This window comes from Meles meles, chromosome 18 (genome assembly GCF_922984935.1).
Source record: "Meles meles chromosome 18, mMelMel3.1 paternal haplotype, whole genome shotgun sequence".
Taxonomy (NCBI): domain Eukaryota; kingdom Metazoa; phylum Chordata; class Mammalia; order Carnivora; family Mustelidae; genus Meles; species Meles meles.
The window spans coordinates 40922691-40992170 of record NC_060083.1 but is presented as its reverse complement, the minus strand read 5'-3'; the positions used below and the strand labels follow the sequence as shown (position 1 = coordinate 40992170).

General features: G+C 50.4%; 2 protein-coding genes across 4 annotated transcripts; both read left to right on the top strand.

Annotated features, from left to right (window-relative positions):
* Nucleotides 1–10812: 10812 nt before the first annotated feature.
* Nucleotides 10813–39416, top strand: KPNB1 (karyopherin subunit beta 1). Its single transcript, XM_045984986.1, has 22 exons — nt 10813–11227; nt 11330–11388; nt 13556–13738; nt 16913–17113; nt 17997–18149; nt 20206–20265; nt 20857–20946; nt 21523–21633; nt 22420–22521; nt 24486–24710; nt 25669–25860; nt 26622–26752; nt 28431–28578; nt 28915–28986; nt 30164–30308; nt 31411–31493; nt 32125–32232; nt 33025–33168; nt 33280–33385; nt 34060–34174; nt 34759–34920; nt 35631–39416. Coding segments are annotated over exons 1-22 (2631 nt in total). The 5' UTR covers nt 10813–11187; the 3' UTR covers nt 35632–39416.
* Nucleotides 39417–44758: 5342 nt separating this feature from the next.
* On the top strand, nt 44759–62357 carry TBKBP1 (TBK1 binding protein 1). Of its 3 annotated transcripts, none has more exons than XM_045985362.1 (10): nt 44759–44932; nt 46351–47112; nt 47491–47613; nt 47886–47990; nt 48995–49175; nt 49770–49945; nt 50142–50203; nt 58756–58874; nt 59106–59833; nt 60774–62357. In XM_045985362.1, the coding sequence occupies exons 2-10, from the start codon at nt 46888–46890 to the stop codon at nt 60900–60902; spliced, it is 1848 nt and encodes a 615-aa protein (XP_045841318.1). In that variant the 5' UTR covers nt 44759–44932; nt 46351–46887; the 3' UTR covers nt 60903–62357. The 3 variants fall into 3 exon arrangements, with proteins under 3 accessions (XP_045841318.1, XP_045841315.1, XP_045841316.1); XM_045985359.1 differs by having other exon boundaries at nt 44760–44932; nt 46853–47112; XM_045985360.1 differs by lacking the exon at nt 44759–44932 and having other exon boundaries at nt 45501–46483; nt 46853–47112.
* Nucleotides 62358–69480: the final 7123 nt, after the last annotated feature.

Below are 69480 nucleotides of genomic sequence, written 5' to 3'. Positions count from 1 at the left end.
TTCCATACTGGTCTCTGTGCTGGGCGTGGAGGCTGCTTAGGATTCTCTCTCTCTCTCCCTCTGCCCTAACCCCCTTCCCCACCCTGCTCACGTGCATGCATGCTCTCTCTTAATCAAAACAAAACAAAACCACTTTCTCCCTATCCCTTTTCCTTGATTTTAAAAAACGAACTTTATTTTATTTTATTTATTTTAAAGATTTTATTTACTTGAGAGAGAGAGCGTGTGCGCGCGCACGCATGAGAGGGGAAAGGGTTAGAGGGAAAAGCAGACTCCCCACTGAGCAGGGAGCCCCATGCAGGACTCAATCCCAGGACTCCAGGATCATGACCTGAGCTGAAAGCAGTTGCTCAACCAACTAAGCCACCCAGATGCCCTAAAAACAAATTTTAAAGATTTTTTTCTCATTAAAAAATGTAACATCTGTTCACTGAAGAAAAACTGGAATACACTGAGAAGAATCTGAAAAGAATATAAAAGTCATCTCTAGTACTACCATCCAGAGACGTCTGTTATTAACATTGGGTCTATATATTCGCAGTCTTTCCTACTCAGGCAATACACAGATAGAACATAGCCTTCTCTTCTTCGAACAAAACAGGACATCTATACTCAACGTGCAAAACTTTTTTACTGACGTATATCATACCTATAGTCAAGTGCCTAAAATGCATGAATCTTTAGGGTACAGCTTGATGAATTTTTAATATAAATACCGGTGGTATTATAACTTGCTGTCTATCCTTGGCAATCTACTGGGAACATTTTTTTTTTTTTAAGATTTTATTTATTTATTTGACAGAGAGAGATCACAAGTAGGCAGAGAGGCAGGCAGAGAAAGAGGAAGCTGGCTCCCTGCGGAGCAGAGAGCCTGATGTGGGGCTCGATCCCAGGACCCTGGGACCCTGACCCGAGCCAAAGGCAGAGGCTTTAACCCACTGAGCCACCCAGGCGCCCTATTGGGAACATTTTCTACATGATTAGATGATCTTCTGGTTTGTTAATGGCTAACTACTACCATTGTAACAGTCGCCACACCAACAGATCATGACTTGTGGAACCTATCTATTATTGGTGATGATATAGCTTGTTTATTTGTTATTCTTGCATTTGTTTCCTGTTGCTGCTCTAACAAATTACTGTAAGCAGGGCCTTAAAGCAACACAAATTATCCTCTTATGGTTCGAGAAGAAGCATATGTTTCTTCTAGATGCTGTAGGAGAGAAGCTGCTCCTTGCCTCTTGGAGCTTCTTGGGGCTGCCCACATTCTTTGGCTCCTGGCCCATCACTCTGGCCTCTACTGTCTTTGCTTCACTTTCCCTGACTCATTCTCCTGCCTCCCTCTTATAAAGACTGTTGTGATGACATTGGGTCCACCCAGATAATCCAGGAAGATCTCCCCCCTCTCAAAATTTTTAAACTTAATCACCTCTGCAGGGTCCCTTTTGGCACATAAAGTAACACATTCTCAGGTTCCAGGGATTAGTATGTGGACATCCTTGGGGGAACGTTATTCACAGTTACAGCTATAAATAGTCCATTAACCCATTTCTTTTTCTACCTCTGGTCTTCCTTCAATTCTCCCTCTTATTTTATTGCCTGCTAGTTTGGAAACCCACTTCTATTCCCCAAATCTTTTGCTTTTGTCTTTATAAAACGTCCTCCAAGACATAACTTACTCTTAGTATCTCAATGATTGTTTAGGATCTCAATGATCTGTTGACCTCTACTTCTTTCTTCTTCTTGTTGTTGATTTCCAACTTCTTACTCTGGAAGCACCAACCTTTCCCCAAAGTCCCAATCAAGAGTATCTAGTCTGGGGCACCTGGGTGGCTCAGTGGGTTAAGCCTCTGCCTTTGGCTCAGGTCATGATCCCAGGATTCTGGGATCGAGTCCCGCATCGGGCTCTCCGCTCAGCGGGGAGCCTGCTTCCCCTTTCTCTCTGCTCTGCCTCTCTGTCTGCTTGTGATCTCTGTCAAATAAATAAATAAAAATCTTTAAAAAAAAAAAAAAAGAGTATCTAGTCTCCCAAATGGTGTTGGGAAAACTGGACAGCCACATGCAGAAGAATGATACTGGACCATTTCCTTACACCACACACAAAAATAGACTTAAAATGGATGAAAGACCTCAATGTGAGACAGGAATCCATCAAAATCCTTGAGGAGAACATAGGCAGCAACCTCCTCGACCTCAGCCGCAGCAACTTCTTCCTAGAAACATCGCCAAAGGCAAGGGAAGCAAGGGCAAAAATGAACTATTGGGACTTCATCAAGATCAAAAGCTTTTGCACAGCAAAGGAAACAGTCAACAAAACCAAAAGACAACCAACAGAATGGGAGAAGATATTTGAAAATGGCATATCAGATAAGGGGCTAGTATCCAAAATCTATAAAGAACTTATCAAACTCAACACCAAAAGAATACTCCAATCAAGAAATGGGCAGAAGACATGAACAAACATTTCTGCAAAGAAGACATCCAAATGGCCAACAGACACATGAAAAAGTACTCAACATCACTTGGCATCAGGGAAATACAATCAAAACCACAGTGAGATACCACCTCACACCAGTCAGAATGGCTAAAATTAACAAGTCAGGAAATGACAGGTGTTGGTGAGGATGCAGAGAAAGGGGAACCCCCCCTACACTGTTGGTGGGAATGCAAGCTGGTGCAGCCACTCCAGAAAACAGTACAGCGGTTCCTCAAAAAGTTGAAAATAGAGCTACCCTACAACCCAGCAACCACACTACTGGGTATTTACCCTAAAGATACAAATGTAGTGATCCAAAGGGGCATGTGGACCCCAACGTTTATAGCAGCAATGTCCACAATCAGCCAAACTATGGAAAGAGCCTAGATGTCCATCAACAGATGAATGGATAAAGAAGATGTAGTGTATGTACATATGTGTGTATATGTATGTATGTATGTATATATACATATATATGTACTATATATAGTATATATATGCTATATATAGTATATATATACACAAAGGACTATATACATATATATATACATACATATATATATGTATATATATACACACACACATATATATACATATATATGTATGTATATGTATATACATACATATACATATGTATATACATACATATATATGTATGTAGTCCTTTGTGTATATATACTATATATAGTATATATATAATGTGTATATATATGTATATATTCCTTTGTGTGCACACACACACACAAAGGAATACTACGCAGCCATCAAAAGAAATGAAATCTTGCCATTTGCAACGATGTGGATGGAACTAGAGGGTATGATGCTGAGCGAAGTAAGTCAATAAGAGAAAGACAATTATCATATGATCTTCCTGATATGAGGAATTTGACTAACAAGACAGAAGACCACAGGGGAAGGGAAGGAAAAATGAAAAAAGACAAAACCAGACAGAGAGAGATTCTTTTTTTTTTTTTAAGATTTTTTATTTTATTTATTTGACAGAGAGAGATCACAAGCAGACAGAGAGAAAGAGAGAGAGGGAAGCAGGCCCCCTGCTGAGCAGAGAACCCGATGCGGGACTCGATCCCAGGACCCTGAGATCATGACCCGAGCCGAAGGCAGCGGCTCAACCCACTGAGCCACCCAGGCGCCCCCAGAGAGAGATTCTTAATCTCAGGAAACACACTGAAGGTTGCTGAAGGAGGGCGGGGAGGGATAGGGTGGCTGGGTGGACATTGGGGAGGGTATTGCTATGGTGAGTGCTGTGAATTGTGTAAGACTAAGGAATTACAGACCTGTACCCCTGAAACAAATAATACATTATATGTTAGTAAGAGTGTCTAGTCCCTTGGATGTCTCATGACCTTAAAAAATTACTGTTTTTAAAACTGGATTGGTGGGGCATCTGGGTGGCTCAGTGACTCTGCCTTCGGCTCAGGTCATGATCCCAGGGTCCTGGGATCAAGCCCTGAGTCGGGCTCTCTGCTGGGCAGGGAGCCTGCTTCCCTTTTTCTCTGCCTGCCTCTCTGCCTACTTGTGATCTCTGTCTGTCAAATAAATAAATAAAATCTTTAAAAAAATAAATAAAACTGGATTGGTGACCCCTCCCCCCAACCTCTACCCAACCTTGCTGCACCAACTCAGCTTCCATACCTGACCTAGTTATTAAAATGACCCACTCTCACTCAAGCTGGAGGCCGAGGCCTCACCTTCCAGCCTTCCTCTCCTCTGTATCTAATCAGCCACTAACTCCCATCAATTACTTTGCGATTCAGCATTCTTCTAATAGGGCCACCTAATATCTTGACTGTTGCTAGACTGTGTCATCAGAAGCCTTCCTCCCATCCAAACATACTACTTGTAGGGGTGAATTATCTTCTCCAGGAAGCCCTGTGTGACTGCCCCTTCCTAGGATACCATCTTCTGCTCCACAGGAAGTAATCCATAATTAAGTATCCACTATGTGCTCAGCTTTTTCAGGCACTGAAAAATTTAATCCATACACACACATACACTTATTTTTTTTTTTTAAGAGAGAGCACACACACATGTGTATGCGCTTGGGGGAGTGTGGTGGTGGGTGTGGAGTGGAAGAGGGAGAGGGAAAGAGAGAATCCCAAGCAAGCTCCATGTGCACGGAGCCCAACACAGAGCCCGATCTCATGACATTGAGAGCATGACCTGAGCCAAAATCAAGAGTCAGATACTTGACGAACTGAGCCACCCAGGCACCCCTCAAATTTAATTTTTAAAGTATGATTTTAGAGGCATCTGGGTAGCTCAGTGGCTTAAGCCTCTGCCTTCAGCTCAGGTCATGATCCCAGAGTCCTGGAATCGAGCCCCACATCAGGCTCTCTGCTCAGTGGGGAGTCTGCTTCTCTCTCTCCTTCTGTGATCCCTCTCACAAATAAATAAAAATCTTTATTTTTGATACTATGTTTTTAAAAAGATTTTATTTATTTATTTGACAGAGAGAGATCACAAGTAGGCAGAGAGGCAGGCAGAGAGAGAGAGGGGAAAGCATGCTCCCTGCTGAGAGAGAGCCTGATTCCAGGCTCGATCCCAAGACCCTGAGATCATGACCTGAGCTGAGGCAGAGGCTTAACCCACTGAGCCACCCAGATGCCCAAAAAATCTTTTTTTTTTTTTTTTTAAGATTTTATTTATTTGAGAGAGTGAGCAAGAGAGCACGACCCATGGGGGAGAGGCAGAGGGAGAAGCAGAATCCCCGCTGAGCAGGAAGCCAGATGTGGGGCTCCATCCCAGGATCCTGAGGTCATGACCTGAGCTGAAGGCAGACGCTTAAGGGACTGAGCCACCCAGGCGCCCCATCAAGTAAAAAAAAATGTTTTTTAAAAATGTTGTGGGTTGGGGCGCCTGGGTGGCTCAGTGGGTTAAAGCCTCTGCCTTCAGCTCAGGTCATGATCCCAGGGTCCTGGGATCGAGCCCCGCATGGGGCTCTCTGCTCAGCAGGGAGCCTGCTTCCCTTCCTCTCTCTCTGTCTGCCTCTCTGCCTGTGATCTCTGTCTGTCAAATAAATAAAAATAAAAAAAAATCTAAAAAAAAAAAAATGTTGTGGGTTGTTCAAAGGCTAGCCCTAGGGGCACTGTGAGCTGTGCCATGACAAGAGTTCGAAGAACACCAATACCAGTAATGACAGCTGGCACCTACCAAACCCCTATCGAATGCCAGGCCCTCACTGTGCTAAAAGACGTTCATGTATTAACTTCCTAGGACTTCTCAGTAACTGCTTGAAGCACAGTCAGAACACAATTTCCAGGGCCCCTTGTTCAAAAATTATTAAGAATTTCATACGGTGACCACAGAGCATTGAACCAAGGAAGGGGCCAGCCCTCCTAAGCACAGGGTCACTGTGCAGGTCTTGTACCCATAAGCCAACCTGGGTTAAGACTCTTCTCCCCACCTTGCAGATGAGGAGACTGAGACATAGAGGCTTCAAATAAACCTTCCCAAGATAACATAATTAGTAAACAGAGTCAACCTTGGCTGGAGAAGGCTTCCTGGCAATTTTTAATCTTCTCCACTCCTCCAAGGTTCAGCTCAAAGCCTCCCTTGCCTACTAAGTGTCCTCATAGCTAAGCCAGGAACCACCTGTCTCTTCCTCCTCTGAGAATTTAGCTCCATGACAGCATTTGGTTCAAACCCTTCTGACGGCCATTATCATAGTCCCGTGTTATACTTGAGATGCCTGAGAAGAGGCGAGCCCCAAAATGAAGGTAGTCAAGTGAACAAATTAACAAGAGAACCATCTTGAAGACAGAGAGGGACAAAGAGGTAATTCCAGGTTGGGGGACAGGCCTAGGACAGTGATGAACTACTTCTGGGAGATACAGCCACATGGCTGGCTTGACTGGACCAAAGGCACCCGCGGGCACCAGTATGGACAACACTGGGAGAGAGAGAGAGGTAAATTACGAAGCACCTTTAACACAACTAGACAGTCGCTCCTCACAGGCCACAGGCCACGTTCCGTGCTTAGTTACTGCTTCATCCATTTTACAAATATTTGAGCCCTTGCTATGGTGTGAGGCACAATTTTAAGGAACAAATAAGATGGACAATGTCTTGCTCTTGTGGACCACCGTTCTGGTGGGGGTGGGGACAGACAGCACCGCCAGATCACTGCCGGTACTGAGTTCTGATCATCATCAAATAGGGCACAACCAGCACCTGTGGAACCTGCCTTAGGGAACCAGCCTTAGGGCTGATCAGGGAACGCCTCTCGGAAGAAGTGACATCTGAACTGAGAGAGGAACGGGAAGGAACGTATGGCGGAAGAGTGACCCGGGCGGAAGGGACAGCCAATACCAAGGTCCTGAGACTCGAATCGACGTGTGTTCAGGGAACAGGAAGGCTAGAGCCTAGTGAGGACAGGGAAGGACCGCAGGGGAGCAAGGAGGATTGTTTTATGATGACGGCATTTCTGCCCCCAGGACTGAGGAGGAAAGAGCAAGAAGTCTCAGCTGCTTTTCTGCAAATGATCTCTTCCATTTTCCCTCCCAAGATTTTGTTTTTATTTTAGTGAGAGTGTGTGCACATGTGTACAAGCGGGAGGGAGGGGTGGTGCAAAGGGAGAGGGAGAATCCTCAAGCCAACTCCCTGCTGAGCGCGAGCCCAACATGGGGCCCGATCTCAGCACCCCGAGATCACGACCTGAGCTGAAATCAAGTTGGACACCTAACTGAGCCATGCAGGAGCCCCTCAAATGATCCCTTTTCTGAATTACTTGGAAGGAGTTTGGTGTGGAGAGACAGGAAAAATGCAATGAAGTTTGTCCCATTACTAAGCAGGGGGGCACTCAGATCTCCAGGCTTGATAATTCACCTCCCTTCTTCCTCAGCCCCAAGGAGGCCAAGGTCTTACCCATCTTGGTTCTGTTAGCTTTGCTCAGGAGGAAAGGGCATCAGGTCATAGGGTGACTACCTCTCCCCTGGCAGCGGATCTTCTCACTCATGTACCCTGTGGGATGCGTGACTGGGTGGGGAGACGCCAGCAGGTGCCGTCCTTCATGAACACACTTGCTTCAAAGACGCAGGTGAGCGTCTCCGAGCACAGGACGCTTGCAGTGAGTGCCCCACGGACAGGCTCCCATTTGGGCTCAGATCACCTAGTGCTGGGACAGAGATTCTCCCATTTCACAGGTCCAAAAGGTTAAGTAACTTGTTCCAGATCATATACAGCAGGAAGGGGCAGAGGAAGAACAAAACCCACTTTTTCTCTTTAATTTCAGAATTTGTCCACTGGACTTGAGTATTCTTGACATTCAAAAAATTCAGTATGTTCAATAACATATTGAAATCCATGGACACCATCCACAGCTCAAGAAATACAACTTGAAGCCCGTGTGCCTGTGCATTCTACCAAACCATGTGGCCTCCAATTCCTCCCACCTGGGAAACACTGCAAGGGCATCACATCACCCTCCACTGCATAGTGCAGGCCAGAAATCTAGTAGGCATGCGTGCCGCCTCCTTCTTGTTCCCATCAATTACCAGGTTCAATGAATTTTGATACCTATTCCTGTTTCCACTATTACTTCTACCTCTCTCCTCTCTCCATATCTTCTCTTACGTAGAATATTGCAATGGCTTCCTAACTGGTTTCCCTGCATCTCCTCTGCCCTGCTTCCAGTCTAATCTCCACATTACCACCACCAATCTTAAGACCTTTGAGTCGCTGCCTTTGCTCTTAGAATATAGACAAAATCACATGCATGGTACACAAGGTCTCATACGCTCTTTCTCCTACTCAACATTCCAACTTTACCTCAATCCCTTCTCTGGGCTTTGGGGCTACTGGCCCTCTTGCTGTTCCTTATAATCCCCATGCTCCCTCCCATCACAGGACCTTTACACATGATGTTCCTCCCTTCTCCACCTGAAGAACTCTTCCCTTTCTCAGGTAAATTTTCCCTGAGCCCCCTGACTGGGTCAGGCTTTGGCATCTGTCACTTTTACATTTGCTTGTGAGATTAATCAATTAAAATCTTTCTTTCCTGATATGCCAAAGACCAAGAAGCATTCACTTAGTACAAAATACATGCTTAATAGATAACAGGCAACGTATATATGGCATATATAACATGCCAGGCAGTGTTCCTAACACTTCGCATGTATTAACTCCTTTTAAGATTTCCCAAAAGCTGGGACGCCTGGGTGGCTCAATGGGTTAAAGCCTCTGCCTTCGGCTCAGGTCATGACTCCAGGGTCCTGGGATCGAGTCCCGCATCGGGCTCTCTGTTCAGCAGGGAGCCTGCCTCCCCTCCTCTCTCTCTGCCTGCTTCTCTGCCTACTTGTGATCTCTCTCTGTCAAATAAATAAAGTCTTTAAAAAGGAAAAAAAAAAAAGATTTCCCAAAAGCCTTAGATGAAGTAGGTACAATTTCTAGCCCCATTTTCCATGTAAGCAAAGAAAGTCATACAACCTAAGAAGTGGCATGGCTGGGATATGAAAGCCGGCAGTCTGTTTCGGAGTCTGTGTGTCTTCACTGAATGCAGGCTAGTGTTGAGTGCTTCTGAAAGGGACTAGCTAGCATCATCATTAACCTTAGCTCAACTGAAAAAAAAAAATCATTTCACTTGGGTTTTGGCAAGGATCTTATGTTTGACTGGAACGTTGCTGTACAACATATTCTCTACCCAGCATTTTATTCCAGGTCCTTAAAAAATCTATTTGCCCTCCCTGGTACTATCATGTGGAGCAAACCGCTGGGGGGGGGGGGGGCGGGAGGAAACTGGGTTGGAGTGAGTTAGAATTGTGGATCATTTGTAGTATGGGGAGTCCACATAAGGGCAACTCAAAAGATTTCCATGGATGTCATCTTACTTAATCTTCACTGATTCCAGATAACTTACACACATAGGGCAGCTCTTCCTGAACTCATACGTGAGGCAAAAGGCTGGGGTCAGGCGGGCTGCTAAGCCATAGGAAACCAAGCAGTCACAGGATGGGTGAGAATGGACCCCACACTTTAAGATGCAGAACTGCAAAGACGTCCCTAGCCAAGAAAGGATTGAGGGTAGCTAGCCAACCTTTTCTAATTCTTGGGTGGAACCTCTAAGCAAGGACAGAGTCTTCCTAGGTCTTCCCAGTAGGACTAGAGTAGAGTAATTACTCTGCAAGCTCAAGAGATACGGTTTAGCTCTCTCAACTAGTTACATCCCATTAACTCTAACTCAATATCGTGCAAACGTAGTATTTCAGGAAATTCTTCGCCAGAAACCCATGTATCAATCTCAGAGGTCAATGTATGCACACTTTCTTTATCTGCATTTTGCTACAGAAAGGCTTTCATTAATTTCTTGCAGGATTTGAACTTAAAAAGGCTAAGAGCTAACAATCCTTTATGCCTGCAAACACATTCTCTCCAGTTCACGAGTGTGCCTTTATAGGGGCACCTTCGCAGGCTGAAAACATTTCTATTCCTTCAAACAGCTGGTAGCTAAGGATGGGGGCATCCAGGATGCCCACCCCACCTTAGGCCTCAAAACTGCATTAGCATTCACCTCCTCGAGGGGGAGGGAAGCTGCGTGTAAGACCAAGGGCAGTCAGGGGAGCTTAAGGCCAGTCCCGAGCAGGCCACTAACCGACTGTGTAATCTTGGACAAGTCGCATACCCTCTTTGGGCTTCAGTTTCCACACCTGCAAACTGGAAGTTGAACCGCATGGTCTTCAAGGTCCTTCCCAGCTGAGAGCCTGGTACCAAGTAGGCCTGGCCATGAAAGCGGCTTCCTGTGGGCGCGGTGCAAGGCTTTAACGGTCCCCCCTCCCCCGCTAGGGCCCGCGAAACCCTCCTCAACACGCCCCTTGGAGTGACGGCGCTTCCCCAACCGCAGCCCGAACACGGCTCCGCCCCTTCCCGGGGGCGTCCCATCGTGCCCCGCGCTAGGCTCCTGAAGCGGCGGGGCGCCTCCCGCCTTTCCGCGGCCCCGACCCCGAACTCCTCTCCCCAGTTCTCCCGGGCGCCCTATCCTATCAACGTCTCGTGTCCCAGCCAATCACGCGGGCCCGGAGTCTCGCCTTTGGTCCACCCTCCTCCCAGCGCTCAGCCGGTCTGCACTCAAGGCCTTTACCAGGCCAGCCCAATCAGCGGCCGGCTCTCGCCTGCCCCACCCCAATCTCCCTTCCCCCGACCAATCCGCGCGCCTCATTCTGCTGCCCGCCCAGCCAACCCGGGCCTTGAAACCCGCGGGCGAATGGGCGCAGGGCGGCCCTTCAATGCTGACCGCCTGGCCAATTGGGGATTCCGCGTGGCCACGACGGCAGCCAATCGACATGGAGCGCGGTGCCGCCGCGGAGAGGTCCGGCCCGAATATCCCTCCGCCTTCCTCCCTCCCTCTCTCTCCCTCCCTGCGAGCCGCCGTTCACTTACCGCCTCCTTTCCTTCTTTCTCCCTCCGCCACCCGAGCACCAGCCGCGCTCTGAGCTACCCCCGGGGTCCCTCCCCCGCCGCCAGAGGAGCAGCTGCCGCCGCAGCCAGCAACAAATTAGGAGGGAGGAAGGAAGGAAAAGAGGAAGGAAAGGGAGCCGGGGCGACTACCAAGAGGGAGCCGGTGAATGGGCTTGTGGTGACCCCCGCCCCCCACCCCACCCTCCCTTCCCACCCGACCCCCAACCCCCATCCCCAGTTAGAGCCGCCGCCCGAGAGGCCGGACCGTCGTCTTAGGAGGAGTCCCCGCCACCACCTCCGCCATGGAGCTGATCACCATCCTCGAGAAGACCGTGTCTCCCGGTAGGACGCGGGGGCCGGGGGTCGGGCTGAGGTGACCGGGTGGGGGGAGGGGAAGCCCTGGCCCCTCTGACCCTGTCCCCTTCCCACTTTCCTTCCCCCTAGATCGGCTGGAACTGGAAGCGGCGCAGAAGTTCTTGGAGCGTGCGGCCGTGGAAAACCTGGTGCGTGCCATCCCGCCGTGCCCCATCCCGCCGTCCACCCATCCCCTGCGTGCGGGCCTTCCCGCCCTCCTGGAGGCCCAGGCCTCGGGAACCCACCCCGCCCCATCCCGTCCCCCTCCCCCCCACCCCGGTCCAACCTAACCCCGCCATCGGGAAGCCGGTGGGTGTGTCCCGCCCCGGGCCCCGGCAGCTGGCCAATGGCGCGGCGCGCCGGGGTGACTGCCGCCCAATCGCCGTGCGGCCTGAGGGCGGCGGTGCAGCGGGAGGGAGAATGAGGGAGGGAAAGGAAGTTAGGTTGCGCGGCGCTGCGTGTTCAGCAAGGGTGGGGGTGGGGGAGCCGGGCCTAGGGGCCATGTGGAAGCTCGGAGCCCAGCTGCCCGCCCTGTTCTGACCCGGGCCGGCTTCTCCTTCCTGTCCCGTGGTCCCTGTGATTCTCTCCACCTACTTTCCAGAGTCTACCCTTTTCTATGCCCCTTGGTACTGTGCTCATGGCCAGTCCTGGCACCCAAATACCTCCTACTCCACTCCGGCAATATTCCTCCCGTTCCTTCCTGGGTATTCCTCTTTGGGTTATTTTTTGGTGGGGGTTGGTTGGGGGTTTTTTGGTTTTTGTTTTTGCTTCGATGGGTAGAGACTGAATTTGTACCCATATAACAGGCTGAGGCTCATTCTTGATCGGGCCTGTTCCCATATGAATTCACAGAGGAAAGTTCCTCGTTTTCATATTTAAGGGGTACAGAAAAAATGAAGAGAAGTCCACTAGGCTGCACCTCTGTATAAAAGTATGGGCTGGATTGGTTGACACAGCCTGTGTGCCAGTAATGTTTCTCTTTGATGTCCCCCTTATTGCGGGGGATGGGGAGCAGATGGAAGGGTGGAGGATACTTGACATCTTTTAAAGGTAATAGGTAATAAGCCTAAATAACAATGTAACCCAACATGTCCCTTTGTAATCTAGATGAAATATAAGCAAAAAATTGTCACTGCTCATTTTATACAAGGTGTCTTAAATGACTTTCTTTTTTATTGTGCTCTTAGGTGCTAGCTTTTACTACTTTTTATTTTTAACTTTCCATAGAAAGGATTTTTTCCTGCTAACATAGACCAATAATACTTCCATTTGGGGTTTATTTCTGTTTCTGCCTCTGCTCATTTACAAGAAGCCTTTTATCCTCTTCCTAACATTTAACTTCTTTGTGGCATTGCTAACATTCTTTAGTGGTACATAATTAATAAAACTTTTAAGATTTATCTTATGTGATTGCAGGACTTGTTAGTGGTAAGAAACTATCTGCTTTTGGTTTTTTCCTGTTAACTTCCGTTTGGACAGGGCTTTCTGCAGGGAAGAGGAATGTGTCTTAAAATTTTTAAACAGAGGGAGTAGTTTTGGGGACCTGGGCATTATGAAAGATTGAGAAAGCTTCTCAGAAATGCACTATGCTCAGTGGACAGCTCAAGTTCAAAATGTGTAGGAGCCTTTAGTGTGTTAACTGTTGATTGTTAAATGTAAAATCTTTTTTCTTGGCAAATTTGTCTTGGCTATTTTTATCTCTTCACTTTCTCCCTGTTTCTAATTATTATCAAAATTATAAGTAAGTCTTTTTTCATTGTTCCTCTCTCATTGAACACTTAAAGCCAAAAGAGAGGACTAGCTTCCTAAATCCATGTTTCAGGTTTGTAAGTATTTACCTCTGTTATCCAAGATTACCTGCCTGCATGAGATCAAAAGTCGCCCTGAATATTAATCTTTTTGGACTAAGATATCTTAAATTTAGGGAAACAATTTTACATTCTATCCTGTCTTCACATATTCATTCATTTGTTGAGTGTCAGGCATTGTTAATAGAAGACTCCTCTGACTACTGGATTGTCGAGCTTTATTTTTGGGTGATCTAATGTGAAGATTTGAGCACTAAGAATGTTGTTGATAGGGAAATCTGTATCTCGATAAATGCTGAGGCTGCGTGAGGTGATGGGTCACTGACTTGTGTACCATGTAACATTTTTATAGGAGTCTTGAAGTAGGTATTGTAGCATTTTATGAGATGTTATGATATATCCTGAAGAATTTCAGTCTCCCCCAGTGTCTTGGTGCTCTGTAAGCTGTCCTCAGTTGGTAAAATTCCCAGGAGATACTTTCATTCACAAATGCATCTTCTCTTAATAGCCCACTTTCCTTGTGGAACTGTCCAGAGTGCTGGCAAATCCAGGAAACAGTCAGGTTGCCAGAGTTGCAGCTGGTCTACAAATCAAGAACTCTTTGACATCTAAAGATCCAGATATCAAGGCACAATATCAGCAGAGGTGGCTTGCAATTGATGCTAATGCTCGACGGGAAGTCAAGAATTATGTAAGTAACTTTATCTCTTTTTGGTCATATTAGCCTCTGGGAATAAGAAACCTCACCCTCCACCCACCCACCCACCCCATCCTTTCCTCCTGGACCCCCTACAAGAAACATCTTGGTTAGTTTTTTGGTAATTTACATGGGATAGAGGTGGTGGTATAATAGGTTTCTGAGACTTAAGCTTCATTTGAAGATAAAGGTAGTATTTGATTTAAATTTTTTTTTCTCAGTTTAGCTTGTCTGTAAGGTGCTGTCATTTCCCATTAATGAGTGTGTTGGAATTCTTTTCAGAAACTAAAGTAAACAGCAGTTTGGGGACCTTTAACTGTATGCCAGAATTTGTGGAATCTGGTGAATTGACATAGTATACACATTGGAGGTTCCCAGACTTGAATCTGAGACTCACTAAGGGAATTTGCTAACAATAATATATTTCCAAGCTCCCTTCAGAGATTCTGTTTTGTTGGAGTGAGGCTCAGGAATTATTTTTTAGATATTCCTGTCTTCCCTAAGTGATTTTTTTTCATAGTCCTCCAGTCCCTGCTCTTGCTGAACTTGTGCTATAGATCATTTTCACTGTTTGGTGGTTTAGGCATGGCAGTATGTGGAGTTCAAAGGGGAACTAATCTCTTGGGGCCTTTTAGGCCCAAAGAGTTTGTGAAATAAGAATTTGAAGTTAATGATGCTTTTATCTACTTAGTAAATTATGTAAAACTTTGTTTAGAAGCATCTGGTTTTTAATCTTTAAGGAGTGGATTGGTGAGTTTTGAGGAAAACTGAATGTTCCTTGCTCTGCATCATGGAGGTCTTGTGACTTTGTTACTGAGCTAAAATCCGTAATTCTAGCTACAGCAAAAGATAACTCAGAATAGACGGACAGATGTCTTCCCCACCCCCCCAGTTAACGAGGTTTTTTAGTGGTCTGTCTTATGTGGATAGGGCACAGAAAATGGTGATTCACACAATTAGTCCTTGGTATTCGAGGAGAAATCGGTGGGGGAGGGGGTCCTAAATGTGTACTTGCACATGTCGTCATATTTGCTATTTCCTGGTTCGAGGTAATCAGCGTTAGGTAAATTTGTGCACCTTAAGGCAACAACATCTCTTTTAAGTTATATACCCCTTGTCTCTCTAGTCTTGCACGAAGGTACTCATGACTGTGGGAACTAGGTTATGAAAGCCAACTTATTTTGAATCTTTTTTGGAATATGTGGAGCTATTTCTGTCCACATTGGGTCTGCTTATGTAATAACATTTTAATCTTCCCTTCAGTAACTTGATATAATTGAAGTTGATTCCATCAATCACTGGAAATCTTGGTGCTTGTAGTGCCCATTCAGTTTCTCATCTTGCAGAATCATGCCGTAGTAAATGTGATGAGACATGATTGGAACTGTAATTGGCTCTTTTGGGCATATCAGTCTTAACACTTGTTAAAATTTGGATAAGACTTTGTATATTATATGTGTTGTTGAACCCTTCTGCATGAAAGAAAATTAGTTAATCATGGCCCTTTTTCCCTTTCATAGCACCTCTGGTAATGAATACTTTCTCAGTGTTGATAGTTATTTTTTTGCAGTGTGGGTTTTGGACACAGTTGATGGTCCCTCCTTTATCCCTCTTCTTTCTGATAATTGGCTGTTATTATTAGGGTTACCTCCTAGGTTTTAAAAAAAAAACAACAAAAAAAACAACCTTTCTGCCGTTAAAGAGTTGGACCTTTATGGCCTCTAAATCACCTCAAACAATATTAACTAGGGGTCTTCGAAAAGCCATTTAAAGGAAGAAAGATAAAGGTATGGTAGGAGTCGGTGCTCTCATCTGTACCAGGCTATGCTGTGGTGTAGTGTAAAGGCACCCTGAACTGGAACCCTTCATCAGACTTGGGTTGGTACGTGTTCAGCCCTGCTGTTTTCCACTGGTCATCTCATCCCTGCCTCTCCGCTTCATGTCTTTGACATACAGTTTTTCTTAAAGTCCATTCTAGGTCTGGTAACCCTAGAGAGCAAAACCTTGATTTAGAATCAGTCAGAACAGTTTGTTACTGGGCAGAGCTGTTGGCAGTGGGGCGGGCAGGGATGATGATATACTGTATGGGGGAAAGATGGGGAGTTCATTATTATTAGCTACAAAGCAGGATACTAAGTGACCTGACCCAGTCAGCAGAGCTGGCCTGAATATCTGGCAGCTATGCTTTGTCCTGTGTTCATGCCAGAAACAGTTAACTGTTTGCCTTTTGAGTGGACTGGTGATTCTTAGTGAGTTCATTGACTGAATTAGCTGATGGTGGTAATGATTAACCTTGGGTCAATTGTGGCTTTATCCTTTATCTGTACCTGTGCCTTTACACTTTACATAAATCTTTATATGATAATAATTTCAAACAAGACCCGTTTAATGATAAGCAGATCCCATTTTAATTGGCATGTCTAACTTGTTCTTCCTGTCTGGTGATGGTGGAGAGAAGAGTTCTCTGATTCCTGGGCAAACAACAAATCCTTCCAGATTAGAAGTTAAGTAAGGATTCATTCTTAGGTGTTGGTGACATCAGTAACTTTGTATCTGCATCTAGTGATGTCCCCTGACCAAGACCTTTCTATCAAAGTCACCCCAGGTGTTAAATTGCCATTGACCAGAGGAAAGGAAGCTTGTTCCACATCTCATGAGCTGGAAGATCTCTTCCTTGGATCAGGCTAAACCACGATCTGTGAATCAGAACCATTTGAATGCCCAGAATTAGGCTCTTTCTGAAGTTTTACATTTTCTGTCCACAAAACAAGGCTATTAGCATCCTAACATTGTATCTCCTGCAGGGAGTCTAGAAGGTGAATTTTGTCATCTCCTTTGCCTTCTAACATTGTCTCCCTACTGACTATCACTTTCTTACCTTGCATTGAACATTGATGTGAGGTGTCTGGCTTTGGAGAAGTCCTTTTGGAAGTAGGGAACAATTGGTTTCATTTCTAGGCTCTGGAGCAGTGGTGATTGTGTTGGTGTTAATGAGGCTGGTTGTTTTGTTTTATTTGACAGCTGACTATACATATATGCCTTTTTCTACTTTTGTGTGTTGCAGAAAATTCAGACTGATGTAAAAAGCGTGGTAGGCAAAATGTGTTCAAATAGTTTTAGAAATTGATATTTTTCATTTTTTGTGTGTATGTGTGTGTGTGCGCGCAGGTTTTGCAGACATTGGGCACAGAAACTTACCGGCCTAGTTCTGCCTCACAATGTGTGGCTGGTATTGCCTGTGCAGAGATCCCAGTGAACCAGTGGCCAGAACTCATTCCTCAGCTGGTGGCCAATGTCACAAACCCAAACAGCACAGAGCACATGAAAGAGTCAACATTGGAAGCTATTGGTTACATTTGCCAAGATATAGTAAGTACCGCCTTCTGTATCCAACTTCACATAGCACTGATTCCCTCTAATTGTGACGTGCGTGGTATTAAGATTGTTCTTACATGATGGAGAAAGCCAAGCGACTACAGAATGTTTTGCAAGTAGGACTGCTTTATTTAATCTAGACTTCTTTGTTTGGATAGCTGATTTATCCTCACATTGCTAATCATGCCCTAAAGTAAAGAGAATTGAGAATCCCAAGCTCAGAGTAGAAATCTGTATGCTTGGAGAGGTGGGGGTTCTAGACTTTTAAAAGAGGATATGCTGGTTGTGGAGCATCCGGATCCCTTTCTCACAATCATCAGTGTACCTCAGCATGCTGTGTTACTCTGCATGTACTATTTCACAGAAACACTTTGCCAGCGCTTGCTGTGGTTGGCTTAGCCACCGAAGGCACAGCAGTTTGTGAAATGTAGCGCTCCTGAGACTGTGGCTGCTGCTGAGGCCGCCACCAGGGTGTCTGTTTCCATATACAAACTTGATGAAACAGGAAGTCCGCACTTGATCTGGACTTAGACTGCCTAGGTGTTGTGTCTGGCAGTTGATACAGATGGCCTGGGAAGAACACCAGACTACCATGTCCCTTTGCACAGAAGGGGGAAGAAAAAAAACAGCATTACTTCATACTCAGAGTCATTATGCTAAGAAATCAAATGAAGTTGATGGATTTAACTTGTTTTAGTTCAATTTTGGACTACTAGGCCCCGGGATATTTTGCAGGTGGTTTGTCCCTAAATGGAAATGTGTGGGGAAAGATCAGAGAAAGTCAGGATACTCACTCGAGTGGATTTCACAGTTAAAAGGACTGCTGGTTAGTCATGAGCTCATTATTTTACTCACTGCACTTCTCTGCTTGTTTCAGGACCCAGAGCAGCTACAGGATAAATCCAATGAGATTCTGACTGCTATAATCCAGGGGATGAGGAAAGAAGAGCCCAGTAATAATGTGAAGCTGGCGGCGACAAATGCACTCCTGAACTCATTGGAGTTCACCAAAGCAAACTTTGACAAAGAGGTAAGTCTTTTCCGACAAAAAGGTGTACATTCAGAAGGGAAGAAGTAAGAGTTAAATGAAAGGTGTTTATTAAGTTTGTGGTCTAGAAAGTACTCTCTTGTTTAGGTGCACTCATTTCCATTCTAGTGAAGATTTGTGTTGTGTGAGAAATGGCCATGGAGTAGGTGTTTGCTTTTGGGAGGCTTTTGGGAAAAGTGTGATCTGAATTGTTTCTAAGCTTAGGTTTCTCCTTTTACAGATCAAAGTGTGCATATGCTCTGGGATTTTTAAAAACATGGAAGTTGGGGCACCCAGGTGACTCAGGCAGTTGAGCCTCTGACTCTTGGTTTCGGTTCAGGGTCCTGAGATCGAACTCCATGGCTGGCTCTGCACTCAGCACGGAGTCTACTTGAGATTCTCTCTCTCTTAGATAAATAAATAAAATCTTAAAAAAACATGGGAGGTTGTAGCATTTACTATTAAAAAAACAAACAAACAAACAAAACCTGGCGGCTGTCTGGCTTAGTTGGTGGCGCACCTAACTCTTGATCTCGGGGTCTTGAAGTTGAGCCCCTTGTTGGGTATAGTTTAATTAAAAAAAAAAAATTCAGAGAGAGTGAGCGCGCACCAGCAGGGGGAGTGGAGGCAGAGGGAGAAGCAGGCTCCTCGCTGTGCAGGGAACCTGACATGGGACTTGATCCCAGGACCCTGGGATCATGACCTGAGCTGAAGGCAGATGCTTAACCAACTGAGCCATCCAGGCGCCCCTAAAAAAAATTACGTAAATTGGACTATTTCATAACTCCTTGGAAGGTACTTTTGAAAATTAATATATAAACAAAGTTTATTTTGCCTGAAAGTATTTCTTCCATTGCTTAAGTTGTGTAAAAAATATACAGTAACATAAAATTTACCGTTTTAAGCATTTTTAAGTGTACAGTTCAATAGTGTTAAGTATATTCCTGTTGTTTTACAGCCAGTTGCCAGAACTTTCTCATTTTCCAAAACTGAAGCTCTGCATTGAACAACTCCCCATTCTCCCCTTGCCAGGCCCTGGCAACCACTTTTTTACTTTCTGTTTCGATGAATTTAATTGTACCAGATACTTTATTTAAATGGAATCAGTCATACAGTATTTGAATTTGTCTTTTATGACTGCCTTATTTCACTTAGCATAATGTCTTGGGTTCATACACATTGTAGCCTGTGTCAGAATTTCCTTTTTCAGGCTGAATACTGTTCTGTTATATGTATATACCATAGACAACATTTTGTTTATCCATTCATTTATCAGTGGACATTTGGGTTGCTTCTGTTCATCTGTTGTGAATAATGCAGCTATGAACACAGGTGTACAAATAGGTCTTTGAGGCCCTGCTTTCAGTTCTTTGAGATCTATACTCAGGATCACTAATTACATGGTCTGCAAGTATTTTTGTGTATTTGTTTGTTGACACTTGAGCTGTGCCTTTTGCCATTTCTTAGTCTTATTGTGGACAAAGTAGGGAGGTCTAAGAAGCCAAAGCAAATTGCAGTTCTAATTGCAGTTTTTTTAGATTCCCTCCTTTAAGATTTCAGAAGACTTGGAATAGTAGCGAACTATTTCATTGCTCTCTTCTCTTGTATCTTATTATATTTGATGGGGGTTTGCCACCTCCCAGAAAACAAATTTATGTTGAAGTAAAGCAGATGTTTTGAATTCTCTTAAATTTCAAATATTAAAAAATGGGTTTTCCTAATGTAGGGTTTTGGGGGGGTTAACCATTATTATTTAAACCCTATGACCTACATTTTCCTATTTACTTCCTCCTTGGAGTCTTGTTAGTGAAGGTCATTTTGGGGATTAAAAGATTAGGGACCTCTTTCGAGGGCGGGTCATGTAGTAGACACGGGAGGCAGACTCTTGACAGCTAGCCTTCATGGTGCCATTGCTGTGTCAGGGAAAAGCTGCTTGATTGGTTCAGGGTTATGGGGTCCCTGAGGGGGGTACAGGGTTTTCCCCAAAGAGCTAGTGTAGCAGTCTCCATATATAGGGTTGGTATTCTTCTTACTCTCTTGATCTTTGTTTGTCCCACAGTCCGAGAGGCACTTCATCATGCAGGTGGTCTGCGAAGCCACGCAGTGTCCAGATACAAGGGTGAGTGGGAGCTTTGGTGAAAAACTTATCTTCGTCTTTCCTGGGAAATGCCATCTCTAGATAGCGGTTTGTAATGTTGGGAATCAGTTGCTTCAGAAATAAAGTTTGGCTAATGCTATTCTTAATAAAAGAGGGAAAAACAGTTCTTGGAAAGTTAACATAATGGAAGTTGCCATCCTCTTAAAAGGTTTAAGGAAGAAATGGTTTTTGATCACCCTTGCTACTCAATTGCTGTAAGTCACACAAGTGATTGATTTTCACTGTAGCCATTCAAACAGCTTTGCTGTTGCTGTAACCTAAACCTTGACCCTTGAAACAGGTGGGAGTAACATCCAGTCTGAGTGGCATTCCTGAGCTTAGTCCTCTGTAGGTTCCACAAGCACCTTTAAAATGGGGGGGGGGGGTGGAGAAGGAGAGGAAAAAGAAATAATAAGGATGGTGAAAAAAAGGGAAGAGATTGATTTTTGGGGAAATGTTGACATTACCCAGATAGACCTCAGTTGACCCTTTATATTACTGACCCATTTATGTGACTTACCTTTGTCAGACTACATTGTTAAACTAAATAGCAAACTAATCTGTTTCTGAAAGGTACGAGTGGCTGCCTTACAGAATCTGGTAAAGATAATGTCCTTGTATTATCAGTACATGGAGACGTATATGGGTCCTGCTCTTTTTGCTGTAAGTATTTCTGTTTTATGTATGTGAGCATGTAACTGGTTGCAAAACTCCTCATTCTTGCTGTTTTGTCATTTCTGTAATTTTTTCCCTTAATATTATGAAATCAAGGAAATTCCTTGAGTCTGAGTGTTATGTTTAAGCCATCAGTAATGTGCCAGAAAGACTTGTACTGTCTTTGTGCTGGGAAAGAGTGTATTTTAAAAGTCTTTTTCCGGGCGCCTGGGTGGCTCAGTGGGTTAAGCCGCTGCCTTCGGCTCAGGTCATGATCTCAGGTCCTGGGATCGAGTCCCGCATCGGGCTCTCTGCTTGGCAGGGAGCCTGCTTCCCTCTCTCTCTCTCTGCCTGCCTCTCTATCTACCTGTGATCTCTCTCTGTCAAATAAATAAATAAAATCTTTAAAAATAAATAAATAAATAAAAGTCTTTTTCCTGTTTCTACCTTTCATTTCAGACCCAGCTTTCATAAATTTACATTTTTGACACTTGAATGTTTGTGGTTGGAAATGGGGGGGGGTCTAACTCGAACCAGCACTTACTTGGGGTCTGGGATGTCTTTTTTTCTTCCCTCCCTCTTAAGATCACAATTGAAGCAATGAAAAGTGACATTGATGAGGTGGCCCTACAAGGGATAGAATTCTGGTCCAATGTGTGTGATGAGGAAATGGACTTGGCCATTGAGGCTTCCGAGGTGAGCCTGGGAGAGAGTCGGAGCCGGGAGAGATGTTTCTCTGACACAGTTCCTTTGTGGGCATTAGTCTCCTCTGGGAAAGCTTTATTCTGACTGGGCTTAGAGGGCATCTCCATTTGTAGAGATTTTGTTTTCTCTGCTAGCCAGAGCCCCTCAGGAGGGAGACAGACCAGTAATGAGGCATTTCATGCTTTACAGATCAGCCAGACGTGATTTATTATAAATGTTGATATTAGTACCATGAACACAAGGGGGCAGCAGGCAGTCACAGTTGAACAAGATGACGTGCGGTGCTGAATTATTTCCTTTTGGAAGTCCTAACGAAAACATGGGGTGCATAATTGACATCTTACTAACTTTGGTGAAGAAATTCCATAGAGACAAGGGGGCTAGTTCTGCACTTTGCAATCTTTGAACTCAAGCTTTGTTTCCAGCCTTGTCTTGCACACCTTAAGAAACACAGATTTATTTTTGACATCATTACATAAACTTAGTACGTCTCTTGATCCAAAGGTTAGTTAGATGACAGCTTGTTAATATGAATTGGGCTTGTGAAAAAGAAAGGTAGTTCTTAAGGTTGCCTTGACCCTTTAAGGTAGATTATATGTATGGTCCCAAAGAATCCCATTGAAGTAGACCAAAGAAACGAGGACCTCCAAAAGATCACAGAGGATGTTACCTTTGCTCTGTGTATTTCTGTACAAACCCCTGGGCAGCTCACATTGTAGGCCTCTAGTAGCAGCCTGTTTGCTGCCGTCCAGAATTTGCTTTTATGTTTCTCCTCAGGCAGCAGAACAAGGACGACCCCCTGAGCACACCAGCAAGTTTTATGCCAAGGGAGCACTACAATACCTCGTTCCAATCCTCACACAGACACTCACGAAACAGGTGAGTCAACCTTGCAGATCGAACCAGTTAAGCTGTGAGACATTGTCGAGGGTTGGTTTGCTGTGGAACGGTTTCTGTAAAAAGACTTGGCAACTCTTTAGCTCGTTGATGCTCTGTTATAGGTGACTGGGAACGGCTGAACTTGATCTCTAAAATCCTCTAGGCTCTGAGTTGTTTGTGGAGGAGAGTTGGGTCTGAACATTTCAGCCTTGATCGGGCACAGGCTACACACACGGATTCCCGAGTGCTGTACCTTGTCCAAAGTAATGCAAGAGACACGCAGTATTAAAGTTGCAGTAAAGAAAGGTCGACAAGAGAGATGGACTAGTTTCAGGCCACTCGAATACCTTCTAACATTTGAGTTATTTTCAGGAGTTCACAGTATGTATATACATGTAAAGTGCTGATGAAGGGAGCCTGGGTGGGTCAGTGGGTTGGGCGTCTGCCTTTGGTTCAGGTCATGATCCCAAGGTCCTGGGATCAAGCCCCACATCTGGCTCCCTGCTTGGTGGGGAACCTGCTTTTCTCCCTCTCCTTCTGCCTGCCACTCCCTCTACTTGTGCTCTCTTTCTCTATCTCTTTGTCAAATAAAATACAAAACCTAAAATGAAGTAAAATGCTGATGAGGTTGGATAAGAATTATTTTGGGGGTGCCTGGGTGGCTCAGTCTGTTAAGTGTGCCTACTCTTGATTTTGGCTCAGATCATGATCTCAGGGTGGTGAGATCATTAAGCCCCATGTTGGGCTCCTTGTTCGGTGTAGAGCCAGCTTGAGATTCTCCCTTTCCCTCTCCTTCTGCACCCCGCTGCCTGCACTCTTGCACTCTGTTTTTCTCTCTCAAAAAAAAAAAAATTGTTCATAATCATTAACATCAGTAAGATTCAGGACAAAATAAAAGCAGCAAGACTTCATGAAGACGTGGGCCTAATGAGTAAATAAAGAAATTCTTTCATAAGAAGTGTATCTTGGTTGTCATTGTCCCCTTTTGACTTTAGGCATTACGGCTTTTTTTGGTATGGTTTTTGGAAAGATTCTTTCTGTCCCTCCTCTCCTCTGCTGCATGTGGAGCGTTCCCAGAGAGCCAGTGGTGCTCCGAGGGAACACTGCTGTGACTGGGAGCACTGCAGAATTTCCCTGTACCCGGGAATGTCATTTGTGTTTAGGAAAGTACATGACTCTTTCAGTATAACAGTCGTAAAAGATAACTAGAGATGTATTTGGTCTGAAATGGACTGGGTGTTCTCTCAAATTTTTGTCTCTTTGTTCAGTCTTACAGTTACTTCTGTGTCTTTTGGTCTTAGTATTTTTCGAGCTTTTGTATATTTTTGTTATGCTTCTCACATTTGGGAGCAAGTCATTTTTTAGGTATGTAATATTCTGAAGCTGCAGAAGACAGCCTACCTTAAATTACCATGTGGTAGGAATAGTCACAGTAAGGAAGAAAAATCTTGAATTCTACTTTCAGGGGAGATCTGTCTGAATGGAATCTTTTTTTTTTTGCTTAACTTCTCATTGAACTACATATAATTAGTGGCACACCAGAAGCCACCTCATACCTTCTTCCTAGTCATTCATTGTCTCCCTCTTAGTGCTAGAGGTTAATTTTGATTGAGTTTGGACTTCATATAACTAGAATCCTACACATATCCTCTTGTTCTGCCTTTTGCTCTATCTGTTCGAGTTCCATCCCTGTGGTTGTGTGTAGTGGAGGCTGGTGCATCTCACTGTACAGTGCCCAGTAGGACTTGGCTCCGTCTGCTTCTCATTTAACAAAGGTTATGTGTGATGAATCTTTGTGGAAGAAATGAAAATATAAAGGTTTTATATTTTATTTACATCCCCCAAACTTAAATTCCAGTGACATTTGGGAGTAGTTAGAAGACCTTTTGAGTTAGTAATTCTAGGTTTTTTTTAGTTAAAGTGTTCCTTGAACAAAACGATGACCATTGCTATACTCTCGTCAGGACGAGAATGACGACGACGACGACTGGAACCCCTGCAAAGCGGCAGGCGTGTGCCTCATGCTCCTGGCCACCTGCTGTGAAGATGACATCGTCCCACACGTCCTCCCCTTCATCAAAGAACACATCAAGAACCCTGACTGGCGGTACCGGGACGCGGCAGTGATGGCGTTTGGCTGCATCTTGGAGGGACCAGAGCCCAATCAGCTCAAACCACTCGTCATCCAGGTGAGCTGAGGGAATTTGGGGGTGGAAAGGGGGATGGATATTCATTGTTTGAACTTTTTCCTTGAAAGTGTGCCCATATTTTCAAAACAAAACTGTGCATAGTCATCCAAACAGGTTATTCTGGATTGCTGTTTGCTGTCAGTGAAGGAAGGATAAACTTGACTTTTTTTTTCCCCCCCTTAAACAAAAGTCATGATTTGAAAAAATGCAGAAAAGGCCCAAAAGAAAAAGTCATCTTTAATCCCACTGCCCAGGGATAAACATTGTTCACTCTGAATGTTTACCTGTGTGGCATTCTTCTGTATGCAAGTATGTTTGGGCAACAGGATGGAGTTCTTACTGGGCAGTAGCCTTAGAACTTGTCTTTTCACGTACTGCTGTGTCATAAACCTTCCCCGGGATGCATTTAGCGGTGTGATGATTCTGTCCTTAGGACAAAATGGTATCTACTGTAATGAAAAGTCTTGTGGAAATACTTTGTTTTACTGTTATAAGTGATAGAAGAGTCCATCGTAATTGAGTTTCGTGCGTGTGGAACTGAGCCTTTTGGAATGTAGGCGGATGCCATCACGGCTCCTCTAGGCGCATCATCTGAGTGAGCCCGTAAACGGCTGGTGGAAGCATCCGTACTAGGCTCTACGCTGGGATTTGGTGAAGAGAGAACTATTTCACTTTTCACTTTAATTTTATTATACTCTTGGATATGTGACAGATGTATCTTAAAATGACAAACTATCTTGATGCTTCAGGTTAAAACCCAGTCGTCGGGGGGCACCTGGCTGGCTCAGTTGGGAGAGTGTGTGACTCTTGGTCTAGGGATCATGAGTTCGAGCCCCATGTTGGGTGTAGAGATTATTTGCATAAAATTTGAAAGAAATCCGAACCATCAGTATTTTCTCTTCAGTCAATATGAATTTTAATTTTTGCTTGGCTCTGCTAACAACTGCTGTATTTGCAGGCTATGCCCACCCTAATAGAATTAATGAAAGACCCCAGTGTAGTTGTTCGAGATACAACTGCATGGACCGTGGGCCGGATTTGTGAACTGCTCCCTGAAGCTGCCATCAATGATGTCTACTTGACTCCCCTGCTGCAGTGTCTGATTGAGGGCCTCAGTGCTGAACCCAGAGTGGCTTCAAATGTGTGCTGGGTAAGGGTTTTTCTTCCGACTGAGATATGCACAGGGCTGAGCCATTCGCGAGGAGGTAGGAGGTGTGGGAGAGAAATGCATCTACCTCACTGGAAGGCCTTTTCTGAATAGCATCTCCTTCCTAATTTCTTCAGTTAAAATGTGGGGGATGCTAATTGCATGAGCCAGTGGGAGCTGTTGACTCATGGTGACTGGTTCCCAAACCGTTTAGAATAGTCATGCTAACCCAGTGGGAAAACTATCTGGACCTGGTTTTCTTTTTCTCAGTTGCTTGGGGACAAGAAATTTTGGTTAAGGTAGAGAGCTGCTGGCTACAAAAAGTACCATTACTGAGAAGGGGCAAAAAGGAAGGAAGGTAGGCGGCCCAAGTGCTGAGTCAGTATAGGCTGAAGGTAGTTCATTAGAACCCTTTGGGGGTTGGGGGGACGATCAGATAGGAAGGAGTGGGCCTTTTGCTTTTCTATAAGTGGAGAAAGAAGTACTGGTGGGTGTTTGTGGTAGATGAAAGTACTCTGCTGCTGCTGAGAGAATTTGGGGTGGGACAAACAATATAAATAAATAAGCAAATATGTAATTTTAAGGGTGTCTGCAAAGAGGTTGTCTTGATGACCTTGACAGAAAAAATTAAGGATTCACTAGCATTGATTTAGTCTTAGATCATTTGGAAAGGAATACTGCCCATGGTATGTTAAGGAAAAATGGGGTTATCTTGGGGTAGGGTTCTTTACAGAACTCATATTAAAACTCTGTCTGATCTTAAGGCTTTCTCCAGTCTGGCTGAAGCCGCTTATGAAGCTGCAGATGTGGCTGATGATCAGGAAGAACCAGCTACCTATTGCCTATCTTCTTCCTTTGAACTCATAGTTCAGAAGCTCCTGGAGACCACAGACAGGTGACAGAACCGGATGGTGTCTTTGCATCCAACTCCTTTTACCCTGGGTGAGGGGCATCCAGCCTAATCATAGGAACATAGTAACAGGAAATGTTGAAAGAATCATATAGTAGATGATTTGTTTAGGTAAGAGAAAGGGGCATCTGGCGGCTCAGTTGTTAGAGCATACAGCTCTTGATTTTGGGGTTGTGAGTTCAAGCCCCACTTTGGGCTTAGAAATTACTTTTACATAAAAAAGAAAATGTTGACTCTGTCTACCTTAGAGTGTTCAGGTTACAAGTAAAGTCAGAAAATAGTCTCATATAAAGAGGAATTGATCTGGGGCACCTGGGTGGCTCGGTTGAGTGGTTGAGTGTCCCAACTCTTGATTTCAGCTTAGGTCATGATCTCAGGGTTGTGGGATTAAACCCTGCATCTGACTGCGGGCTGAGTGTGGAGTCTGCTCAATTTTCCCTCTCCCTCTCCCCTCTCCCCATTCTCCCTCCTTCTCTCGCCCTCTTCTTGAGATTTTAATCATCCATGAGAGAGAGGAGAGGGAAGAATAGGCTCCCTAATGAGCAGGGAGCCCAATTCAGGGCTCCATCCCAGGACCCCAGGATCACGACCTGAGCAGAAGGCAGATGCTCAACCCGACTGAGCCACCAAGGTGCCCTTCTCTCTTTCTCTTTAAAAAAAAAAAAAAAAAAAAGGAATTGATCTAGAGAGGTGCCTTCATTTTGTAGTATCTACAGTTAACGGGAATTTGTAATTACTGTTTAAGGGAAATAGCTCTCATCATGGACTTAGTTGCCATGCCAGATCATTAATTACTATTTCTGATAATAGATGAAGAACTTGGCATAAAATAAGTTGTTATAAATGAGTTTATGAATTTTTTTTTAATATTTTATTTATTTGACAGAAATCACAACTAGGCAGAGAGGCAGGCAGAGAGAGAGGAGGAAGCAGGCTCCCTGCGGAGCAGAGAGCCCGATGCGGGGCTCGATCCCAGGACCCTGGAATCATGACCTGAGCCGAAGGCAGAGGCTTTAACCCACTGAGCCGCCCAGGCGCCCTGAGTTTATGAAATTTTTAAATAATCTCGACCCCCAGCGTGAAGCTCGAACTCATCCCCAGGATCAAGAGTCACATGTTCCACTGACTGAGTCAGCCAGGGACCCCTGAAATGTAGTTTCAATGGGATATAAGTTGGGACACCCTTTAATTATTTTGGTTTTATGTGAGCTGTACCGAAAGCCATGCTCAAAAGACACCATGAGGAAGGAGGCAGGATGTAAACTCCATGCTTAACTAATTCCATCTCTGCTTCTATGACCAAAATTATGTATGATACCATCTCTCGCAGACGAATGAAGAAAATTGAGCTATCTCTCTCTTATTTAGGTGACCTTGTCAGTTGGGTTCTTCAGCATTTTAAGTTAGTTTTTTCCCCGTAACTTTGCCCATTTCCATAGACACCATTCTGAAGTGTAACCAGGTTTGGAAACCCCTAGTGAACATAGCCATTGGCTCAACAGTTAGAAATTTGGTTCCTGGTTGTATTGTGTTGCCAGACTCAAACCACATTCACAGTCATAGTGGTTTCTGGATTCCTTATTTTCCGTGAGACAAGGTCTAGGTTCTTACAGCTCTCTTCTTTCTCGGGTAAGACTTTCGGATTGTTGTGTGTTCCTCACAGACCTGATGGACACCAGAACAACCTGAGGAGTTCTGCATATGAATCTCTGATGGAAATTGTGAAAAATAGTGCCAAGGATTGTTATCCCGCAGTTCAGAAAACTACTCTGGTTATCATGGAACGACTGCAGCAGGTGCTCCAGATGGAGGTGAGGCTGGGCCAGGCTGGTGCGGTGGGGCAGGGTGGGGCCACGTCCTCTCTAGGTGGTTTGTGTTCACGTTTACGTGGAAGTGTGTTTTTCTCAGAAAGGTAGAATGCTTATACAAAAACTGTTGCCACTTAAAATCTGCATTGCTCATCCAAGTTTACTTCTACGTGTATCAGTGTATACTTAACGTAAGTTTTTTGTTTATTTCCTGCATTAGCATCAACAAAGATTGTTTAACGGTCCTGGCAAACCCAGCAAAAACAGAAGCCTGGAGAGAGTGTATAGCTCTTTTAGAAGCTGTTTATTCAGAATATGATGATGTTCTTTTCCTTGCAGTCACATATCCAGAGTACATCCGATAGGATCCAGTTCAATGACCTTCAGTCTTTGCTCTGTGCAACTCTTCAGGTAGGAGGAGGGCGCTTTATCGCCCATTCTGATGCTGTCCAGAAACTCTTCTCAGTTTCTCAAAAGGCCTTCCTCGGTGGTTGATTTCCCATTTTCTTTAGACAGAATGTGTCTTGCACAGTGTAGGCTGAGAAACGACTTGGTTGGTGCTAGTGCTTCCAGCCGTACAATGATTCTGTGCTTACAGCTTCTAGTCTTTGCTTTTTATTGGCTTGTCCAAAGGTAGCTCAGTGAGATTTGGTTCCCAGCTGTGGTTCACTCGGCTAAAAATACAGCCTTGAGTTTCTGCCATTGTCTTGTGAAACAACAGTTCCCATTGGAAGCCTTATTATAATTCGAATCACTTATTGTACCAGTTTTTCAGGGTAGATTTTTTTTTTTGAGGGGAGACTGGAAAGATTAAAATTACTCCTCATTCATGACTGGACTCCTACAGTGACTGAGGTGCTATTCCCTCTTTTACCAAAAATCAGGAAAACACTAGAACTTGTCTTAAGGCTCAGGTGGGTACTAGGTTTTAGTATTGAGTGATGCTAACTAGGTCATCTTGCCTCTGAACTCCCTTCTCTTTCTTACTCAAACTTAAAAAGCCTGTTTGTTTTTTAAAAATCTTGACTATTAAGATCTTTCCTTAGTCATCAGACAAATACAGGAATGATCTGGTGACATTAGTTGAAACAAATGAAAGGGTAAGGAGGGAGGTTCAAGGAATATTGAATTAGGAGAATTCAGGTTGGCTTTATTTTATCAGAACTACTTCTTGCCCATCATTAGTAAATAGGATATCGGAAGGATTGCTTTCTTGTTTTATGAGTAAGAACTGAAATGTAACCTGTCCTTCTTAAAAGCCGAAATAAATTCAACTGCTGTTCCAGAAAGACTGGAATATGGAGGCTGCGGATGGGTTTGTCAGGTGTAAATGAATTGGAGAAGAGATGACTTTGTGTATCATGGAAGATCATCTCGTGTTCGTTCAGAGTTGGAAAATAGGAGGGATATTAAAATGTATGTTTGGTTGCAGATGATTTACACTGTCAAAGCTTTTGAGCCCAAAAAGTGTGTTTGGTCTTTCCAGAAAAAAGCCACAGGGCTCAGTTGATTTTATAAAAATGTGGATATAGTGTTCTGATTGGCGGGTTTGCAGTCAGCACAACCTGAACTCATTTTCATTTCACAGAATGTTCTCCGAAAAGTGCAACATCAAGATGCTTTGCAGATCTCTGATGTGGTCATGGCCTCCCTCTTAAGGATGTTCCAAAGCACAGCTGGGTCTGGGGGAGTGCAAGAGGACGCCCTAATGGCAGTTAGCACACTGGTGGAAGGTCAGTGGGCCAGAATCAGGCAGGGACTGTCTTTAGGATGCAAGTGTTTCAGTAGCCATGGGGAATTTTTTTGACCACAGAAAGCATATTCCTGACTTCTCATTTACTGGGGCATGACTTGAGTGCAAAGTTGGATTGAATATAAGAGTAAATTTGTCCATAAGTGCCTTACCGCTCTCCTTGAAATGAAGAGGAGCCAGCTGCAACTCAGATTGGCAGGTTCCTTTATCCTTTGAAAGTCTACTCACTTGCTTGAGGTTTGGCTCCTTTCAAGGATTGAGGACACAAAGGTTTCCATTTTCTTCCCTGGCACTTGGCACCTCCTGGTTTGGGTTGTAATGCTTTGGACTCTAGCTTGAGACATCATGGTGCTCAGAATAGGATGGAGTGAAACACTGAGAGTTCTAGGAGTTAATTGGTTTTCTGATTGTTACATGTCTGACTATACAAAATTGCTTTGAGGAAGCCATGTTTGCTTAAGACGTGTTGAAGGGCCATTAAAAGCACATTAAAGGGCACTTAAGAAACCTGGAATGCTGCTTTGGAGTTGGCCTGTGTGGTGTATACACTGACCAAGGCTGCTACGCAAGGACCACTCCTGAGGACCATACCTGTTACTAGCATCAGGAGGTTCACTTTGGCCCCTGGAGTGGCTAATTCAGAAGGAAGCCCAGTCTGCTTTCCCTGGCAAGCTTATAAAATATGTCCTTGATGGAATTCCTCAGGGACGGACCCTGTTTTAAAGCTGGCTGCCAGAGAAGACATGTTATAATCAGATGAAGAGGTGGCCAGGAGGCAGTATTGTTAGCTCATCCAAGGAAAATTAACCCTTGAAAAAAGACTGCTGGTTTGTTGGTTGTAGCCATAGTGAAATCCCACTCTGGAGATTTCGCATCATCTTTAGGGCATGAGTTAGGCCTTTCCGGCACTTAAGAATTTGGTTTGTCTGAGATAATCTTACTGTTTTTGTGATAGAGTCAGTAATTAACTCACACTGCACCCAACCTGTTGATTGGAGTGAATACATTTTGGGAGAGCTGGCATGGTTATTTTTGCTCACTTCTGTGATATCCTGTGGTGCTCATATTTTGTTTCTCTGCAGTGTTGGGTGGTGAATTCCTAAAGTACATGGAGGCCTTTAAACCCTTCCTGGGCATTGGATTGAAAAATTATGCTGAGTACCAGGTAATCTGTGCTTTCCAAAAGAATACATTTATATTCTCATTTATCCCTGATAACTAACTTGTGTTGCAAAGTCCAGTTGGTCTCTGTATTGTCCGAGGGTTTGGAACTGAAGCAGTCAGTGAAAAAACCAGGATAATCGATGGCCCAGAATAGCTTCTGATAGCAGGGCTTTTTCCTTCTCTCTGTTTTGTTTTTGTTTTTTTTTAAACCACTGGGCTCTTGACACCATCATTCCCGTGGATATTGTCATTTCTGTCCTTTCTTAATATCTTGGAGAGTCTTAGCTCTTTCCCTGCCATATGGATTGTTAAAATGAACTAATCTCAGGGGCGCCTGGGTGGCTCAGTTGGTTTTGTGTCTGACTGTTGATCTCAGCTCAGGTCTTGATCTCAGGGTTTTAAGTTCAAGCCCTGCACTGGGTTCCATGCTATGCATGGAGCCTACTTAAAAAAAAAAAAAAAATACAAGAACAAAACCAAACCTGAACTAATCTCAGAGAGGGAGGAAGTTGGATGTTTTCTTCTTGGACTCTAGGCTCAAATGATAAAGAACCAGTGGCTAAATAAAAATAATGCCTTACCCTGCAGGTGGCCTCTTCCGTTTGGAAGATCATTTCCTTGATTCTTTTCAGGTTTGTTTGGCAGCTGTGGGCTTAGTGGGAGACTTGTGCCGTGCTCTGCAGTCCAACATCTTACCTTTCTGTGATGAGGTGATGCAGCTCCTGCTGGAGAACCTGGGGGTGAGTGTCCGTTCACATAGTCTGTAATTCACTCGTATTTGGAGAAATCTGGAAAGATGTTTAAAAATTTAAGTGAGAGGGAGTTATGAGTTGCCAGAATGTTGGCAGTAGGCTCATGAAGAAGGGAATTGTTCATTTTCACAAGATGATTCTATAAAGTAAGGTTGTAAAGTTAATTAAAAGAAGGTATACAGGGGCGCTGGGTGGCTCAGTGGGTTAAGCCTCTGCCTTTGTCTCAGGTCATGATCTCAGGGTCCTGGGATCGAGCCCCCCACATCAGGCTCTCTGCTTGGCGGGGAGCCTGCTTCCTCCTCTCTCTCTCTCTGCTTGCCTCTCTGCCTACTTGTGGTCTCTGTCTGTCAAATAAATAAATAATTTTTTTTTTTTTTTTTTTTTAAAGGCATACAAGGGATGCCTGGGTGGCTCAGTGGGTTAAGACCTCTACCTTTGGCTCAAGTCATGATCCCAGGGTCCTGGGATCGAGCCCTGCATCAGGCTCCCTGCTTCTCTCTCTCTGCCTACTTGTGTTCTCTGTCAAATAAGTAAAATCTTTAAAAAAAAAAAAAAAGGCATATTCAATACATGAAATGGGGGGGCAGGGAGGCCAGTAAAGTGTATGTGTAATCCCTCTGTCCAAAGAGAGCCACTAATAATTTTTGTGTATATCCTTAGGTCAGTACAAAGCATATAAGCAATTATTTATTATAAAAAATATTTCTTTAATCTTTGGACCAAATAGTCTGGCTTTTATTGATTTGCTCATTTGCTCTTCTCTTTTTTCCCCCTGGTCAGAATGAAAATGTCCACAGGTCTGTGAAGCCACAGATTCTGTCAGTGTTTGGTGATATTGCCCTTGCTATTGGTGGAGAATTTAAAAAATATCTAGAGGTTGTCTTGAATACTCTTCAGCAGGCCTCCCAAGCCCAGGTGGACAAGGTGAGCTTCAAGCTGTCTTTTAAGTCCAGCCCTGATTGGATGAGTGGGACTTGTGACAGTCCTACAACTGAAGGCTCTGGGTATGATGGAGATTCTGTTTGTCTCTTACAGTCAGACTATGACATGGTGGATTATCTGAATGAGCTAAGAGAAGGCTGCTTGGAGGCCTACACCGGAATTGTCCAGGGATTGAAGGGAGACCAGGAGAACGTGCACCGTTGAGTATAAAACCCAGTGAACTTAGTCCAGAGTTTATGTAGCCAGATGGGCTGTGTCTTTGTTTCTATAGCTCGTGGACTAGCACCTGTTGCTTAAAGGAAGGGGAGAAGGAACAGTACCCTCATTAAGAGAGTAGCTTTGGAAGAAGAGACAGTCTTTCCGATTTCTGCCCCCACCCACCCCGCCCCTTACTGCTTTGTCTCACCTTTCTTGAGCCTCAGAATGGATGGGACCCAGCAGGGCTGTTGGTGCTGGTCCTGTCTACACCCGCCGCAGGGTGGGGGCAGCTGTTGAGCATATGCACAGCTCCGGGGCAGTTGTGTTAAAAGACCGGGAGATAACATTTTCTCTCCCACCTGATGTTCCTGTAATTGATTGGGGAAATATTTGTCTTTTACCTCTTCCTGCCATCATGGGCTTAGAGGAAGGCCTCCTTTCCTTCTCTATTATTTCTGCTTGTAATAGGAGAAACAGCTGCCTCTTCTGTTGGTGTGAAGAATGACTTCTTAATTTGAGGAAGAACAGTTCAGTAGAATTATATGCAACTAATTCTGCCTCCTGAAACCTGCCTAATTTGGGGGTAGGGGGGTTAGTGTATTTGGAAATTTCGAAATGGGGTGTAGTCCTGCCAAAGGTGGGACAGCTTCATCAGACCTTCTGTTTCTATTATAGCGGATGTCATGCTGGTACAGCCCCGAGTAGAATTTATTCTGTCTTTCATTGACCACATTGCTGGAGATGAGGATCATACAGACGGAGTAGTAGCTTGTGCTGCTGGACTGATAGGGTAGGTTAAATCCTGTTTCCAACAGCTGAATAGAACTCCTCATGGGAAGTGAGAAGACCTGTGGTGAAGAACTTTGAGGGTAGCCTGGATGGTAGTTATCCACTTCTTTGATACGGCAAATTCTTTAATAGAACCCATGGTGTCCTGTTAAAAGTTCTCACAGATGATCATCCATTCCAGACCTTAGCTCTGGTCTCATTCCAGACCCTCCAGACTTGTAATTTCTCTTCGCTAAACTCTGCGGAGGTCTCAGAGGAGTAAAGCATCATCAGATCTGTGTCCGTCCCATATTCTGAGGTTGGTCAACAGTTTGCCTATGTTTAGCCTCCTCTATTGAAAGTTTGAGGCATGACTAGAAGAAAGAACCATGAATTAGTTGTGGAATTCCGGGTCAGTCATCCTGACTTTTCAGACCTCATTTCTTGCATCTGTTTAGGGCAGGTGCTGAACTTAACCCAAAAATTTCTTCCAGCTTTAAAAAGTAGGTGAATTCCAAGGGACTCACAACTAGCTTAGCACTGGCTCAAAACAGGATAGCGGGATGAGGCTGGGAGCGTGTTCTCAGGTGTGTGTGTTTTGCACAGGGACTTGTGTACAGCATTTGGGAAGGATGTACTGAAATTAGTAGAAGCTAGGCCAATGATCCATGAACTGTTAACGGAAGGACGGAGATCGAAGACTAACAAAGCAAAAACCCTTGCTACATGGGCAACAAAAGAACTGAGAAAATTGAAGAACCAAGCTTGGTAAGAGCTTATCTCCACTGCTCTATTTTTTCTTTCTTGGGGAGGAGGCACAGTTTCTTCAGACAGTTCCCACAAGGGCTGCCTTTCTCTTGGTATTTTGTTTTGTAGTCTTTCCCGTATAAGTGCTTTTGAGCCTTTGTTCCTCAGGCTTGTACTAGTGGAAGGGCCAGGCATCCTCAATCTTTCCTTGAGCCAAATGTTCGATTACTTGTGTTGACGAAGAACAGAACTTATGTAACTAGAATTCAGTGAAGTCCCCAAATGATTTGGGCCCTAATAAAGTTATCAGTAATGGTGTTTTCCCAGAATTCTCTTTTCTACTTCCTGTTCCCTTCTTCCTGCTGTTTACTTTTTTTACTGCAGTGCTTTTAGACGTGTGGCTCTGCAGAAGGTAGCCAAAGTCGAGAGTTGTCTGACCCCTGCTTTCAAATGTAGTTTTATTTTCCTCTCACGTGTTTATTGTCTTACTCCAAAGACTTCAGTAGAACTGGTTATTTTGAGTTTTATCTTTTTAGTGTCCCTGCCACCCTCTAATGTAGGTGCTAATGAGAACAGGTAGCTGGCGCATAGGAAAACAAAAAAAATAATCCTCGAGAAGTTGACAGATTGATTTCGGGTTTATGAGCACTTAATTGTGGGAGTCAGAGAAGCGTTTGGCTCTCCTGGCTGTCTGATCTCACAGTTGACCTGTTTTCTATCTGTGTTTTTAGATCTGTTACCATTGGGATGATAACCTGAGACCCCCACTGGAAATCTCCAATCTTTTGAAAAACCCGGAAGTGAGGAGTGTGCACGGATGCTGAATGTTTGGGAATGAGAGGATGAGTGAGTGAGGCTTGAAAACACACCACATTGAAAATCCTGCCGCAGCAGCAGCCGCAGCCGCCAACAGCAGCGCTGTTAGTGAGCTAAGTAAGCACTGACTTCGTAGAAAACCATACGTCGGCCATCTTGGAAAAGAGAAAAACGATGGATTTACTTGCTTAGGGAAAAAAAAAAAGAAAGTTATCTCTTCCCAGGAGAGGCTAGAACTAGCTTTTCTGTCTTTTGGCCGGTGCCGAGTGGAGTGACTGGTTTGGGAGAGGAGGAGGGACTGGGTTCAGCTGTGGTGCTTTGTTGTAAAAGGCAGCCTGGCCTTTGCTACTGATAAGGAAGATGGAGCTTGGGTCTCAAGCCCACCTTTGGTGTACCTTTGCCACACGGTACCGTTCACGTGCCGGCTAAAAGGAGGGTGAGGGATTCTTTACAGTCTGAGAATGAGTGTGTGTGAGTGAGGCGGTATCCACATTCTCAACTTCAAGTCATTGCAGTTTCTTTTTCCCAGAAAAAAAGGGGTTAGATGTTGCATTTCATAAAACTAACCGAAGTTCTGTCTACTGATGCAGCACAAGAGATATGTTTAAAAAAAAAAAAAAAAAAAAAAAAATGGAAAGACGCTGTTTAGGTTTTGTTTTCTTTTTTTGTTTTGTTTTGTTTTTAATTATCTTCTAGGGAAAACACTGACGAATGGTCAGAGCTCCCGTATCCTGATCTTTTCATCAAGGCGCCTTTCCTAAATAATATGGTTCAACTGTGAATGTAGAAGTGGGGGGGAGGGGGGAGAAAAAAAAACTCGGAGTTAGAGGATCTAGAACAAATTAAAATACAGTTGTTACAAATAAAGAATGCAAACTTCAAAAACAAAAGAAAGCCACAGCCCAAACAACCCAAAATTTAGATGCTCAGAATTGGCAGCACAAAAGAATTCGTTCTCTCCTGACATGTATCGTGGTAGTCTGAACACCCCCAGAAAATTGTGCCAAAGAGTTTAGAAAACAAATATACAATAAAAGTACACACATGCACACACAAACACACACAGCAAACTTCAGGTAACTATTTTGGATTGCAAACGAGGATAAATTTAATGTTCAAACAATCTGATAAAATAACCATTTGGAAACTGCTTGGCCTTCTGTTCTCTTTTATTTGATTGACTACAATGCGGTATTGGTCTCTTGCTGCACTTCCAAACGAACTAATCAACAAAATACAAAAAAGTATATGTATACATAAATATATATACTAGAATTCTTGTGATAAGAATGGCACTTGGAAAGGGTTTTATTTTTCCACTGAAGGTGAAGATTAATAAAATGGTGTCAAACATTCCCCTGGTCACACACACTGATATTTTTTTAAAAGTGTGATGTGCTATGAGAACCATAAGTCAGACTAAGTTATTTTCCCTTTTACAAGGGAACAGGCACCCTGAATTTTGGTTTTAGAATCTCAGCAATAAGAAGGGACGTCAGTGAGCTTTGATCCCCTTTTGGTTTTGCAGTTACTACGAGTTTTTGCTGGCATTTTGAATATGCTGCTTTCAAAAACCCCGAGGAAGATTTTTCATTGCTTCCTGGTATTTAAAGGATTAAAACACAAGACCTTAAATTCCCACTTTCATGTCCATCCTAGCAAAAAATGTGGGCTTACGTTTTTCTCTTTGCCATTTTCCCTTCCCTATCTAAGCCTTCCATTGATAAGTGGGATTGGCTCAGTTTTGCTCATCCATATGGCAGCATCTCTAATAGCTCTTGTACAGGGTATCAGATATTGTGCCTTTTGGTGCCAGGTTCAAAGTCAAGTGCCGATCTATGAACCAGTGTACAAAAAAAACAAAAACAAAAAAACAGGTGTTCGAAGGAAAGACTCCATTGTGAATAGATTTTGCACCACCTCCTAAGCCCTACTAAGAGACCTGACCCTCTAATGCCTTGTTTAAATCCTAGTTGTTTCTTGAAGGAGAGGGTGATAGACTAACCATTCCTGATAGGTGAGGGTTGGCCAGGGCTTAGGGAGGGGACAGGAATATTGGGGAGAAAAAAAAATCTGATCATTCCTCAGTGCTACCCGTTTCTGTCCTGTGTGGGCTGCTTAGCTAGACAGCAGGAGAATAAAGTACACCGAGAACCATAATGGAAACAAAACCTTCCGTGTGTTTTGTCATGTTTTGTTCCAGGGAAGCAGTTGACAAGTGCTGTTGTTAAACGCTTTCTCCCAGATCCATTCAGTGATGGAGGAGGAAAGTGGGCTGGTTGGACTGTGGTCTTGGTGCCTTGCAGGCGTTCTACACTGGTTATGCATTTAATCCTCTCTCCCGGTTACCTTTGGCTAGTGGGGTTTACAGCGTCGGGGTATTTGTCCTTAATTGTACCACCTAAGGCAACTGGATGCAAAATGCATTCTGTCCACTCAGTGTCTGGGCCTTCCCCATCCTAGTCTTGGCACATTCCTTCTGGAATGTAGTTACCGTCCACTCGGGAAGATGTCGGTGCAAACGTGAAGAAAAGAGGCATCAGACTAGGCTTTGGTTTGCCACAAGTGGCAGCTGCCTATATCAATTACAATTACACTTATTAATTTTGCTTTTCATGTTCCCAGTTCCCCTCAGCTCCCCTCTGTTGAAATGTTGAAATTTTGACTGTCAGGCGACAGGAATACTGCCTTAGGGACTTGTGGAGAAAGGGAGGGGGATCGCTCAGTGTAGTGTTCTCACTTTCAGAGCCAAGTAACCTAGTCACTCTGATATTTAAGAATTGTGTTAGTCCGACTTTGATGAGAACTCTCAACTCCATCAGCTTTCGATAGCATCTTGGTTTCGAAACAACTTCAGTCTGTAATTGGCATTCAGAATGCCCTTGGCATGCCAGTCTGTGATGGCATTAAAGACCTGTTACAACACTTGAGCCCAACTTTATTAACCAAAACTGATACCGCCACCTTTATCTTCTAAATAAAGTCCGCTTTATTTTTATTTTCAACATTTTGCCGCTTCATTTTTGGTTCCACATGGTGTCACCTTAGAGGTGAAGTGAATGGTTTGAAAGGAGCTGGAGTGTGCGCGGCCAGTGTGCGTGTGAGCTGGGGAGAGGAAGGCCACGTCTGTCAACCATGGACTCCGCACGGCGCCCCGGGCAGTGAACGAGCGGCTGGCCTCCGGTGCAGCCGTGAGCGCGCCGTGTGGAGGCGGCTTCTGCTCCCAGCGCTGCTGCAACTGCTGGAGATCGTCTTCTGTCTTGTGCATATTTTTCAGGCTAACCTGGTTTGTTTAATGGCTCATCCAAAATTGGCTTTTTACGTAGCTTGCAGTGTGTATTTAATTTCTACTTCCACTTTTTTCCCCCCAGAAATTTGTAGCAGAGAGAACACTAACTTGGGATTTAAGAACTAGGTCCGTTCCTTCACTCTGTTGCTTATTGGCCTAGTGGCGCCTGCAGGCTACTGTCTGGAAATAATGCACTTTCTTCGTTTATGTTGGGCAAGTACAATGAGGGCTGACCATAATTTTCCTCCCTTAGCCTCCACGTGGCCTTTCACTTTTCTGATTGCCCCCCCGTCAGAAATTTTTGATCATGCATACCCCCCTGTGTTTATAAATTATAAACCTGTACTACTGTACCCATATATTGTGTAACATAAGACACAAAAATAGATATTAAAAAGCGATTGTATGAAAATAAATACAAATAGAAGTTCTAATATTTTCTTCCTATGCCCAATTTTGGAGCTGACTGGGTTATAAAGGGTAACTTGTAATTCTTCTAAGACTGCATTAAATCCTGAGTGATGGCAGTGGGCCAAGAACATTTCTCCACTGAGGGTGCTCAGAGAGAAAAGAATGCCGTCAGTTCACTACGCGGGGAGGGGCTGCTTCTCCCAGGAGCTTTTTTTATCCTTTTCGGTAGTTCTCCAGGTAACTCCCCATTCCCATTGACCCCCTCTCCAACAAATACTCAAAGAGAACACAACACGAGGTTACAGCTCCACCTGGCCCCATCAAGGGTTCCAGCTTGACTTGTGGGAAGTGAAAAGCATTAACACTGGGAAAATGTACATAATCCATTTTCGCGGGAACCTTAAGAATCCCTGTTCCCGTTTTACTGATGAGAAAGGAGGCGCACGCAGACTGATTTGTCAGACCAAGGTAACACGCAGCTCAGATTCAAACCCAGGTCTGTCAGACACCAAAATCCACACTTTTCTCACACTTGCCCTAGACAGATGTTGTCAGCATCTTAGGGAGACAAAACGAGGGTCTGCGCTGTCCATATCTATGATGCACCATCCATCTCCTTCACAGCAGTATCAAAAAGTGTATTTTAAATTGTTAGTTATTGTCAGTTTCCCCAACTATAATGTAAGCTCCCTGAAGCGGTGACCTTGGCTGGCTGTCTTACCACCGTATCCCCCCAGTCTAGAGCAGTGCCTGCCATAGAGTAGACCTTCAATAAATACTTGACGTCAGTACAGTTCAGGGGATATCTGGAATAGTATCACTTAGCCTTTGAAAGGCAGGGTACACAGGAACCTCAGAGTGGCGGGGCCTCGGGAGATCTGGGCTCCTAGCTCTTCCCCCTCCTCATTTGCTGGACGACTTCCCAGATAGCCCCTTAGCCTTGGGTTCATTGGAGGAATGGGAACAGGATTAATCAAGAGTTAGTTGTTCCAGTGACATCTATTTCATCCACTGACCCAATGCCAGGCTTGTAATTGAGCATCTTACGTGGAGAGGTCAAAGTAATTCTCATCAACACTAAGGTACCACTTCAGTCCCGTTTTACAGGTGGAGAAACAAGCACAGAGGAGCCGACAACCTTGCCGAAAGTCACACGGCCGCCAAGCATTGCTGACCCCACAGGCTGTGATTGTCCCGCGGGGTAACCATGTGGGATGCGGGTTAGAGGATGAGCCCATGAGCCTCCGTTCCCAGCAAGTTCCCACTGTTCGAGCAGGGAGAGCCCTGGATGAAGCGTTCTTGGAATTAAACAGCAGAACCATTTTGCCTTAATTCAATAATGAGATCCACTCTACACCTTTCGACAATGGACAAACTCCTAATTTAGGTGGGGGGGGTGGCGTTTTCCCCTAAAGTCAACTTTCCTCCCCCCTGGAGTTTGAACTATCTCCTTGCATTCACCCACTGAGCTCAAAGCTTTTTGGGAACCAGGGCTGGGGGAGGGGCGGTGATGGTGCCTGGTGGCCACAGGGCCAAAATACTGGCGCTGTCAGCTGGTGCTGGGCGCACAGCCTGAGCTGTCCCTCTCCCAGGGGCTCCGCGGCCAGAAGTTCCTGAGCTGAGCTCTCCTCTGTGTGAAATGTACCTGGTGTGAAAGGAAAGTACATCTCCGCCTTGGCACCCGGCCTGTGCTCTGGATGCAAGGGGCAGCCTGTCATCATGCAGAGGGAAAGAGAATTAAGAAATGACTCGGTGTGAATAAGCTCCCTGGAGCAATGAGTGGTGCCCTTCAAAATATTGTACAGCCTTTTGAGTCTGACCTTGGGCAAAGCCTTCCCCTTTCCTGATCCTCAGGTTCGTCATGTGTAAGACAGAGATCCCAGGGAACAGAACCCATGCAGAGTTCTTAGCATGGCGCCTCACCGGGCCCTCATCTCATTAACTGATCCACAACTATTACTGCATACGTGCCAGGCACTGTTCAAGGCGCTGGGGATAATAGCAGTGACTCCTTCCAACAGAGCCCACAGGCTAATGAATAATAACACACAGTAGTATTCAAAAATTCAGTGTAATCATTTTTTAAAATCCTGAAAAAGAAATCTGGGAAACAGCAGCAATGAACATGGTCATGGACAAAACGAAGGAAAAGTAGTTATTCGAACAAAACAAAAGAAAAACTATTTCCACCCAAGTCTTGCTCATTTGATTAGAGGATATGTAGGACCCTCACAGGAACTTGGGAACTGGGTGAAGGGGTGAGTCTTTCCATCACCGCCCAGACCTCTGATGTGACAGAAAGACCAGCAGGTGCAGGCGGAGATCCAGGATGGTTCCACAGCAAACCCAAATTTTCTAGGGCTCAGAACCGGAAGGCTAAAGTGGCACCCAGATCCCGCATTGTCACGTGTGTCTAGTCAATCTTCCTGCCCGCCTGCCTCTATTTAAGTCATTAGGGTTTTACTTTGATTCAGTCTCTTTGCCAGCTGCTAATACCACCTCCTATTCTTTTTAGGCAAGGCCAGGACAGGAACGACAAAGTTCTTCTCCAGAGTGAGAGTCCTGAGAGCGGGAGACAGGCTCTCCCTCAGTTTCCAAGGAGGAAATAAGCAAAGGCAGATCAGCCCTGCTTTTGCAGTCCTCTCCTACTGGGCCTGTGGATGCCATTTAGAAATATTTCACCACTCAGGGCCTGGCCAGCTGCCCACCACTCTCCCTTCTTTGCTCCTACCCCCCTTCCACCAAAGGTTTTTACCTATTCCTGTCTCTGTTATGATGAGCCCTGATAATTTCGTGGGTGCTTAGACGGCATTCAAACCAATTTCTAGCTTTCTCAGATGAAGGAGGTCTGGGGGTTGAGTTAACAAATCCAAAGTCACGCTGCTTCATTCATTCATTCATTCATTCATTCAGCTGACAGCACTCCTTCTCACCCTTAAAGATTCAGCTTGACAGCCCAAGCATCCATCAATGGATGAATGGATAAAGATACACACACACACACACACACACACACACAGGAATATTATTCAGCCATTAAAGAAGAATGGAATTCTACCATTTGCAACAACATGGATGGATTTAAAGATTATAATGCTAAGTAAAATAAAAGCCAGTCAGAGAAACACAAATACCGTGGGATTTCTCTCATATTGGAATTTAAGAAACAAAACAAACGAACAAAAAAAACAAAAGGGAGGGAAAGAGACAAACCATGAAAACTAGACTCTTGGGAGGCCTGGCTGGTTCAGTCAGTGGAGAGTGGGACTTGATTCCAGGGTCATGAGTGTGAGCCCCCTGTTGGGTGTGGAGAGTCCTTAAAAATAAAATCTCAAGAAAAAAAAAATGAGCAGCAGAACCCAATATATATATATTTTTAAAAAGTCATTGCTGAATTAATGAATAGCGAGCAGGTACCATCAGGGCACTGGGGAGATGAAGATGGGTAGAAGACAGTTCCTCTCAGAACTGTTTGGAGCAGCAGAGTCAGAAACAGGGAGAATGCAATGAGATCGGGTCCAGATTGGGGGGCGGTGTGTGTGTGTGTGTGTGTGTGTGTGTGTGTGTGTGTGTGGCATTTTAGGATCATCAAACCCCAGCGTAATCCTTGTTGGGCTTCAGCCACCAACTACCTAGAACCCAGGATAAACCATTTAGCTGTGATTTAGGCCCATACCCTGAGCAGCCCAAGAGTAGCAAGGGTGAACAGCTTCCTCTGTGGAGTGAGTGCTCAGACAGCTACCTGGAGCCCTTACCCTTTCCGGTGAGGGAGGGCTTGTGGGGTTCACAGGTCCAGTGGTGGCCAACCCCACACCTTCTAGCCTAGCCTCTGATCTTTTGCTTGGTCTTCTGTTTCAGAAGAGAACCTTGTGCAGCACGAAGGAAGGTAACACCTGTTTGCCCCTTGGGATTAGGGTGGCGATGCATGTCCCAGCCCAGGAGCCTTCCTATCTAGAGGACAGGTGGATTGCCCCATTTGGCTCTGAGAAAGTTTGTGCCTCAGAGAGCAAGTGGCTGACCTGCCTTCCTGTTCTAGACTATAAAAAGGAACTCAGCAGGAGGAGGAGGAAGGAAGCCAGTTAAGAATCCCCCTCTTTGCAGAGAAAGAGTCCACAGCCCCTGCTGGCTCTCCCAGGAGGACAAGCTCACCCCTAAATCCAATTTTCTCCCTGCAGTGGGGCAAGATCCAAGCAGCTCCTGCTGCTTCTCAAAGCTCACAAGGAAGAAGCATTTTCTTTCCTCCTCTCCCCTTTCCAGATTCATCCCTCCTCCCTCCAAGGGCCAGAAGAATAGGCTCCGGTTCCCAGCAGCCTGAACCTTCCCTCCAGATGGGAGGCTAAATGCTGAGTCTACCAAAAGCCTCCACCCTGCTTTCAGGGTTGGCCTGTCTGGAGTCAGCCAGAGCCCTTCAGAGTTTCCCCCATAATCCACTACCTGCAGCCAGGCTGACCATGCCTCCGCCCACGTTTTTTTAATCCATCAAGGAATCATCATCGAAATGACTCATTGACACCTCCTGAGAATTCAGAGCACCTTTAGTTCTGATTCCCCATTCTTCCTCCCATGGTTGCCTGGATTGGGAATAATCTCCAACTTTATTCAGAGAGGTTAAGTAACTTGCCCAAGGTCACACAGTGGAAAAAAACCAGCAAAACAAAAACAAACAAAAACAACTTGTGTCCCTTGCCCAGTAGTTTGGCAGGTGCTCAAATAATCTTTGTGGAAGGCCAAGACGTGCTGTTTCTTCGTGTCATTGGCCTGGGGGGTGAGGGGATTGTGTTGGGGGGCTGAAAACGGTTTCCCTTCTAAATCAAACTCTGACCTCCTTAGTTCACTTTCACTTCCAAAGAAGTTAAGCAATTTAACTCTAATCTCTCCGCCTAGATCCCATGGTCAGTGTATCTTTTATCAAGCAAGGCTCCCACCCCCAAGAGCAATGAAGAATAAATCTAATATTTTCCTTCACAGGAGGGCAAAGACCAAAACCAAAACTCAAATCCAAATACACAGCTTCTCTTTCCCCCGAAACATACATGCCGCAAGCAAAGCCCAAAGCGCCCCCGAGTCCTTGCGCGGCCGCAGGCGCCCCCGACACACGCCACGCCACGCCACACTGCGTTAGGGACGCGTCGGGGGAGGGGGCGCGGAGCGCGGGCCGGGCGCGGCGGGGAGCCAGGGGGCGCCGGGCGCGCTGCCAGGCCGCGCCACACCGCGGGGGCTGGACGCCCCTCGCCACGTGGTGGTGGCAGCGGCGGGGTCCCGGGCGCCTTCCCAGCTGGAGAAACCCAGAGCAGCCGGGGAGGAGGAGGAGGCAGCGGCGGCGGCGACGGAGGAGGAGCGGGGCGGGCGGGAGGGAGGGGGGCTGGGGGGAGGGGTGGGGGGTGGGGAGAGACCCGGCGGCGGCGACAGGGCGAGAGCGGAGCGCGGTGCCAGGGGGGTGGGGGCACCGGTGCCCGTCTGGGGAGGGAGCAGGCGGAGGGGGTAAGCTGCGATTACAAGCAGGAACCGGCAGCAGCTGTGAGTCCCCGGTGGGGCTGGGGCGGGGGGAGGGGAGCGGCGCCCGGGGGCCGGTCCCCGGGGTCGCAGGGTGGGCCGGAGGAGGGAGGCGGGAGGTGGGCCAGCAGTTGGCCCCGGCGGGCCGGGGAGGGGAAGGGTCCGGCGCCGGCCGCCCGCGTTCACCACTCCCTTTCCCCCCTCCGCCGCCGCTCCTCAGGCCGCACCGCCTCAAGAGCCCCCTTCCCCGGCCCGGGGACGGCCGACTGGGGGCCCGGGGCTCGGCCAGCGGTGGGGGAGGGGGCTGCGTGGTCTCGGCCCCCGAGAGGGGAGGGGCGACAATTTCTGTCCGCCGAACTGAAGGGGTTTAAAGGGCGGCTCTTAAAGGGGCCGCAGTAGGGGCCCGGGGCCGGGGAGGCACCCCCCTCCCCATCCGCCTTCCGTGGCTCTCACCCGGGGCCGCTGGTCCGGCGGGGGATGCGGAGGAAGGGAGAGTCTGTCGGGGCGGCCCAGGGGACAGAGTCCCTGCCGGCGGGACTGGGCCCGAGGTGGCGGGCAGCGGGGCCGGGGGGGGGGGGGGGGCGTGTGGTGAGCGCTAGTGGTCGGAGTTGGGGGGAGGGGATGCGCCTGGAGAGGAAGGGGTTAAAGGTGGGGCCAGCCCTACAAACACGCGCACACACTCCCTACTCAGACCCGGTCACACGCCTTTCCCTGGCACTTAATGGGGCCTTGGGGCGGGAGGGTGTTGGGCCCCGGGCCTGAACCCTCTCCACTCCAGGCTCCTGCCGCCCGGCTTTGGGAGGTCGCAGACCCCACTGTCTCAACTCACACCGCACGCCGAGCCCCCTCTTCTACGCGCACACACGCTCCGGCGCGCGCGCGCACACACACACCTTGGACATTCCCATAGTGCCTCACGTGACACACGGCCCCGAACGTGCCCACCCTTCACACACGCACACGCACGCGTGCACACACGCGCACACACAAATACACACGGCCTCTGGGCCACTTCCCAACTCCATCTCTGACCCCCAGCTGCAGCCCTGCAAAGGCACTCATTGACTGTGACACACCTACACTCATTCACAGACACACACACTCCCCCCCACACATGCCAACCACAGACACACATTCATAAACAGGGCCAGGAGAAGTACACACGCACCCCCTCGCCTACTCTCTGGGAGCCCTGAGTCATTCCTGCCCCCTCCCAGGGCTCCCCATTTCCCTGTGTGCCTGCACATGGGCGGGCTACGGAATTCTCTGGCCCTCCCTTCCCAGGGCCGTCCCTCCTGGCTGTGTGTTCCCTGCGACACTCGACACTCGGGGAGGACTTCCTGTGGGTCCCAGGTCAGGGGCGAGGAGGTCCTGGAGGGTTGCCACAGCCCTGGTGTGAGTGGGGGAGGCACTTCCTTTTCCTGAACTCCGGGATCCTGCAGGAAGAAGCTGGGAAGTTGGGCGGGGGCCCCCACAGAGGACGTCCTGACAGCGAGGGGCTGACTCTCCCAGCGCACTGGGCCTTAGGGAGGAGCTGGGGTGCCAGAGGCCTGGGATGAGCAGCTTGGCAGAGAGGTACTTGGGGAAGCGAGGCCTGGGGGTGGAGAGGGGCTGAGGAGTGTCAAGGCAGGCCTGGCTGGGTCCTAACTTGGGAAGGCAGCCCTTTCCTGTCCACAGGTCTCCCTGGGTTCTGAAAGGAATTCTTCCCTGCTGCTGGCCTGACTTACTTGTCCCTACTTCTCCCCACCCCTCCAAGTCTTCAGCTGGTTCCGGCCCCTTCAGCTAAAGGCAGCAGAGAAGTGAAGACAGCCCTTGGGGGCGATGGGGGTGGGGTGTAGCCTCCAAGCTGCCTCTTGGCTGGCAACAGTGTTCCTCAGGCCAGGTCGAGGGGTATCAGGGACAGCCTCCAGGCTGCCCTCTCCACCGTTGCTCCTGCTCTCCCAGGAGGCCCAGTGGGGGCCGAGGCCCAGGCCCTTGCCATGGAGTCCATGTTTGAAGATGACATCAGCATCCTGACCCAGGAGGCACTGGGGCCCAGTGAGGTGTGGCTGGATGCCCCAGGAGACCCCTCACTGGGTGGGGACATGTGCTCCGCCTCCCACTTTGCCCTCATCACAGCCTATGGGGACATCAAAGAGCGACTGGGAGGCCTGGAGAGGGAGAATGCCACCCTCCGCCGCCGTCTCAAAGTCTATGAGATCAAGGTCAGAACTTGGAAAAGATGGGGGTCTGACTCTGTGTGTGTTGGGGTGGGGGCTGCTGAGGGGCAGGAACTGGGGATCCCAGGAATCCCAAAGAGGGATCAAGATCCACACTCTTGGGAACTTGAGGGTCTCTTGTGAGGGATGTGGGTGCTCTGGATGGAAGGGTCAGGAAGGGATCCCGAGGGCCAAAGCGATGGGACCTTGGAACTAAACAAGATCTGGTTGGTGAGAGATGCCTCCATGGTGTGGGTCGCAGTTGAGCAGGGGGAGGGAGGGACCAGGACTTTGAAGCAGGTTGTGGGGTGGGAAGCCTAAGAGAGGCTGAAGCCTGGGCAGGGAGTTGGGCACCAGATCTCCTGAGTGCCTGCCTGCCCACAGTACCCGCTGATCAATGACTTTGGAGAGGAGCACGGCTTCTCTCTGTATGAAATCAAGGATGGGTCCCTGCTGGAGATGGAGAAGGTCAGCCTGCAGCAGCGGCTCAACCAGTTCCAGCATGAGGTGAGCCCCTTGCTGGCCTCCAAGCCCAGACTGGGCTCCCTGAGCTCCTTGCTCCAGCAGAATTCCAACACCTCCCCCCACCCCCCACCCCCCGCCTCTGTCTCCGTGAGATCAGAGATGGCTGCGGTCCTCCCTAGAATGGGCTGCAGCCTCGCCCACCCCTCCACTGGGTGCTGGGTGTGAGGGGGGGAGGCACGGGGAGCTGCTCGACCCCCACATCAACGGTGGGCCTGACCGCGGCGTGCCCTCCGCTCCCTCCGGACCCCATCTAGTTGCAGAAGAATAAGGAGCAGGAAGAACAGCTTGGGGAGATGATCCAGGCTTATGAGAAACTTTGCGTGGAGAAGAGCGACCTGGAGACAGAGCTGGGGGAGATGGTGAGGCCCAGGGAGCCGGGGGTGCTTGAGCATGTGACCCGGTGTCTTGATGGCGTGTGACCCCACGTGTGTGTGTGTCTGTAGCGTGGACCCCAGTGGGTTCCTGTCTGTCTTTGAGTGGCCGTCGCCCTTTAGAGTATAACTGAGTGCGTCGTACCGGTTGTGAGTGATTCCTGGCACACCCCTGGCCACACAGTGTCCCCGCGGATGCTGTGTCTCCATGCGTGTGTTTGGGTCTTGTGCTGGGTCGACTCTGTGCCTGGAAGGCGGCGTGGGCAAGGGCAGAGGGGATCAGGTCCCCGTGGCTGCTGGGATGAGTCCGGCATATGTGTGATTCTGAGCGGGGCATGGCCACGCGTGTGAGTAGGGTGGCTGGCGTCAGAGTCAGGAGACGTGGTCTCTGCCAGCTCCTCCCTGGGTCACATCACAGCCTTGGCCCTCCTCTGGAAAGGGCTAACCAGAACCGCAGTGCCGTGTTGTGGGGCATTTGTGTAAAAATGCTTTGCCTTCATCACTGTAAACACTTACACGGCCCTTACTGTGTGCCAGGCACTGCTGTGATCTCTTTAGATATATTTACTGATTTTAATCCTTAGAACAAGCGTACAAGGTAAGCGTGACTGTCCCTGTGTTGGAGATGAGATGGGTGAAGCCCAGAGTGGTTGTCCCATAGGCAAAGAGAAGTCATGATGCTTCTGAGGGGGGTGGTTGTGTCTGGACCGATGAGACGGTGTGGTCCGTATAAGTGTCCCGTGTGTTTAGGGCGGGGAAGAGGCCTTAACCCTGACCTTGCATGGGGCAACAGCCAGAAACACCTGCATTGCAGTTGCTGAGAGAAGGGACCGCACACTCACAGCCACTGAGGTTGCAGCTGGGATGTGGGACTTGGGGCCTCAGCTCATTGTGGGGAGGTGGCGTCTCAGACATGTGGGAGTCCTGGGTCTGGGGGGCCCTCAAGGGTTCCCTGGTGCGGGGCAGACCCTACCCTTTGTCTATCCCGGCAGCGGGCCCTGGTAGAGACCCACCTGCGGCAGATCTGCGGCCTGGAACAACAGCTGCGGCAGCAGCAAGGCCTCCGGGACGCCGCCTTCTCCAGCCCCAGCCCCCCGCCTGCCCCTGCCCCACCATGTGCCGATCTGGACCTGCACTACTTGGCCCTGCGAGGGGGATCTGGTTTGAGTCACGGTGAGATCTCCGCGACCCCCGATGTCCCTACCCTGAAGTCCCCAAGCCTAACCCCCGTTTCAGCATCACCGGACACCTCTCCCTTCTGGGATTGGGCGTCAACGCCCCATTATAATGTCTTAAATTTCTCCCATAGTTACCCTGTGCCTCTTTACCACCTGTTCCCTTACCCAGTTTCTCCCACCGACACTGCTCCCTTACTGCCTGCTTGCCCCAGGCTGCCGCTGCATGCAGTTCCCATATGTGTCAGCAGAGGGCACCTCCACTCAGACCCCCCCGCCCCCCCCAGGCCTGTCCCAGGTGGTGAGTAGCAGAGGCCAAAGGACTCTTGGAAATGTGAAGGTGGCCAGGGAAGTCCTTCATGAGGCCATCTTACTTTGTCCCTGGCCTCCAAGAAGATTAGAAGCAGCAGCTCAGACCATCCTTCCTCACAGCCCTCAGTAGAGGCTTCTTGGGACACTTGGCCTGTGGCCGGCCCTTTTGGATCTCTGTGCTGCGGGGCTCACCTGTTTCAGTCTCTGCCGGCCTGGGAGTCAGTCAGTGGAGGGTGCCTGGCAGCCGGACCCAGCCTGACGTTATCCTCTGTCCTGCCAGCAGGCTGGCCGGGCCCCACAGCCAGTGTGAGTGAGCTGGAGCGGCAGCAGTTGGAAGAGGCTCTGGAGGCTGCCCAGGGCGAGGCCCGGGGGGCTCAGCTTCGGGAGGAGCAGCTCCAGGCTGAGTGCGAGCGGCTGCAGGGGGAGCTGAAGCAGCTGCAGGAGAGCCGGGCCCAGGTAAGGGGCAGGGTTCTGGAGGCCAGAACCCTGCCCAGAGCTCCATGGAGGCCTGGGGGCTGCTGGAAGTAGCCTTTAGAGGCCCAGGACTTCCTTCCTAGGTAGAGACTGGCCCTGGGAGTGGTAAGGGGTGTGTGTCGGGTGGGGGTTCTGGGCAAGGTGACCGTTGGCATCTGACCTCAGTCTTCCTCCCTAGGATCTCGCCTCCAACCAGTCAGAGAGGGACATGGCGTGGGTGAAAAGAGTCGGGGATGATCAGTAAGTCACATCCGAAATCTTCTCCTTCTTTGCCTCTGTGCCCTAGGGGTGGCATTCCCTGGGTCCCCCCCTTCGGTTCACTTCTCCCACTCTGTGCTGCTCGGAGAACCTCTCTTCCAGCATCAGGGTTGTGGGGTTTGGTGTGCTCTCGTGGCGTGGCTCCGCATGCTTCACAGGAAGGAGGTGGCCTTCTGGGATGTTCTCTTTGCTTCTGGCACCCGAGCTCATGCCTCCTTGTGGTGTTGGGTTAAGACATCTCAGCAGCTTTGCTGCTCTGTTCTGTGTCCCCTGGTGAGTTCCTGGGCCTCTCTGGGGCCCCATTTTCTGTCCCAGTAAGAGGGCCAGCTAGTTGGGTTAGCTGTCCCCTCCCTGGTGAGGAGGAAGGAGGTGGTCTCTTTCAGGATTTGTGGTGCTTGTTTCCTGTCTCAGGAGAAAGCTGAGGCTGAGAAGAAGAGGGGCATCCTGGAGTTCTGGGGCAGCAGGGAGGGGAATTAGAACCTGTTCTGCTGGGGTGTCCCTTGGGACCTGCGCTGGGAAGGAAGGGCCACAGGAAGTAGGGAGGGAGCTCTGTCAGTGGGGAGTCTGGAGGTGGGGGCCTCTGGGGCAGCGTTGGGCAGCAAGGGAGAGGGCGAGCGGCAGCCTGACAGTGGCGAGCCTGACGCTTTTCACATCCGCACCCTGAACTCACCCTCTCCCGCTTTCTGAGAAACAGAGCGCAAACCTCCTTCCGCCTAAGTCTTCTCCCCTGAAACCAGTCGTGTGGCACAGACTCCCTACTTTCATGGGAGGGAAGACCGAGGCCTGGAGAGGGGCAGAGACTCCCTCTCCATCACACTGTCTACCAGCGACGGGACCCTAGGGGTCCTCCTTTCAGTGGGCTTCCTTCTCACCTTCCTCCAGTCTTCTGGCCAGTTGGGGATACCCCTCACCTCCCTCTGCACCCTGGGGTGAGGGCCTGGGTGGAGCTGTGAGAGCTGGGGGGTGAGAACCCAGTTTGTGGGACTGGTGGGTGGGATCCCTCAGCTTGGCTGCTGGGGGGAGGTGTTGGGTGCGCCCTAGCTTGTGGGTCTGGGCACATGCGAACCCATGCGTCCCATCCAGAACACACACACACTTTCTAGAAGCCTAGCTTGCCTCAGACATTACAGCATAGGAGCCTCTATGGCTCACTGAGTCCCAGCCTCTCTTAGCAGCCCAGCAGTGACGGCTCCCTCCAGCTGGGTGCATCCAGGGAGAGGACTTTTTGGCAGGGCCAGAATCTGAACAGCCAGGCTGTCAATCCTTCCAGGGATGCTTGAGTGCTTTGCTTTACTGGCTTCGGCTCTGCAGCCCCAGGTTTCCATCCTGGGCTCGGAGGTCAGTCGTTACCGAGAGGTGTGGGAGGAAGGTGATAAGGGTGGGAGGCCGGAGAAGGACTGGCGGATCGCAAGGGGCCAAGGCTATGAGTGAGCCAGGAAAGGAGAACTCCCAGAAGGAGCTTGCGGAGGGCGAGGGTCCATGCTGCCCCCGTGGGCAGGACAGCCCCTTCCCTGCCCTTCCCTGCCCTTCCCACCCGGGGCACCTGCCACCCTCGTCCCTTTGGCCAGAGGAAGCTGCGCTTTGCCCAGAGGCTAGCTGGGCCGCTCTTACCAGCGGTGACCTCCGGTTCCTCCCCTCTGTCCTAGAAGGTTGGGACTCGGCTTCGGCACCTCCTGGATCTCTCACCCCGGAGCCAGCCGGGCTCTGTCTTGCCCAGCCTCACGCTTCTTTTCAAATGGAGCATCTCTGGACAGCCCCAGCTTGGCAAGAGTTAATTCTCAGAGGAAGTCCTCACTCCCCCGGCAGTTTTATTTTCTTATAAACTCAGCTCCTTTTGGTAATTGCTTCCCGAGGGCTCCCTCCCCTGTCCTCCCACCTGAGGCCTCAGTCACCTGCTCTCAGCTTGCTTCCCACCACCCCCCCGCCAGCCCCTCCTCTTCCTTCCACTTTGTCCAGACCCTCCAGGCTAGTGGGAATTTTGCCTGTGGGGTCTCCCAGGAGAGGAATGTGGGGCTGAATTACCCCCACGGGGGTCTCGTGTTTACATGTCTCCGTTTGGACACTTCCAGACCAGCCAGTTTTATTGTGGGAGTCCTGACTGTTAAAATAGCCCCCCCCCATAACTGCCTCTGCTAACCCTACGTGGCCCCCCACTCCCGCCAGTGGGTCTACCCAGGCCGAGGAGACAGGCCTTCGAGGCAGCCCTGGCCCCAAGGATTCCCAGTCCTTCCCATCCCAGCCCCCAGCCCACCAGCTGTGCTCAGCGGCAGTGTTCCTCTGAAAGCCGCCTTCCAGACCAGACCCGACTGGACCACTCTGCCACCCTCCAGGTCTGACCTCTGGGCAAGGTTGCCCTGCTGTTTGGTCAGCCCAGCACTTGGTGGCTGCTGCTCAGGGGACAGGGACAGGTTGTCCCAGAGGAAGAGCTGTTGGAGGTCAGTCAGGGGCCAGAGGCAATGATGAGGGAGAGTGGGAGTGGAGACCCACCTGCTTGCTCCTTAGGAAGCACAGGGAGGTAAGGACCCCAGAGTGTCTCAGCTGAGGGCTGGGGGGGGAGGGGTAGGGCGGTGCAGGGCCCGTAGACCCCTCCTCTCGCAGCCCAGCTCAGAGTCGAAGCCTTTCTGAGGGTGTGGCTAGTGCTGAGGGTGGAGGGGAAATTGTGGAGTGGGGGTTCCTTGAGGGGGCTGAGGGCTTGGATGGGCAAGCTCAGTGAAGGGAGTGAGGGTGCAGTGAGAGAGGGGAGCCCCCCTGTGAGAAAATGGGGGCTCAGTATGAGTGATGAGGAAGAGAACTATAGGGCTTTCTTTTTTCCCAACGTGGGGGGCTCAGTGTTGCAGCCCTGGCCCTTTTCCGCCCCCCTCCCCACACCCCTCTCTCCGCCCACAAGCCTCTGCGTGGGCTGCGGTTAGTGGTGGGGGAGAAGTGTGAACTCGGAGAGAGAGGATGGAAACTCTGCACAGAGGTCAAGGGCAGTGTGGGGTGGGTCAGGACGGAAGTCGGAGACCCCCGTGTACCCTGAACTGAGCCTCATGCCCCAGAACCAGCAAGCCCAGGGCCTCCCCCTTCACGCTTCTCACCCTCCCTACTTCCTTTCTTTCAAATCTCCTCCAGCCAGGGCAGGGGCGCTCACAGGAATTAACCCTGAGCACTTGCAGCCTTGGGACTCCCCGAGTTGGGGGAGCAGCTCTGAAGTCAGTGCCCAGCACTCCCACCTCACTGTGGTCTAAGGGACTGCGGGGAGGGCTTTGAATCTGTCTCTGACTCTTTCCTTGCCAGGAAGGCAGAGAGCAGCTCTGTCTCCCTAGATGGGAAATTGCACATCCTCCCGTCATTCCTAAACCAAGGTCAGTGAGCTGGTTGGCGTCTCCAAGAAAGGATCAGCATGAGGTTCTTTCTTTCTCCACCCGTCTCCTGGGCACTCCCAGGCCTTCGTCCAGGCCACACACTGTGTGAGGCCGTTTCCCTGCAGACTCTTGTTCTCACCAAAGATACGGCGAAGGTCTTGTCCCCTTTCCACAGCTGAGCAAAGAATTTCAGTGGCTGGAGAAGTTAAGTGACAAGTTAAGTGTGAATACCCAGCGGGTCCTGAGCAGGTGGGGCGATGGTCACTCTGGTGGTTGTCTGGGTTCTTCCTCAGGTGGGCGGCTCTGCTGTGAGGGACGATCGGGTAATTTGTTGAGGTAACCGGGTCAGGGTGGCAAGTGAAAATCTCAATATGTGAACGCTTCAGAAACCCTCATGATTCTGCGGGGGCCACTCGGGGGAACCAGGACAGCCCTGGGCACACTGGGATGCGTGGCTCCCCACCCACACAGACATACTGGTTCCCAGCCCCAGCATCAGCGGCTCAACGTGGCCGTCTCCAGGGAGGCCTTCCAGACACAGCCAGCGTCTAGCTGTGCTGGGAGCCCGGCAGGGCTGCCATGAGGAGCCAGGCTCTGTGCACCGCAAGTCATAGCTGGTCGAGGAGAGTGAAGGGGCTCAAGGCGCCTAAAAGGAAGTGGTAGAGCACTGGGTTGTTGCAAAGTGACTTCCTCCTCCCCCCCGGCCCGCAGCCTCAAGTCCGCTCCACGGCCCGGTGCCTGTGGTTCCCTCCCCAAGGGTCGGGCGGGAAGACTGATGCTGGGTGTGCCCGTGGGTGGTGGAAAATTCGGTCCCTCAATTCCCCCACGAGGGTGAGGGGGCTAAGGGCAGCTGGGGGCAGCTCTGGGCAGAGATGGAAGGGCCGGGAATGCTGGATTTTGGTTTTTCCTCCTGATTCTGAGTCAGCTGGTGATTTGACCAGCTGCCTGATCCTGACCCCAATCCTACCCTAATACTGATCGCATCCCGGGTTTTAACCCTACCCCTCCTCCTGACCCCAACTGTGTCCACAATCCTGACGGAAAATGAGCTGTCAACCCCAGCCCTAATGTGGACCCTGACCTCAGCCTTAATCCCGACCTCAAGTCCATCCCTAGTTGCAGTGCCATGGCCCAGCGCTGCCCCTCCCTGTGACCCGGCCCGCTGCGGGCCCCCAGTGAGCTTCTCCGAGGAAGGCGCGGCAGAGTCCGTGTGCCTCCCAGCTGGTTTGGGGTAGAAAGAGCCCCTTTACGGAGGAGGCGGAGGCTTCGGTCCCTGACCTTCCTCCTCTCAGTTGCCTTCTCAGTCGCAGTGAAGATTATTGCTTCCAGATGGAATTTTGAGATCCCGGACTTATTCGTGGAAAGAATGAATGGAAGGATAAGTCAATGAAGGGTGGAAAGATTTGCAGCGGAGGGAGTCCTCCTTCCTGCCAGCTCTGCTGTTTGCACTCTGGCTCCCCCAAAGGTGCCAGCTCAGCGGGCTGAGGAGCCAAGAGCAGGTTTGAGTCCCTGATCTGTGCCACCGCTGCTCTGTGACCTTGAGCCAGCTTCTTAACAGCTCTCATCTTCCACGTACGTCTAGCACCTTCCTCTCCCCTCCCCGGGCAGGGTCGGTGATGCTCCGGCTACTGCGGAGCTCCCCAGCCTCCTCCTGCTCCTCTTTCCCTTCTGCCCCCCCTCCCAGCCCCCCGGCTCCCCGCTTTCCTGATCCTCTTGGAAGGCAGTATATAGCTTAGTGGTCAGCAGCCTGGACCTTAGAGTCGGGGGAACCAGAGCTCCGTTTCAGCACCTGCCCTGCTCCTCGGCTTGAGGGCTCTGTAAACCTCGGTTGTGTCATCTGTAGCACGGAGAGAGGAGTGGCCATGTGATGGAGTTGCTCGGAGGATTCAGGAATGTTCTTTAGCATCATGTCCGGCCTCATGGTAACCCTTCATCCATTCTTTTCTCCTGGGTCCCAACCAGGTTCTGAGAGATGCAGACAGAACTTTCCCCCATAATTTTTTTTTAAGATTTTATTTACTTATTGGACATAGAGAGACACACAGAGAGAGGGAACACAGTAGAGGGAGCGGGAAAGGGAGAAGCAGGCTCCCTGCAGAGCGGGGAACCCGATGCGGGGCTCGATCCCGGGACCCTGGGATCATGACCTGAGTCGAAGGCAGACACTTAACGACTGACCCACCCCGGTGCCCCTTTCTCCCATAAGTTAAGCCATAAAGAAGTACCAGAGCAGCCATCTGCTGCCGTTTGCCTGACCTGTGCTTCCCAGGCAGTTGCGTGGTGGGAACTACCATTCAGGTGTGGGCCGGGAAGCCAGGAAACGGAACGTGTGTTCAGGTGCACGTGTGCAAGCCTTGGTTGTGTTGTGAAGTTGAGATTTTTTTCCACTGAATTGGCAGTGTGCTCTAATGTGAGTCATTCAGGTCGTCAGCATCTTTGGCTGCCTGGGGCCTGTGCATCTTGAGGTGGGAAGAGAGGCTTGATGTAAGGGGCGGCCCGAAAGGGCCGTGGGACATCAGGAGATCAGGCCCCAGCACCTTGGGGTCTCAGAGGTCTTTGTGAGGCCGCCTGGGGCTGCAGGACATTCATACTCACGGGCCTCCCCAAGGCCCCCCCCCCCCCGCACCTTGTCAGGGCTGGGGTATTCTGGGATAGGGGCTTCTTCCGTTTCCTGCTGACCCATCTGTTTTTCCGTGAGGAGGGTGCCAAGAGCAGGGCGGTGGAAACTGGAGAAGCTCCTGACAAGGAGAGGAAGGCAAGTAGGGAAGAGATAGGGGCCTGGGAACTGAGTGTGGCAGGTGAGATCTTCAAGCCGGGGTGTGAAGGCGACGACCTGTATCTGTCACCTGAGATAGGGCAGGGAAGGCGGGTGGGGAGCGAGACTAGCAGCTGCTCCCTGCTCCATCGGAGGGGGACGCTCCATCCGTGCCCTGCTCAGAACCCCCTCCTGCTCCTGCCACTGAGCCGTCAGGGTGAGCCTCCAAAACCCGCAGTCTGATGGGGAGACATCGCTCCTGCACTCAGAGGGAAGAGGGGAGCTGTCACTGGGGAGTCCTTAATTAAATATGGGACACCCAGGCTGGACCTTCCGGTCTGATGGGAGAGATGCCATTTCTTCCCACAGACCCCTGAGATATAAAGGTCGGGGAACACAGGACACGTCACGGAAGGGCTGAGATGGGGTAGAATTGAGGTTCCAGCACCTCAGCCAGGGCTCCCCGAAGGACTCCCTCCTCTCTGCTCCCCTCTATCCCTGTGCACCCTCAAATGGGTAGTGGGCACTCTCTCTCCCTAGGAAGTGGGCTTGTCCCCCAGAATTCAGCCTCTTGGCAATAATTGGCTTTGGCCCAGATGGGTTAAAAGTAATTTTGTCGTGGGAGGGGCATTTGGCTCCCCATCACCCAGCTAGCCCCAGGATTAGCAAGAGAGAACCAGCCGGTGAGCAGTGAGCGTAGAGTGAAGCTCAGTCATTATCAGCCCTCTTTGCACCTCGGCTTTTCCTGCCCTCTGAAGCCCTAACCTCAAGACTTCCCCTTCTCTCCTCTAGGGTCAGACACACACACATATGTGCGCGCACACACACACACTCTCACACCGTTCCTCACAGTCAAGTGGCCTCACTCCTCTCTTTACTCCCTCCCCTCCACATGGATCCTCTCTCCCAGGACCATGACCTTGGGATGGGCACAGGGCCTCAGGGTCTGAAGACACCCCTCCCCAACCTTATTCATGCCCAGCACCCTACAGATCCTAGAGCAAGAGGGCTTCCCTTGGGAGCAGATCCATCTGGAGTGGCGAAGCCTCTCTCTGCCACCTCCCTTCAGCTCCAACTTCCCCAAAGCTCCGGAGTCCCTTCTGGACTTGGGAAGGGGGTGGGGAGATCTGAGGAAACCAAACCCCCCCTCCCAGGCTCCTGCCTCCCAGGCTGTGTCCAAGCCCGGAACAGAGATGAAAGCAGTGACCCGAGGCAACCGCAGAGCCGCCTGTGAGGTCAGGAAGGGCTCCCTGGAGGGGTGCAGCCCAGGCTGGGAGAGGGGAGGGGCAGTGTAGAGAGAGAACCTTCCGTGGGGCTGGGTCAAAGTGACCCAAAGAGAAAGGAAGAGAAAAGGAAGTGGGTGAAGTCTTTGCTAAGTTCAGAGCCCTTCCAGCTCCATGCAGGTGGGTGCCCAGGAGGAAGTGGGAGGAAGAAAGGGAAGAAGAAAGGCAAATGGATGGGGAGGCTCAATTCATTCTTCACTTCCGGAACATCTCCTGGGGGCCAGGCCTGGACAGGGTGCTGGGAATAGAAATACAGCAACACGATGCTCCCTTTTGAAGAACTCCCCGTGCAGTTCCAGAGCAAGGCGACTTCTGCTGAGTGCTTCTCACGGGTGGCGCCCTCTGGGGGGGTGTGTGCAGACAGCTGTTTCCAGAGCTCCCCCTGGAAAGGGCTCCCTGGAGATCCCAGGAGGTGCGGGACTGGACGCTCAGGGGTAGCTCTGAGGTGGAAGGAGGGCAGTGGACGTGGCGCTTGGCCGACCCGGGTTCCAGTTTATCAACTGGCTCCTCTGGCAAGCCAGGAGGCCGCGTCCTCACCTATGGAACTGCACAGCTCTGGTCCCCAGTCCTTCAAAGGGGAGGCCTCCCGGTGGACCCCTGCCCCCAACACACAGGTTGTACCTGTGCTTTTAGTAATCACTCTTGGAGAAAACTCACAGTAACTAGAGCTACTTTCAACTCAGGGCCATTTTTGGGATGAATCTGTTTTATTTGTCACCGTAGCTTCTGCTCAGCTTAGAAAACCATTCGCACACACCTGTATCAGGTGTGCTCAGGCCGTAGACAGTGCTTGGCGAACACATGGATTTAGGGACCCCTTGGCGTCAGTCACTGAGCTCCCCAGCCCAAGCCCCTAGTCGGGGAGCCACTGCCCTAGCCCCAGGTAAGGCTCACTGGGAAGAGAGGGAGGCTCCCTGGAAGAAGTGGTGTTTGAGGTAGACCTTAAAGCCCAAGAGCATTTCTGCAGTTGGGGTACAAGGGCCCTGGAGGGAAGGGAGAGCCAGCGGCTGGGCACGGGCAGTTCTCCGTCCACAGCTGTGACAGTAAACCCACTAACCTCCTCCTCACTCCCTGCCCTCTGACCTCAGGGTCGGGGGCAGGCTGGAATCAAGCCTTGTCTTGGGGTGGGGGGGTGGCTGGGGTGTCCTTTAGGGTGAACTTGGCTTTGGCTTACACGGAGCTGACAGAGGAGCTGGGCCGGCTCCGGGAGTTGAGTTCCCTGCAGGGGAGGATCCTGAGGACGCTGCTGCAGGAGCAGGCCCGGAGCGGTGGTGAGATGGGTCCTGGAAGGGGAGGCTGGGAGCTGGATCCGAAGGGAGGCAGGAGGGCAGCTGTGGCTCCCGTCCCGCGTTCTGGGGCCACGGTTGCCTTCCTTTTCCCCGCTGGGTCTTGCCTGCCCGCGTTCCGAGGAGAGCTGGTGGGCCGCCGTGGCTCCCCCCAGTTCTGACGCCTTCTCTCACCCACCCCTGCCCTTCCTTGCACTCGTCCTGCTTCTCTTCCAGGCCAAAGACACTCGCCGCTGTCCCAGCGCCACTCCCCGGCCCCCCAGTGCCCCTCACCGTCCCCGCCCGCCCGAGCGGCGCCCCCTGGACCCCCGTGCCAGTCCCCCGCCCCCCAGCGCCGCTCTCCCGGGCCCCCGTGCCCTTCGCCCCAGCAGCGCCGCTCGCCCGCCTCGCCCTCCTGCCCGTCGCCCGTCCCGCAGCGCCGCTCGCCGGTGCCGCCGCCGCCGCCGTGCCAGTCCCCCAGCCCGCAGCGCCGCTCCCCGGGGCCCCCCGCCTGCCCGGCCCCGCAGCCCCGGCCCCCGCCGCCCCCGCCGCCGGGCGAGAGGACGCCGGCCGAGCGCGCCTACGCCAAGCCGCCCAGCCACCACGTGAAGGCCGGCTTCCAGGGCCGCCGCAGCTACTCGGAGATGGCTGAGGGCGCGGGCTACGCGGGCGCCTCCCCGCCCTGGCTACAGGCCGAGGCGGCCACGCTGCCCAAGCCGCGGGCCTACGGCGGCGAGCTCTACGGGCCCGGCCGGCCGCTCAGCCCGCGGCGCGCCTTCGACGGCCTCCGGCTGCGCTTCGAGAAGCAGCCGTCGGAGGAGGAGGAGTGGGCCGTGCCCACCAGCCCGCCCAGCCCCGAGGCGGGCGCCATCCGCTGCGCCTCCTTCTGCGCCGGCTTCCCCATCCCCGATTCGCCCGCCGCCTATGCCCACGCCGAGCACGCACAGTCCTGGCCGTCCATCAACGTGAGTGGGGCGCCCGCGGCCTGGGGGGTGGTGGTGGGCTCCCGCCCTGGGCCCCGGCCCCTGCCTCCCCGGGCTGCCCCCGCCCTTCGCTTCTCTCTCCCCGCCTTTGGCTTGCTTGCACCCTGCCGGCTCCTGACGGCTGGCTGGGGCACGTCCATTGCCGTGGTTAAGGGCCTGGCTTGAGAGTGACAGCCCGGGATTGATTCCAGACCTCAGCGCTTAGCCTCGGGGAGACCTCGGACAAGCTACTTATCCTCTCTGATCCTCAGTTTTCTTATCTAATTCTGTTAGAGGGTTCCCGAAAGGGAGGCAGGGAGCCTAAAGCCCTCTGTTGTGACTCTAGTGATGGGCGCCGTGATGACCGCCACAGGTCTCCGGCCCACATGAGGGTCGGGCCTGCGCATCCAGTTCCCTCCATCTGGTCTCAGAGCCCCTGCTCTTTACCGGCTGTCCTAGAAGACAGCCTGTCTTGGGGCTCTAGCGTTTCACTGAAATAATGAGTTTCCTGAATGTCAGAGCCAACCCTTGCCACCTGGAAAGACCAAAATATATTCCAAAGCCAGATAGAAAATTATTTTTGGGTTGTACATTGTTTGGGATTATCCATTGCTTTGAGTTATGTGGGAACCGTGTCTTAGTCACTCTGGGGGCATGTCTGGGTCTCGGCTTCTGCATTATGCCTCATTACTGCATATACCCTGGCAGGCTGAGCATACAGGCCTCCCGGGGTCCTATGCCCCGGGTTGGGGCAGTGGATGCTAAACTGGTGGAAGGTAGGCAGAGAGGGCGGGGGAGGAGGGATGGTGCTTACCAGGGGTAACCAGTCCTTCTCTGCGTGTTATAGTCCTCTCTGCGCTGGGTCTCAGGAAAGGGCAGGCTGGGCTGTGGGGACCATGAGGGAGGGTTGGGGACCTTACCTGACTCCCCTCTCTCTCCACAGCTTCTCATGGAGACAGTGGGCTCTGATATCCGCAGCTGCCCCCTCTGCCAGCTAGGTTTCCCTGTTGGGTACCCGGATGATGCCCTCATCAAACACATTGACTCCCACCTGGAGAACAGCAAGATCTAGGGTGCCTCCCCCACCCACTGGCTGTTTCTCCATCTTCTCTCATCACCCCCAAACACTCACTCACTTTGAATGCTGCATGAATCTCGTGGGGGGCCCCTGCCCCTTGCGACCCCCAGATACCTCCACTAGCTACCGAGTCAATGTGTGTGCCGTCTTCCCTCGTCTAGGCACCACTCAGCCCTGGCTCTTTCCGGAAGGCCAACCGAGGCTCTCCCCAGTTCCCTGGTTTTTGCCAGGGGTGGGGTGGGGGTGAGGATCTGGGCTGGGATGGGGAGGGGCATCCCCGGTACAGCCTCTCCCTCTGCCTTTCTGTTCTCAAGACAGGGTTGGATCCAAGAAAGTGTCTAGTGCTTGGGCCTGGGGGAGGGGGAAGGTATCAGAGGACTCTGGGAGCTCCCCTAGCTTCTCCCCAGATGTCCATCTTTCTCAGGCTGTGCTCTGTCCAGGGAGTACCTCTCAGTGGGGTCCCAGAGCCTGCCTTGCACAATGATACTGGTTCCTCCATTCCATGGCCAGCTCTGGGCTCTTGGCATGGTCCCCCTCTTAGGGGAAGGAGGCATCTCATTTCTTCCCATTCCCTGCAGGCCAGTCTTGTTCTCCTCTGCCCCCCCTGGGGGCGAGAGTGGAGAGGGAGGACCCTGCAGGACTGGGAGGATTCAGCCTAAAGAGGCTGCCCTGAGGGCAGGGGGCGGGGGGCGGGGTGAGGGGGACACCCTGCACCATGACCCCAAGGCCAGGGGAGTGTCTGTGCTAGCCTCCCAGGCCCCTACAACCCCCCGGAGCCCCTCGCACCAAGACACAGATGGTTAAGACAGATGCTCCCCCCCACCCTTACACTACTTGAGTCCCTGACCACACAGGTGCCCTGGAGCCTGTGTGTGACTCGGCCTCTGTTAGCTGGGTGGGTGTCGTCAGCCCTGCCTCCCAGGCCAGAACCTGCGGCTGGGCCCAGGGTGCTGTTGGAGATCAACTTCAAAAGAGCTAACCCCCTTCCCATACCCCAGCGACCCACATTCCCTCTGTGAAATCTACCTCAGAGTCGTACCCTCAGAAGGATGGGTAAGCAGGAGGCCAGGGGGTCCCTAGGGCTGAGGTGGGGAGCTTCCTAAGGCAAGAGCCTGCTGCCCCACAATGAATCCAACTCCCCCCCCACCACTCCCCGCTGCGAGCCTCTCCCAGGTCTTAGCCCAGGGCTGGTGGCAGTGGGCGCTACCCGTCAGTGCATGTCCCATTCTGATCCAACACTTCCAGCCCCCCCCCCCACCTCCTCACACCCCTCTTCTCCTCAGTGCAGGGGAGTGAAGAGGTGTGTCAGGCAGGAAGGGACCAAGGACTCCAGAGACACATGGCACTGTACCTTGAGGGTTCCCCTGCGGAGGGGAAATGGGAAAGGGGGCCTGGAGAGGGAGGTGGGGGCCCCTGAGCTCTCTGAACAAGTTGAAAGTCCAAATAAAACTTACCTGTTCCATCTGCTCTTGGTCTGTGCTGTCCCTGGCTGGGGCGGGGAGAAAACCCTGGGTAGCGGGAGGTTTTGCAGATCCTCTCGAGGAACCGCAACCATGCAGGGTTGCACTGGACAGCGGGATGCGTGGGGCATCGGTGTTTTAGGGAGATTCTGAGACATGGGTATGGAGGTGGGCACAGATGACTTGTGACATGGAGTTTATTTAAACTGCATCTTTTTAAAAGACTTTATTTATTTGTTTCAGACAGAGAGCGAGCACAAGCAGGGGGAGGAGCAGAGGGAGAGGGAGAACCAGGCTCCTGGCTGAGCAGGGAGCTGGAGGGAGAGCTGGATCCCAGGACTTTGGGATCATGACCTGAGCCAAAGGTGGACGCTTCACCCCCTGAGCCACCCAGGCGCCCCAGTAGAGGATGTCTTTGTGACAAAGCAGCCAGCCCAGCCCTGAGCAGGTGTCGGGGACTCTTGAATTTTCCGTCCCAGTAGGTAGAGGTTCCAAAGCCTTGGGGGTTCGGGACCAGCTCTGTCTTCACCTAGTGATTTCTGCATCCCAGGAACCAGGCTTGGCCTCAAAAAGGAAGAACCTGTGTTCCTCATCCTTATGGTTCTGAGAGCGGGGGAGGGGCTGGGCTCCAGGTTCAGCAGCTGCCTTGAAAGACCCACAACAGGGGCTGTCGAAGCCAGGTCATAAACCTATGACTTTGGCCCCAGTCAGAGCTGTGCCCTTTGTCTGCAGAAAAGGCCTGAGCACTATTCACCAACTCTCGGTGCCTTCATTTCCTCATGACCCCTACAGGCCAAGAATTCACTTAAAAGGCTGGGGCAATTGCTCATAGAAGGCTGAGGTTCAGCTCCAGATCCAGGGCAAACATTCCTCCCCATACAGTGCCGTGGTTCAAACCCCAGTGGGGAGATGTCCCAGCTTTCTCTGCTCGTCTGTTGCAGTTAACAACTACAGCTGGCTTCTAAAAGTTCTTCCAGCCTTGACTCCATCTGCAGCCAAATCCTGAGTGAAAAGAAAGGTGAGACTAGCCATTCCTATGGAGCATGGCTTCATAAACCGTGGGAAAGAAGGCTCTGGAAACTTCTGGAACATGGGCACTCAGTGTACCCTGCTATTCTTCCACCTCAGACAACTCCCATGGAAGAAGGCAGCACCCAGGTTTCTGGGTCGGGTCCTTGCATCTCTGGAAACATTTGCTAGCCTTTGAGTGAATTAGGGGTGGTACAAGGACATGAGGCAAAGAAAAATCCCAGTTGTTGAGAGAAAAAAGGCAAAGGATGACCTGGGAATGAACTACAGGCTGGGGCATGACCTGGGGAACCACTTCCAGTCCTTGGCATATCTGAAGGTAAGAGGGAACCCAGGTATCCCATAGCCTGGACATCTTTGTGGTCACCAGTGTGAGAAGGGCATGGGGACATAGGGTGCATATTCTTTTTTTTTTTTTTTTTTAAGATTTTATGTATTTATTTGGCAGATGGAGATCACAAGTAGGCAGGGAGGCAGGCAGAGAGAGGAGGAAGAAGGCTCCATGCTGAGCAGAGAGCCCGATGTGAGGCTCGATCCCAGGACCCTGGGATCATGACCTGAGCTGAAGGCAGCGGCTTTAACCCACTGAGCCACCCAGGCGCCCCTAGGGTGCATATTCTGCTGTCTCTAATTTCTAGGGACCTGGGAATGGGCTCAGGTGCAGGGCAGAAAGTTGCTGGGGGCTGGGAGGGAAGGGAGAAAAAGGGGAAAGCCAGTGTGTCCCCAGCCCATGTCCTCCAAAACTGCAGGCTTTCATTTAATTCCCCCCAAAAGGAGAGGACGTGAGAGGTGGGGGAGCTGGGGTAGGGCTGGGGAGCCCTGCCAACACTCCTCCCTCTCTTCTCAAGTAGGATGGTGATCAGACAGGGCCGTGGCTACTCTGGGTACCTGTTAGTCTCTGGGAGTAACATAGGGAGCTCTCTAGGGCCTGAGAGAGTGAGGGGACAAAAGGATCCATATCATGAGGCTTCTGGAAGGATGAGAAGGCTGCAGCAACTTTCCCAGGGGCAGAATGGAGGGGAGACCGCTGTTGAGGCTGGAGAAGACACCCAAGGGACTCACTGGCTCCTGCCAGCACAGACCCAAAGCCAGACGTGGTAGGGATCGGGGAGATGCACAGGGACCAAAGCCGTCACGGGTCTATCTCCAAGGGCTCCGTGAAGGGCCGGCGCCCAGTAACGTTCTCTCCGGCTGTGGCCTCTCTGCCTTCAGTCTCTCCTTCACCACGAGCTGCCTCATCTCTGGGGACCCTACACCCCTGCCCTTCTCTGGGAGACCCCTGCCCCTCTTCTGCGTCCCTGTGCAGGCTGTCAGCTCCTTCTAGAGGTTGGTGTGTGCGTGTGCTCACGCGCGTGAGCACACACGTGCCGTGTGTGTGTGTGTGTGTCAGGGGAGAAGCTGATCGCTAACAAAGAGGAGGGGTGTGTGGGTGAGTCAGCCGTGTTAATGAGAAACAACTCACCCCGCTGATTAGGACTAATGAAGAAGAACAGAGGGGGTGACATCTTTATATAGGGTGGGGGGAGCAGGGCCGCTCCCCCGGCCCCACTTCTCCCTCAGCAAGAACAGAGCCACTTTGGCTTCCCCAGGAAGAATTGAGGTCAGACGGACGGATGAACCACCAAGGGCGAGGTGGATTCTAACTGGGAAGGAGGGGGACAAGGTGTCTGGGGCAGAGGCCAGCTCCTGGGAGAGAGCGTGAGAGATCCTCCCAGCGCCCTGCTCTCTTCCTGCCCTTCCTCCAATCTCTCTGTATTGATTCCAGAGAAACTAGGGTTTCTCAGGGCTGTGCCCTGGGGTTGCCCAAGTGCCTTTGAGGTCTATCCAAAACTGCAGGGCCAGGGAGTGCTGGGGATGGTGCTCCAGTCTCTGCTGCTCCCACGGCCACCTGGAGGGAAGGCTTTGGTCTGGGCATTGGCTGTCTCTGCAGATGGTAATGACCCAGGGAGGCCTGGCCAGGTCAAGGGCAGGAGGGGGCCAGGGTGGGGGGAGGACCTGGGCATCAGATGGCTGCCCTGTCCTTGGGGCAGGGGCTGATGCCCCAGAGAACCCACCGCTTCACTCACCCTCCATACTTAATGAGCCAAGGTCAAGGCCACCAGGCATGCCTCACAGATGTTCCAGTTGGCTGTGTGAGCGTGGGCATGGGGGGAGGGAGGGAGAGGCTGGGAGTGGGGACAGGATGGGTGTTGGCCAACACCTCCTAATTTGCATTACCACTGACACCCTTCTTGACCAAGAAAATGGAGCCAGAAATAACAAGGGGGGTGAGGTGGTTCCCTGGGGGGCTCTTGGAGGTTCTCTTTCCTTGCCTCCAACCGCCCCCCGCAAGTGCAGGGAGGGAGGCAGGAGGTCAGGCCTTTTCCAGACCCACAGCTGGCCCCAGGCTCCTCCTTCCTCAGACTGGGCGGACACCCCATCCCGACCTCCCACTTCCTTTGGCCCAGACACCCCAGAAGCCCAGCCCTGCCTCAGTCCTTCTCCGGAGCAGCGTCCCCTCAGCCTTCCCTCCTCTGGAAACTCTCTCCCTGGGGACCCTCTCGCAGCTCTCACGCCCCAGCTCTGCCTACCTGGTTCTCTTCAGTCTGGGCCCTGCTGCTCTGTCAGATTGGGCATTTCCCAGGGCGGGTCCCGCTGGGAGCTGCGCAAGGGAACATTCGGCATGAGAAATAGTCCGGACGCTCGTAGGGGAGCTTGTGAGGAGATTCTGGAAGTGGTGTGAGGTGCACCAGGATCCAGTGTGGGACCCTGGCCCGAGGGCTATGGGGTGAGCAGGAGGAGGGCCTCCCAACTCTGGGAGAGGCCTATGGCGCACCTTGACTTGGAAGCAGCTCTCATGCCAGACATCTCCTTTGTGAGTTCCGTGGAGAACAGAACCAGGACTGTGCCCTATTTCCTCCCTGCCCCCGTGACGACCACACAGACACCCCCCACCCACGCATTTGGTGCCCATTTATGTGCACTGGCTTCACTTCTGTCTCAAAGAGCAGAGGGAATGCTGTGGCAGGCACAGCTTGCAGGATGGAGACGGGCCGAGCTAGGAGAAGGAGCGCCCTCTCGGCCAGAGGGGTCTGGGACCTGGAAGAGCCAAGTGGTGAGGGCGGAGGCGCAGCAGAAGGGCCTGGCAGGGAAACCAGGTCGCGAGAGACAGCCCAGAGAGCTGTGAACACAATGTGGGAAGGAGCGAACAGTGAGCTGAGAGCCCCCCCTTCCCCCCTCCAGAGATGCTATTTTGGAGGGAGAGAATATATGCAGTGCAGGGGGCAGGGTGTGGGGGGTATGGCAGCTCCCCTGGGGGTCAGCTGGATGGCCCGCTGCCTCCACTCCTCCTGCCAGTCATCCCTACTGGCCCTGGAGCCTCTCCCCACCTCCAAGCGCTTCCCTCCCTGCTGGAAGAAAATCTTGCTCTCTTGAGCACAAGGGGAAAAAGAACGAGCTAGGAGATTTGCAGCTGGCCTCTTGGCACCCCATTTGAGAGCCCCCTGAGGCCTCAGACCTAGGCAGAAGCTTCTATTTCCATTGCTTCCCTGGACAGAAGATGTGGAGGGTACTGCGGGATACGACGTGAGGCAGGTGCGCAGTACAGCTCAGCGGGCCTGAGCACTTCTCACCCCCAAGCCAGGACTTAGGGTCCCCCGCTTAACATCGAACTTAGGGAGTGAGTTAGGTGTTAACAGAGGTCAGGGAGGAAGGCATCTCCGGGGGACAACTGGGTTTGCCCACAGGAGCTCTGGCCGCTCTGAGCGGGGAAGCCAATCTAGGCTCCAAGGGCCAAGAAGGCTGGACAGAGGTTGGTGTCAAGTAAAGCCCTTGCTTGACATGAAGGGAAATTCCTGTACCCTGGTTCAACCCCCTCTGAGGGGCCTTGACTCATTTTGGGATGAAGGCTCCATGGCCTGTGGGTTTCTGTGGTGGCCGGGGGTGGACACGGTGCACAGAGAAGGTGAGCGCTGGGAATGAGCAGAGACTTTTGTTTTCGTTTTTGGAACTGGGCTCTTGCTCTGCCTGACAGTCCCGCTTCAGCAGAAGGAGCAGGGCTGGCTGAACTGGAAAGAAAGCCGGGCTTGGGGCTAGTTGGTGCAGGGCACATAGAGGGAATGTTAGGGTCGACTTTAAGAAGAATTTCTGGGAAGACACTTGGGCACGTTGCCCGGATGAACGGACGGCTCTGGTTCCTTGGCTGTTCTCCACAGTAGACAGCTTTCCCCCTCTAAGACCAGGAATCTGGGCTGCCAGGGGCCGGTGCAGGCCAGAGACAGGAGCTGAGCCGTCACCCACTTCAGGCGGTGGGGGTCCGAAGGCTCCAGGGAGGAGGGGGAGGGAGGATGGTGAGGCAGAAGACCTATGGCCCCAAGCCGGACTGTGGTATGGGATTTGGGTCAGGAAGCCACAAGTGGGAACACTGTCTCTCCTCTCAGTCCTCTTCCCACTGTCCTGTCTTGCTTTTCTTCCAACCTCGGACCAGAGAGGGACAGGGGCAGGGGGAGCGGCTGTGGTGAAGGAGTCTGGCCCCCTCCCCCGGTGCCTGAGCCCAAGGCTGGCGGGACCCCTTGCAGAGGTTCTCAGGTAGTGGATCAAATTCCCCGAGGCAGAGGGACCGGGTGGAGGTGCTTAGCAAAGGGAGGACACAGGGAGCCCGCATCATTCCAGCCAGTACCCCCTGCTCTGGAGGGACATCGGACCCAGTGTTCCAGTGCAAAGGGAGGTAAGTGGGCAGGGCTGATTGCGTGCCCATCACGTCCCTCCTTGGCCTTGTGGGTGCTGCAGGCCCAGAGCTGTCCTGCTCCCCCGACAAAAGCCAAGTGTGGGTGGGAGGTAACAGCGAAGATCTGGAGATGGTGTGAAGGGGATGCTTCACCCCGAAACATGGGTGAGGGGCACGGAAGAGGACTGTTTCCCCCTGGGGTCAGAGAGATCCTTGCCTGGGGTCAGGGAGATCCTGCCTTGACATGCCACTCCCTCCAGGACCCACAGGGACAGAGGCCTGAGTGGGACTTCACAGATGGGGCCTCAGCCACCACCCACCCTGAGTCCTCAGAACTCTGGGATTTATGGGTTTCTGGTCCCAGGCACTGTCCTAATCCCCGACAGCGGGCACATGCAGATCTCTTCCCCACCGTCCAGCAGACTCACGCTGTCACACTTAGCCCCAGATACACAAAGCACACGACAGTCCCAGTTACACACACACACACACACACATTCCAGGTTCCCACGCACGGCGCACACACACGGAGTCTCACCCCACCGGGAGCACAGTACCACACGGGTCTGGCCCAGGTGTCACAGTGCACTGTCTCGCACTCATATAGGACCCCACGGGGACCCTGGGAATGGTGCATGATGGCCAACACACACACCAATGCACGGGCTCCTGGCTTGGAAGTCGCCCCCATTACCCAGTGCTGGGCTGGTCAGTGTCTAACAATGGGCTCTCCGGTTTCAGCTGCCGTGATGATGGCACGGAGCCCTGGGAAGAGGGGGACATAATCTGCTCTCTCAAGCTGGTGGGAGCCAGCTCCAGCCCACCACTCCTAGAAATCACATGATAAAGTTTAACCAAAACTGGGTACCCCCAGGAGAGCTGCACCTGACCAGCTGTGACTCATTTGGGCCGCTTCTCTCCCCTGGGGGTGCCTCCTTTCCCTACCTTCTCTCCCCACCCCGCCTCCTGTCCAGATCCCACTTCTGGCCCCTCTCACTTCTCCTCCTTTCCTGTCCCTCGGGGCTTGGAGCTGGGTTTGGCTCTCAGGCCCATCTCTCTCAGCCTTGCTCCCTCTTTCTCTCCCTCCATGTGTAGAGGGTGACAGGCCCATAGCTAATCCGGGCAGACTTCCTGGAGGAAGAGGACAAGGGGAGGGATGCTGTGTGTTTCTGGAAAAACATAAGCCTCTCTGTCTCCTTGTGCCTGGCCTGTTCCCTGGTTAGCTTATGTTTCTCCCTGGTCATCAGGACAAAGGGTCCGATCAATGCTGCTCCTTGAAGGCGAGAAACCCCACAGCTTGCCAGCCAGTGAGGGGAGGCGTTAGAGTTACATTCTGAGAGTGAGGACCTCTGGTCCTAACCATGCTCTGGGAACATTG

Coding starts and splice junctions, on each gene's coding strand:
- KPNB1 (XM_045984986.1), top strand. CDS start 11,188: ATGGAGCTGATCACCATCCTCGAGAAGACCGTGTCTCCCG. Junction 20,947..21,522: donor TGGGTCCTGCTCTTTTTGCT/GTAAGTATTTCT, acceptor CTCCCTCTTAAG/ATCACAATTGAAGCAATGAA. Junction 30,309..31,410: donor AGTTAGCACACTGGTGGAAG/GTCAGTGGGCCA, acceptor GTTTCTCTGCAG/TGTTGGGTGGTGAATTCCTA.
- TBKBP1 (XM_045985362.1), top strand. CDS start 46,888: ATGGAGTCCATGTTTGAAGATGACATCAGCATCCTGACCCAGGAGGCA. Junction 49,946..50,141: donor TGCAGGAGAGCCGGGCCCAG/GTAAGGGGCAGG, acceptor CTTCCTCCCTAG/GATCTCGCCTCCAACCAGTC. Junction 58,875..59,105: donor GGAGCAGGCCCGGAGCGGTG/GTGAGATGGGTC, acceptor CTTCTCTTCCAG/GCCAAAGACACTCGCCGCTG.